At 34.4% G+C, this 60,948-nt stretch overlaps 3 protein-coding genes across 6 annotated transcripts; 2 read left to right on the forward strand and 1 right to left on the reverse strand.

The window, feature by feature from the left end:
* Positions 1-17,151: 17,151 nt before the first annotated feature.
* LOC142613786 (putative transmembrane GTPase FZO-like, chloroplastic) lies at positions 17,152-24,825 on the forward strand. 2 transcript variants are annotated; one of them, XM_075786285.1, is made up of 11 exons: positions 17,152-17,701; positions 18,592-19,145; positions 19,262-19,330; positions 20,183-20,380; positions 21,386-21,520; positions 21,896-21,982; positions 22,129-22,569; positions 22,668-22,835; positions 23,141-23,371; positions 23,875-23,990; positions 24,455-24,825. In XM_075786285.1, the coding sequence occupies exons 1-11, from the start codon at positions 17,233-17,235 to the stop codon at positions 24,735-24,737; spliced, it is 2,751 nt and encodes a 916-aa protein (XP_075642400.1). In that variant the 5' UTR covers positions 17,152-17,232; the 3' UTR covers positions 24,738-24,825. The 2 variants fall into 2 exon arrangements, with proteins under 2 accessions (XP_075642400.1, XP_075642401.1); XM_075786286.1 differs by having other exon boundaries at positions 21,389-21,520.
* A 6,399-nt stretch (positions 24,826-31,224) lies between these two features.
* On the forward strand, positions 31,225-32,403 carry LOC142612954 (protein FANTASTIC FOUR 2). The gene has a single exon (XM_075785131.1). It carries the CDS (start codon positions 31,466-31,468, stop codon positions 32,252-32,254), a length of 789 nt encoding a protein of 262 aa, XP_075641246.1. The 5' UTR covers positions 31,225-31,465; the 3' UTR covers positions 32,255-32,403.
* Positions 32,404-46,165: 13,762 nt separating this feature from the next.
* On the reverse strand, positions 46,166-57,290 carry LOC142613970 (mitochondrial Rho GTPase 2). 3 transcript variants are annotated; one of them, XR_012840336.1, is made up of 15 exons: positions 56,995-57,289; positions 56,506-56,638; positions 55,577-55,726; positions 54,915-55,091; positions 54,554-54,805; positions 52,569-52,637; positions 52,420-52,475; positions 51,143-51,224; positions 48,833-49,044; positions 48,619-48,685; positions 48,243-48,355; positions 47,463-47,613; positions 47,135-47,303; positions 46,883-47,019; positions 46,166-46,612 (listed from the first exon to the last, which is right to left on the reverse strand). XR_012840336.1 is itself a non-coding variant. In XM_075786496.1 (15 exons), exons 1-14 carry the CDS (start codon positions 57,213-57,215, stop codon positions 46,946-46,948), a joined length of 1,926 nt encoding a protein of 641 aa, XP_075642611.1. In that variant the 5' UTR covers positions 57,216-57,290; the 3' UTR covers positions 46,166-46,612. The 3 variants fall into 3 exon arrangements, 2 of the variants coding, with proteins under 2 accessions (XP_075642611.1, XP_075642610.1); XM_075786496.1 differs by having other exon boundaries at positions 46,946-47,019; positions 56,995-57,290; XM_075786495.1 differs by lacking the exon at positions 46,166-46,612 and having other exon boundaries at positions 46,725-47,019.
* Between the last annotated feature and the right edge of the window lie 3,658 nt (positions 57,291-60,948).

The raw sequence follows: 60,948 nt of genomic DNA on the forward strand, positions 1-60,948 counted from the left end.
TGCATCCATGAATGTTAGTAATTTATGTCCGGCCATAGAGTCTACCACTTAGGCGATCTATCCTCGGCAGATGGAAACTATCTTTCGGGCGAGGCTTTGTTTAGGTCCGTGAAGTCTACACACATTCTCCATTTTCCATTCGCTTTCTTCACTAACACGACGTTGGCCAGCCATTCGGGATAATAAACTTCTCGGATGAAGTCTGCTTGCAATAATCTGTTAACTTCTTCCATGATTGCTTGGTTTCGTTCGGGGGGCAAAGACCGTCGTTTATTTGCCGGACGGGTTTCTTCTCGGGATGCATCTTCAACTCGTCTTTGGATTACACGGCATGGTATGCCGGCATATCTTCGTGACTCCATGCAAATACGTCCAAATTTCCTTTAAGGAAACGGACGAGTTCATTCCTCATCTCGGGGTTTATAGTTGTACCTATCCTTGTCACCTTCGAGCTTTCCCCCTCAACGAGTTCCACCGTTTCTAGGGCTTCCATGTTGTCTTCTTTTTCTCTTTCAATCGTCCACGTGTGGTTTTCTCCTGCAGCCAACACGGCTTGGTAGCATTCTCTAGCTAAGACTTGGTCTCCTTTTACCTCACCGAGCTCGAGTCCTCGATTGGGAATTTTATCTTTAGGCGGTAGGTGGACGTTGCCCTCCATTGGTTGAGCGTGGGCCTCCCAATGATCACATTGTACGAAGAGGGGCGAGTCTACAACCGGGAAGTCCGGATGACGGGTCTGCTGCTTCGGGTAGGCGCCTATCGTGACTTTTAGTGTCACAATGCCCTTGGGGTATACCCGGTCACCGCTAAAGCTGACGAGGGGGGACTCAAACGGACGCAATCTACCAGGACCTAGTTTCAATTGTTGGAAGGCCGATAGGTACATAATGTACGAGCTACCGTTGTCGACGAGGATCCTTTTAGTATTGAACCCTTCAATTGTGAGTGCTATCACCAAAGGGTCGTTAAATTTTGCCCCGACTCCCCTCGCGTCCTCTTCGAAGAATATATCTTGGTTCGTCCGTCCGTGTTTCAACGGGGGTTCCATATGGACACTTTGTTTACTTGTCTCTGGTATGCTTTCTTGAGGGACCTGTACGATCCCCCCATGAAAGGTCCTCCTGCTATCGTGCTTATCTCCCCGATCACTTCTTGTGGTTGAGATCGGCGGCTCTCGTTTTTGGACGAGGGCTCTTGTTGGCTCGTGTCGCCCTCTCTGAACCTGCTGGAGTCCCCCTTCTTGACAAACTTCTGAAGTTTTCCTTTCTGTATCAGTTCTTCTATAAATCCGTCCCTTCGGATCTCGACAATCTTCTGTGTAATGGCCGTGGTCCTTGTGGAATCGGCAGTATTTGCTCTTGTCCCGTACACTTGGTGACGAGTGCAAGGGTCTTGGCCACCTTAGGTGGTGTTGATCCTGGATCTGTGTCAAAATTTTGTCAACAGGCATAATTAGGGGTGTGAATTTTACCGGTCGTGGAGCTTTCTCGTCTTTTCGTCTGTCGGTGTCACCTCCCCGACGGCTCGGACGCTCCTCTTTTGTCCCCTGCGTTCGTCTTCCTTCCTTCCTTCCGTCTTTAGCTTCCCCTCGTCTACGATGGCCGCCGCGGTGCATCCTCGGCCGTTCATGTACTTTTGAGCTTTCAACAACATCTACGCCATCGTCGGGCGGATTTTTTGCTAACGAGACGACGAATTCCGGACTTAAGCCTACTTTAAATGTCGTCACTGGACCTTATCGTACCGCATCGTCCACCTCTAGAGTCTCCCGAGTTGAAGCCTTTTACATACGATCGCAAGGTCTCCTCTCTCCTTGCTTAATAGTGAGTAGGTGATCCGTCGGGTCTTTTGGGACGTTGCCCACGACGAAATGGCGCGAAAGCACTACTTAGCGCTCGAAGTTGTCGATGGACGAGGTGGGCAATCTCGTGAACCATTCTCGTCCGGCTCCCTTCAGCGTGGTGGGGAATGAACGACACATGATCTCGTCGTGGGGTACATTGAAGGCCTAAGGTCGTCTTAAAGGTGTTAAGGTGATCTTAGGGGGTCCTTGAGCCCGTCAAAAGGCTGAGGCGAGTAGGCCGAAATTTCGCCGGTCCGGTCGTTCCAGGATCGCTATGGTAAAAGGGGAGTCCGTCGCTCGACCATTTTATCCGGGCTTCGATCGATCTTCTCTTTGATGGCGTTTCGTAATTCATCCATCTCCTTCCTCATCTCTTGGAGGATGTCGAATGCGCTCTTCTTCTGGGGTTACCGTTCTCCGTCGGTCACTCCTTCCATGGCTATCCCCTTCGTCTTCTTGAACAGCTCTTGACCGGTTCTCTTCTTGCTGTAACCTCTGTCTCATCTCTTGATTCTGTCTTGTGAGCTCTTCAACGGTGGCTGCGAGATTTCGGACTTGCTGTGCCAAGGCCGCTGAGTCCTGGTTGGATTCCATCTGGAGCTGGTAGGAACTGCGTTCTCGTTGTATAAGAAAGTCGTTCCCACAGACGGCGCCAAACTGATGAAGCAGTATCTCGTTGATTTGCTTGGATTCGTCCAGATGGCTCCTGGAAGTACTCTGACGAGCCTGCGGGAGCAGGAATTTACTCAAGTGGTCATAGGTGTGGTGCCTGCCACAACACCTCCGATGATAAAGTCAGTATCGAAGAAGATAATAATTGAAATACCAAAAAAATGATTCAGGTGGTGATGTTGTTTCTATGTACCCTGTATTGGTGTTGTGAGGGTTTTATATACCCTTGGGGATTGTAGCCGTTGGAGTGTTAATGACTCCCTGATAACGTCTCTGGTGGAGTTATGGACTTTAATGCGTTCCCATCGGTTCGTCCGGCTGGTCTTGTAACGTTTGGAGCTTTATTGGCAGCATTGAATGGCATTAATTCTTTTTGATGACGCGGCTACTAGTCATGTTCGTCCGTGAAGGCAGCTTCGTCTATACTTATCCTCGTCAGTTACGTATTCGTCAGTACCATCAGGGATAAGCCTATTAGATAAGCTTGAACAGATTTGATGTTGATCCCCATTTGAAATGCTGAATTTGTATTATCTTATGCACTTGTTTTGTATTTTGGCTATAACTTTTTGTTCGAAATTCCAATTAATTAGGGATTGGTATTTCCTGAAAGAAAATTCAATTCTCTACAACTTTTCCAGAAATAGAGAAAATCAAATTTCAACGTTTTCCTAGCCAAAAATGCGATTCAAGTTGCTGCTGAAGATAAGAAAGTTTTTTTTATAGCATTTTTCTGTTCTTTTGAATTTTTTCATGGATCATATCTTTTTCTCTCTCCAAATTGTTTTTCAAAAGAGCAGATAAGATGCCATAAAGGAAAAAAAATTTTATTATTTCTTAAAAAAAATAATGAAATAAAATGAACTCCAATCAAAATTCACACTTAATTAATTTTAAATTAATTCTTATTGGAACCAATCAAAATTATTTGTTTAAAATAGGATGTGATCGGACCCATCATGTAGGTGAGCCATGATCATTGAAAATTGTTTGTATGATAAATTTTGATCAGGTGATCCGATCAAAGCCCATAACATACCATTATGATCATTAGAGCATCAAGATTTGTTTTGTATCACAATGAAGATTTACTTGTTGGTTAAATGCAAGTTGTAAAATGGGGTGTCTACACCTCGGCAAAAATCTTTTTGGCTAATCGAAAATAAATAGCTTTTACAGCATAATAAGTGTGAGAGCCAAAGATGAACTTACAGAGCCAGAATGCAACAAAGGCCGCACAGCGACCTATGTTGGAAGCCTTCAAGAATGCCCCAACCCAATGCGACAACTTTGCATTGCCACTCATCCCTTTCTTCAACTCAGACTCCACGACCTCCTCCTTAAGCGAAAGCTCAATATCACTCGGGTCTATGTCACCAAGAATGGGCAACAATAGTTGATTTGTCACATCCTCCAAGGTCACGGTGATCTTGCCGCAAGAAAGGAAGAAGGTATGGGTGGCGCTACACCATCGGTAGACTAAATGATGGAGGTTGAACAAGTCCCTATAGTTGGACAGGCAACACGACAAAACAATGGCCATTAACACTAGCCTACTGCAACACCGCCGTGAAACTCGTATCGAACAACTCTTCATCTATCCACTCCTTCCAACCCAAAGAGGTACCCGACCCAAATTCGAAAAGGATGGGCATGGGGAGCGAAGTATCTTGGCGTATATTTAGATCGGGGATTGAGGAAGCCAAAAGGGCCCAAGACACATCTGTGTCACGGTGGTAAATGGAAAGCCACACACGACTTGGCAACGGAGGCAAGTAATCATCGAGCACAGACAGGAAATGAATGTGAGTGTTGTACAACGGGTTGATGAGGGGAGCGCATTTGGGTCGTGACTCCCTTCCTCCTCCTTGGAGCGATTCAATTCGGAGAGGGGAGCATTTTCGCCCACGGTTTTGGTGGCAGGATCATCAATGACAATCTCTTTTCCCTTACAGTTGGAAGAACCCTAGCCTTTCACCAGTGTCATGATGGGTTATTTGATCAAAATAGATTGGTGAGGATGTTTTGAGGAAGAAGACACAGTGAAGAAAAAGGAAATGAAAAGACGTTCTAAGCAAATGATGGGAACGGAATAAGTTTAAGTACTAATGATAATAAAGATGACGTGAAAGGATGCAATGGGTCAACCGTCAAAAGAAGCATCGTATTAATGAAGCAGAAGCTGTGTTTAATAATAACTACTAAACTAGGAAATTCGAATAGACAACACTGTTCACATCGAGAAAGAAAATAAAGTGGGGCCCACAATTCAAAAAACCGCAAAAAAAAGGGAGAAAAGGAAGAGAGTTGTTATTCACATATGAACCGCATGAGTAATTCATATGCTCAAGGGGCTGAATGTTGATGCCTATTTTGGCAAAAGGGCCCAATAACTGAAGAAGTCTAACAATATAAAAAGGGGCGAAAAAAGAAGAATTAGCAAAGTGAGAGAAAACCATTAAGCCCGAATGGCAGGAAAATTGTCCACAAGCCTCCAAAATAGTAAAAGGGCCCCAAGGAAAGCAAATGGGCACAAGGAGCCCAAAAGAATGAAGTATTAAGCCCATGAAAATCATAAATAAAAAAAAATAAAAAATAAAAAGACGAGCCCGGAGGAGCCCAAAGAAAGGGATTAGTAAATGGGATTGGTTCAAAAGCCAATAAACCTAAAAGTAAAGGATATGATAATTGGGCTGAGGAAGCTCAAAAGATTTAGTAAAAACCCATGGAAATATAAGAAGTAGGAAAGAATAAGATGGGCCAAGGATGCCCCAAGGAATGAAATAGGCCGAGGATGCCCAAAGGAATAAAATGGGTCGAGGAAACCCAAGATGATATGAGAATTGACCTAGTAGGAATACTGGACAATGTAAACTAAGGGAAGGAATAATATATGAAACTAGAATAGCAAGCCCAGAGGGAGCCCAGCAAACACAAGTTAAACGATATCATGGTAGAAACAATGCAGTGGCATGGCAAGAGTACTAGTTAGCCCACAAACCAAAAGTAAAAGGAGACAGGGGCTGAATTAAAAGAAGCAAAAGCCCACATCCGAGTAATACCCAGCCCAAAGAAGAAACGAGATGCAAAGAATGAAGACCCAATGACTCATCCACACCACAAAGAGTTATTACAAGCAGCATAGGAGTTAGTAAGAGAAAAACCCAGCCCTTATCTGGATGGGAGTGCCACAGGAAGTAAGAAAACAAAACAAAACAACTTTTGTCTAGGAATGAAGTGTGATGCAGCAAGCATAGAGTAGTGGTGGTGGCTGGGTAGCCAACAGACCAATGGGCAGTCTAGGAAGGACACCCATAACAAACCAAAAGTAGTTAAGGGGTAAAATGATAAATCTTGTCATGGCAGGTAGTATAAAGAAACCTTGACTGTACACAGTAAACAACAACCAAGAGGAATAGGAAACAACATAGAAAAATGGAGAAGTAGAAAACGAAGAAAAACAGAGAAGAGAGACAAAAAGAAAATAAGATAACCGAGAGGAAGCAAATAGGAGTGGGAGCAATAGAAAGCATGCACCAATAGGCTACTCACTTCTCTCCCTCTCAATAGCCTCTCTAGCAAGTTAAGGATCTAAGATTAAGCCACTTAGGTCCATTTTCCAAAGTAGGTAATTTCTATGGCAGGATCTCCCTGTGAGATTACCTACATTGGAGTTTGGTTCCCTTTTTGGACTTAAATCTACCAAGGAGCCATGTTTAGCAAGCTAACCCCCCCCCCTCCTTCTTTTATTATGATTGTTAAAGTGCTAACGTTACTTTCCTTATGACAGTATATCTTGCCGTGGGCACGTGACTCCATCAATTTTTCTACCAGGGGTTCCAACTTGCACACAAGTTGGTCTAAGGTGAGTTTCAATTAAGCCAGTCCTGACTCTCCTACCCCAGAATCATTGGATCATAATGCGGCAGGAGCAGCCCAGCCAAGTACATAAAAAAGGCCCACCACAGTGGGCATCAACACTCTTCAAATACATTATTTTTCTCACTTCAACATTGAGGGTTGTCTTGGTCTCTACCTACACTTTTTTTGTTTTTTTTTTTTAATTTTTTTATTTGGCTGTAGAAAGGGTGTCTTGCTCTTGTAATTTAGATAGAAACCATGCTTGTAACATATTGTGATTAATTTAATATTACTTTTACATGAGACTACTAGTACTATCACTCTATATTAGAAAACAAGTTATAATTTACCATCTTAATTGTTGTGAACAAAAAAAAAAATGTTATGTATTTAGACTTGCATTTGATTTGGTTGGGATGAAAAGTGAGGAATAAAAAACACATGAGAGAAAAAGTGGTGAAAATTGGAAGTTCTCTTATGTTTGGTTCACATATGATAATAAGAAGGAAGATAGATGTCGAGGTTTTCCTTATTTTCTAATTCCTTGCAAATTAGCCAATCTTTCTCACTCTCTTTTTTTCATCCTAACGGATAAGAAGTTTGAAGCTAAAATAGTAACCCACACACGATATATATATATAATCTCACACAAACTCAAAAGATATAGATAAGCCTGTTTCTCTAACGCACATTCTCTCTCTCAAACACATTCATGGGGCCACCCTTGCTTTCCTTCTACACCCCCAAACCCCTTCTCTTCCCTCTCCCACCAAAATTCCCACTTCATTTCGTGAGAAAATTTTAACTCTTCATCAAGATTCATTCTTAGACATGTTATTATGAATTTTTAAGCGTCTTGAGCAAGACGTGAATTTAAAACCCCATGCAACATTCATTATAAATTTAAGAACTCCTTGTAAGTGTATCAAAAAAGAATTCCATATAAGAGGTACTGTGTATATATATATATATATATATATATGGTTGTCGTTGTGTGGCCGGGAATGTGTCATGTATGACATGGAATTGAAATATTGTGTTTATTTCTAGTGAAAAAAATTGGTGTTAGCATTTAATAATTTTGAAATCTTCTTTTGAAAATTACAGGTGCTTGTTTTTGGAGGTAGATTAATGAAGTGAAAACTTGGTGTTTGGAATGAGATTTTGGTAGTAGAAGTTTTGCTTTTCAAGCATTTCCTTCCTGCTTGTACTTAGATTTTTTTTTTTTTTTTTTTTTTTTTTTTTTTTTTTTTTTTGTGCATTTGCTTTCAAGAAACTACTTTTTCAGTGCAGCCAAAACAATATGTGCTTTCCGAAAAACAGAGGCGCGGAGCAAGGGAACTCTAAGTCTTGATAGGAGAGTGAGGTTGAGGATAAGGATAGACATCAACGCAGCATCAATGTTATTGACTTGAAGCAACTTAAAAAATGCTAATTTGAATGAGTTGAAGGGACCGTTAGTGATAGAGCAGTTTTTTTTTTTAAGGGGAAATATTCATTCATTCATTCAAATTGATAAGTCATGATACAAGGCCTCTAAAGCTGGTGGGGGAGAATTCTCCATCCAATACAGATCCTCATCTAATGTATTCCTAGCATATTGAGCTAATACATGTGCCACCTTGTTTGCTCCTCTCCTAACACAACAAACTCTAGACCACTGTAACCCCCAAACCAAATGCCTAATATCATTAACAACATTCCCAAACAGCAAAGAATTTTCCAAAGGAGAAGAAATGGCTTGGATTACATCACTATTGTCTCCCTCAATTATCAACCTTGAGAACCCAGCATCCACAGAAAATTCCATAGCTCTTCGGCATGCCAGCAATTCAGCCTCATCACTCGTATTCACCTTCGGTCCACTAGCAGTCATAGCAGCCATGATTTCACCCTTATCATTTCGAATTATAGCACCATAACCAGATTCGTCCAAGCTCGAAAAAATTGCTGCATCAAAATTAAATTTGTACTCCGCTGGTGATGGAGGTTGCCAAGCATCCCCACTGAGTTGCTGCCTAGTCTGAACAGCTAAATGATCTTGGGCCTGTTTAAATTCATCAACAAACTCCTCTGCTCTCTTATTTAGGCTGCTTGGATCCTTCAACTTGCCACCATGCATCACACAGTTTCTCTGATTCCATATGAGCCATGCTTGAGCCCAAAACAGATCCATTTCATCTGTGGTTAATCGTTCCAACAACTCTGCCATCAGCTGCTTCATATCAGTTTGCCCGTGTGCACTCCATTTCTGCAAGTTTCTGATGCTGCCAGCCCATATATCCTGAACTGCGGCACAATCCCACAAGGCAGGGACCGTTGTTTCCACCTCTCTCATACATAAAGGACAATTGCCTTCTGAAATAACCTTCCTCCTGGTCAGATTCTCTGCAGTAGGTAATATAGCATGACAGGCCCGCCATCCAAATATTTTTATTTTGTTTGGAAGTTTAAGCTTCCATATTGCAGTCCACGGCTTCCTTTGCGCACATCCCCCTGAAGTTACTACCCGATTGCCATCAGTTAGAAGCTTCCTAGGCACATGATAAGCCGACTTAACTGTGAACAGCCCCTTTGACTTCTGTAGCCATATTATAACATCATTCACATCCCTTCGGCTCAATGGAATTTGACAAACAGCTTCTGCCTCCTCCCTGTGAAAAGTAGCCATAATTTCCTCAGTCCTCCAAATATATAAATCCGGGTTGATCAGATCAGCAACCATCATTCCCTCCACACCTTCATGAAGGGACCGTTAGTGATAGAGCAGTATTGGAGTTTAGATTCCCACTTTTTCTAGGGACAGTTATCAAGTTATTTAGATTGCTTAGGTTATCTATTTATTTGCTAAAGTTATACATAAGATTTTATTGTACTCGGTTGTATGAACTTGTAAACTGCACTGTATTTAAGCAGTGAGACTTGAATAACAAAAGCAAGCAGATAAAATCCCAAATTCTCTTTTCATTCTCTTGTTCTTGGAGGCTAGCCACTTCGAATCCCATTAACTTAATTCAATACACACCCGGTTCATATCATACATAAAAATACTTCTTTTGAGTTTTGAGTACTAATTGATAGAACAATTTTTTTTTTTTTTTTTTTGGGGTCACAAAGTTGACAATAAATTAGAAAGCTTGCTTGGTAATACATGAAAATCACTATCAGTTACACATAAATTGCAAAATATTCCCAACATGAGACCATTCAAGATTCAATTTTACATTTACTTAGTTATTTTCAAATGTCACGTATATAGTACAAGCACATTCATAACATTTTTTTTTAAATAAAGAAAGCAATTTTCTGATGATAAAAGGCAAGTTAAAAAAGAAAAAGATAGATAGTACAATGGAAAAAGACAAAAATCAAAGGAGAAAAAAAAAAAAAAAAAAAACCAAAGTGGCAAAAGAAACTACAAACCCATGTGCAATTGCTCATGGGTATTGTCGTCTGCTTTTCCTTTCAATTTTCTCCATATTTTGAGAAGAAAACTGTTGACAAAAATTTTTAACACATGTTTAACAAACATTGTCAAATTATGTTTAACAAACGTTGTTAATTTATATTTAACAAGAATTGTCAAATTAGTCAAATTCATCAAACATAATTTCACCCATAAGCCTTTTGGCATATGAGTTTTCTTGATGTGAGTAGTACCATTCAAGATATCTCTTAATTACAATCCCTTGTTTCAAGGGAAGACCCTTTGATTCCAACTACTTTGTCTTTGTACATAAGTTTATTTATTTTCATGTTTAAGGGGATATGTGTTTTTATTTATTTGTGGCTGCACCTAACAATTTATTTAGGTTGCCTACGTACCCTTGACGGAGATCAAATCAATTCGTAGTTCTTAATTTGAAATTTTAGATTTAAAATCTTTAAATATGATTTTGCCCAATTTAAATGATGGACATTTAAGTCAAATAATTTTTATTTAAATAAGCATCGACTTAATTTTGCTTTTGGGTGAGATAATTGGTTTTAATCTCAAGGATAAATCAAGGACCATGTTTTTATTGAATCAAGGATTCTCTCTTTGAGAAGTTGAATGTTAGAAATTTTGCCTTTTCTTTCATTTGCTTCCTTGTAGGAATTTTAATGATATTTAGATTGAGGTTCTCAAATTTAATTAAGAGAAAGAAAACTCCTTTGAAGCAATTTTATTTTTTATGAACATGTTTTTGGAATTGGGAATTGGAAATTGGAAATTTTCCTCAAATCAATTTTTATGGTCATTTTATTTTGTGAATTATTAACTCCAATCTTGATTAAGAAATTATGAATCCCCAAAAAAAAATTAGTCAAATTGGAATTTAAAATAATTTTGAGAATCAAGGACTCCATTAAAATGTGGTGGAGTCGAGGACTCCATTAGTTTGGTAGAGCCAAGGACTTCATTAAAATATGGTAGAGTCAATGACTCCATTAAAATGTGGTGGAGTCGAGGACTCCATTAGTTTGGTAGAGCCAAGGACTCCATTAGTTTGGTGAAGTCAAGGACTCCATTAAAATATAGTAGAGTCAATGACTCCATTAAAATTTGGTAGAGTCAAAAGCTCTATTAATTTGGTAGAGTCAAAGGCTCCAATAAAATGGTAGAGTCAAGGACTCTAATGGAGAAAACGTTGAACCAAAACTTGTTTTCAAATAGGATTTATGAGTCAGGGATTCGTATCTAAAGTTTCATGTATGGAGTTAGGAACTCCTTATGAAACCCAACCCTATTTGTTTTACCAAACAAAAATCCAGATTTGCAGAAGAGGGAGAGGTAGAGATTTAGAGAAGAAAGGGACTAATAAAATCTCCACCTAATGCTATGTGTTCCTCCTTTGCTTGTTACTCTCTATTTGCTGTCTGTGTCTCTCTTCTTTCTTTCTTTTTTCTTTTTTTTGTGTTTTGTTGTATGTGTTCTTCTCTCCTTTATTTTATTTTTCTACGTGTTCCTCTTTAATTTATAGAGGAATTAAGAAGCAGTTTTCCCCTATTTTTTCTCTTAATTAATCAATTCATGGACCAAAATTGCAAAGAAAGTGTAGTACTGCACTAGCATCTTTCACGGAAGTTTGCATAAATTGTAGCTGATTATCAACTACTTTTTGCTTTTGAAAGCATTTGAGTGGTGCATGTGGTTGGAAGTTACCTAGCCACACATCCCACTTTCATCTTATCTTCTTCTTCTTTTTAAACAAAAATGTGACATTGTGGCAGTAAGTTTATTGCCACTCCACCTCCTCTCTCACGTGATGTGAGTGTGGGGTTTTGTTTAATATTATTTTTTTCCTTTTTTTTTTTTAAGGATAATGACATTAAGCCATCAATTTGACAAAACTCAACCTCACTTCTTTTGTACATGAGTGTGAGGTTCTTATGTATCATCCTCTCTTTTTTTCCAACAATTGACTTTGGTAATTTTGGAGAGGGCATTCATTTTTGGTCCCACAAACTTGTCCAAAATTTATATTCTTTCATAAATCTTGCTTGAACATTTTTTATGTAAATACATTATGCTTTTAAATTTCATATTTCAAAAAAAATATTTTGGCGGGCCGGATATCCGGGCCCCACCAACTTTCTCCCATCTTCTCACTTCAACCAAATACTTACCAAAAGTATTTTTTCCCAATTTTTCTCTCCTACATTTTTCATGCTCCCTAAAATCTTTGCAACTAAACAAACCCTTAATGTCAAGATTTCTTTTTTTTTTTCTTAAACAAATGTTAACCTATAATGTTATTTTGATGAGTTGAGTTAATAGATTTTAATTAAGGTGGCACATTTTACAACTTAGATCTATTTTAAATAGATCTTGCCAAAGAAATGAATACTCTCAATTTCCCTTTGAAATGGAAAGGATCCAAATCCCTATAAAAAATGAAAAATCAATAATTCTATACAAAATGAAAGAGACTAAAGAGAGGACTTTTATTGAGTCTAGACTCTGAAGTAGGAGCCCAATAAATAATTTCTCTTGCCAAAGGCCCAATTGCTCTCACATATCAAAATCTCAACTGCCCATTATCAGGGATGGAGGTACATTGTGGGTACTTTTTATAAATAAATAAAAAACCTTCTATAGGTATTAACAAACTATCAACCAAAAAAAAAAAAAAAAAAACGCAAAATTATTGTTTCTTAATAAATTAAGATGTATTTGATCTACCAACAAAGACAAAAGATGCAAAACACTGGTTTTTGTTTTTTAATAAAATTTGTTATGTTTTGGGTTGAAAATTTACATGGATTTGAGTTGGATTAGGCTGGAATGGGCTAATAATTTTGGAGAAGATAAGGTCAAGCTACTTGAAAGAGGGGCCTAAATATAAATTTTGGCCTCGCCCCTTTGGGCCCTCTCCTGTATCCATCTTTGTGAAGGCACACTCGTGATATATGCATGATGCATCTTTCCAGTTTATCTCTTTCCCAATACAAAAATAAATCTTGTGCAATGTGTTACACCCACTTAGTTTTTACTTTTTATAACTGAAAACGTGATTTAAAATAATGTTTTCAGATTTATAAAAATACGGTGTATTGTATTGTGTGTAACACACCGTGTGAAATAGACACCCCCATTATGCTAAGTAAGCCACCTACATTGCCATAGAAAACTAGCACTTATAGTACATACACATTCAGGGCCTGTTTGGATCACCAAGATTTTGAGTGATATCACTTAGTTTTCATCATTGAGTTTCCAAAACGTGTGGGTCCCACAAAAAATTTTGTGTTTGGCTTGGTTTTTAACACTTGTTTCCACTGATGGAAACCGGAAACAAGATTTGGGTGTTTTCAAAAACTAAGAACTAATTCTTAGTGGCAATACTAGTAAATATAAAGAGTTTGTGGGGCCCATTACTAGTGCATTGTCAAATCAGTTCAGAACTCAGTGATATTACCGTTGCAAATGGGTTTGAACATTTCTCACTTCTTCCCTCAAAATTTTTCAGAAAATTTTTTCCCTCTTTCTCACTTCCCTCTCTTCGTCTTCTCTCACATTTCATCTACTCCACCAAATCTCGGCCTCCAGCGAGGTGTAAAATGACCTCTCTAGAAAGAGATGTGTTAAATGGGTATTGAGGGTACAAAACTGAAATTGAAAAAAGAAAGAAGATCAAAAAGAAGAAGAGAACTTGTTCTGTTGTGCGCATGCGTTGATGTGGGAGGCAAGGGAAGAATGGCGTGGTTTTCACTGATTTGTTCTCACTGGCCCCTAGCCACGAACTCAGTCTAGCGAAGGGCAAGGCGTACAATTTGAGTTCTAGAAAGAGATGTGTTAAATGGGTATTGTGGGTAGGAAACTGAAATTAAAAAATGAAAAAAGATCAAAAAGAAGAAGAGGACCTGTTATGTTGTGCTTATGCGTTTGATGTGGGAGGCGAGGGAAGAACAGCGTGGTTTTCTGATGGGATAAAATGAAGTAAAGGAAAAAAGCAAAAAAGAAAAGTATAGAAGAACCTGGATGCGAGTAGGAAATGGTGAACCACTGTGTAGTGTCAGTGGGTGGGGTCCATAGCTTTGGCAAAAAGTTGAGTTAAAAAAGATGATATATGTGATTAGGTTTTTATACCAAAAGATGTTTTGGAGTTTTTTAGTGAAAGTGGGATTTGAGTTATGAGTGATGAGTTTTGAGTTTTGAAAACTGAGTGATGGGGAAACCAAACGAGCCCTCACTCACACAAAACCAATCTCTCTCTCTCTCTCTCCCAAAGCTTGCTGCACGTTATAGGTTACATGGTTTTGAATCTTGAAATTGTGTTAGCCCAAAATTTGAAGAATGTAAACCATACAACATTGTGGCTGTCATTTGCAACAACAACAATAAGCCCATTTTTCCTAAGAAAAATCACCTCACTTACGTGGTTCAAACCCAACATGGAACTACCATGTTGATTTCTACATCGATGTTGCCATGGCCTAGGAGAAACACCTTAATCTGGTTGTTAAGCTTAAGTCATATCGCAACTCTCACTATGATCCGAACATTAAAAATCAGTGTAGTTCGTGTGCCCATTGCAAAAATGTTGACAAATTTTGGTGAGCTGATCTAGAAGACAAAAAAATTTAAGTGAGTGAAAATGTTGTGATCTCTGATGGGACGAGCCAAGGAAAACTATCTTTTTCTTATGGGTTCGGGGTAACTGTGGAAGAACCACCTGCTGATCATCCTTCTAGGGCTACAAATAAAAAGCTAGCTCCCCTTCTCAAGAGGTTTGTGCCCCCTAATAGAGTAGATAATTCTGGGGGAAGCAGTGACTCGAGGTTTGGATGCTGATGAAAGTGGTGAGGCGTGAAATCAATAGGTTGCACGCTCTAAACTTGATGGGTATCCAATAAAATGAAAATAAGTGATTTATTTTTTGGTTCCCCATCATAAAGTGTTATATCTAGTTAGCTAGTAAATCCATGTAACTATATATGTAAGCCCACCTCTATAATATTGGTGGTTTATGCTTTTTTTGAGTTGCAAGCTATTATTACAGTGTTTGGTGGTGTAATATGTTGACATCTTTTGAACCTCTAGTGTGTGATAAACTATCAATCAATGTTTGTACTCCGATTTATCAGTTTCTTTCTTTCTATAATTTGCTTTCTTGTTGGGGGATGATCTTAATTAGTTGTTGTTTTGTAGACTATTCATTCATTCAATTAAACTACCATTTTTAGTTTCATTCAGTTCAATTGCACTAACACTCTCCAAACTAATATTCAAACTTGTTTAGTTTCATTTTTGATAGTGTTTAGTTTATTTTTGAGTTTGACTTAATCGGATCTTTGGAATATTTATATAACATAGTTTTTTTGTGTTACATGTAAAATTGTGTAAATCATTGTGTTTCTGTTTACTTTAAGAGCATTCACAACAGTGTTTCTAAAATAGAAAAAGTTGTGAAATTTACACAATTTGGTCCCAAAACTAACCACATCAATGGATGTATAAATGTGTAAATATACACATTTGCTACAGTAACCGTGTTTATTTACACTTACTATAGATGCATATGTGAGTTCCTGTTTTGGACAGTACCCAGGCCCAAACAATAATAAGGATCCTGGGCCTCCCAATAAGTAATGTTTGTTGGTTAGTGGACTGGACTTGGTTCATCGCAGCTATATTGGGCTAATTACGAACCAATTTGTGCACAAAATATGGACCTTACAACACATATACATTCATACATACAAACATATATATATATATATATAATGTAAAATAAGTGGCTAAAGAGCAGTGAATGAATTATCAATAGAAAATGCAAGAACGTCGAGGATCCTCAGAAAATAGAGCAATAAGTTATTATATTAAGTTTTCAAGTACATTGGACTCTATTTCTCACCAGGATATGCCACAAGGTTCAAATAAGTTCAAAAGTCACAGACTTAGATAGCTCTTTCTAGGCTTCCAATATTTGAATCTCCTTGAATCCAAGTGTATCCTCAAGCACTTATTATAGGATCCTTCACAATGCCTTTCTTTTCTCTCAATTTTTCTAAAGCCTAATGAGTCTCTCTAATGTTCTTTATGCTCTAATTAATAACTGTTGAATGCCCTTTGTTGATGCTTTGATCCTCCTTTTATAGTATCATTCTAGAGTTTTTTGGCATGCCATTGATTCCCTCATTTTGCTGCCCTAGGTACCAGAATTAATATTGTGTCAGTAACATTGGTCGCTGGTCCCTTTCTTATTTCTTCATTGTATTCTTCTTTTGAGATTTGTCTCCCAAAAATTCCCAGCTGACTTTCCTCTTTTGGGAAATCATGATGTGGCAAATTCAAATGTCTTCCCTAAGTTAAGGCTTCCAATCCTTCTCCCTAGAGCTTCTAAAAGGACTTTTCTAAGTCTTTTTTACTGTATCACCCTTTGTCTCTTTCCTTCAAATAGGTAGATTCTTTTTTTTTTTATCTCTTCTTACACCCTTTTTGGGGGTGGGGGAGCGGGTCTAGAAAGAGTGTTCTGTTCTTGTAGTTTAGCTAGCAACTTCCCATAATGAATTTCACAATTTTTTTTGTTTTGTTTTTCCTCAAAATTTGAAGTGATAAATTGTGATTAGTTCAATATCATTTTTAATGGAAACTATTAATGACATCACTTTTACTAGAAACAAATTATAATCTACCATCTCATTTGTGGTGAACAAGTTCATGAATTTGTTAGGTATTTAGACTTACATTTGGTTTGGTTGGACTGAAAAGTGATGGATGGAAAATACATAAGTGAAAAGGTAAGTAAAAATTGAGAGTTTTCATCTATTTTGTTCACCGATGACAATAAAAAGGAAAATGGTCGTCAAGTGATTTCCACCCACCCCACCAAAAATTATAATCTTCCCAAATTAGGGATAAAATAGAGAGGAAAATAATTAAATAAAACTTAAACCAAATGGTTGATTTTGCCCTTCCATTGTTACATTCAATTTTGTGTTGGTTAATCATCTAGTAGGAGTAATGTTATGTATATAACAAATTTGACAATATTTTTCATAAGAATTGACAAATTTTTACTAATTTTCATTTAAAATTATTATTAATATTTCTTTTTTACCTATTAATGGATCATTGGTTGTTAAATTTGTTGCGTAGACTTTCTCCACCAGTCCTAGGCCTCCAACCACTTCCTTGTCATCTAAGTCCTTGCAGCTCAGCCAATCTTTCTCACTCTTTTATTCATTCCAACGGATAAGAAGTTTGAAGCTAAAAAACAGTCTGAAGTCTTAACACCACCCACCATATATATACACAGTTACACACAGTCTCACACAAACTCAAAAGATAGATAAGCCTCTTTCTCTAACACACACACACACACACACACACAGTCTCTCTCTCTCTCTCTCAATTCTCAAACACATTCATGGTGCCACCCTTGCTTTCCCTCCAAACCCCCAAACCCCTTCTCTTCCCTCTCCTACCAAAATTCCCACTTCGCTTCAAAATCCCACCACAACCACGCTTCACTACCCACTTTCCCACATTCTCCTCACTCTCCCAAACTCCTCCTCCGAACCCATCACTACCAAAAACGAAAACCCTTTTCCCAGGTGGGACCAAGCGACCAGAGCTCAATGTCCCAACTCTCATCCTCCACTTGCACCCAAACGACATTCTTAACTCCCCAAAAGCCTTGGACTTGGTTGACAAGGCCGTTGCCAAGTGGGTTCGCGTTGTGGTCCTCACTGGTGATGAAAACAGTGGTGGCAAGCTCTACGAGGCCGCGCGTTTGTTGAAATCCGTGGTTGGTGACCGCGCGTATATGCTAATTGCCGAGCGCGTCGATGTCGCCGCGGCTGTCGGTGCTAGTGGGGTTCTGCTCTCTGATCAAGGTTCGCTTTTTTCTTTTTCTTTTTAAATTTTTCCTTTCAATTACGTCAGATTGGTTTTACTTTTTAATCATTAATGAATTGAATGGGAAAGCAATTGTTTTGTTTATCATATGTGTGTTTTGATTAGCTTATTTAGTTTATTGTGCAATTAAGCTGAGGCAAGTGGATTATGATGGTTGTGGTTTGATGCTTATAACGATTGAAAATTTTGAGTTTTGGTTAGTTAAAGTTAGTGTGTGGAGTTGCTTTGATATGCAGATGTATCTTGTAGTGGTATATTGGGATTGGTTGGAGTTTTGAGCAACGTATCTCATTTATGAAAACAAAAAAAAGTTAATTAAATAGATAATTCATTAAAGTTTTACCTGTGCTTCTGATTCGTTGAAGGCTGCCTGTCATGTTAATTCCGAGTATTAAAGAGCTTAGAAGCTGACAATGTAAATGGGTGCTGAAGTTGGCCAATGTGAATGGCAGAATGCTATCAATAATGTAGGCTAAGATGGTGTTTGTGAATGATCTCAATTAGTCTGTTGAGGATCCATAGCTAACGCCATAGTTTTGGGACTAAAGCTTTTCTGTTGTTGTAACATGCTGTTTGTCACTTGTTTTCGTTCTCTATCTCTTGAAATACATTGTTAATCACTTATGAGGGTAGCCAAAAGGGGTCCATCTCTTATTTGGATCATCTATTGTTATGAGTTTGTACCTTGGTCCTAGGCAAATCCCAAAATTTGGATTATATATTATGCAGTTTAGCCTTGACCACATTTTGATTAATTCTTAAGTTACATATGTCAGTTGTATTCAGTATTTCCATAAACTTTCATTTAAATTGTATGCTAGGAATAGTCTGATGTGGTAAATTATATATTTCTTCTTTTCTGTTGTAGGGCTTCCTGCCATTGTGGCGAGAAACACACTAATTGATTCAAAGCCTGAATCAGTAGTCCTTCCTTTGGTAGCTAGGAATGTACAAACTGCAAATGCTGCTTTAAGTGCTTCTAATTCTGAAGGTGCTGACTTTCTTATATATGATATTGGTGGAGAGAAACATTTTGATGGGGCAGTGAAGTCTGTATTTGAGACTGTGAAGATACCATTTTTTGTCGTATTAGCTTCATGTGGAGAGGACACATTATTTACTGAGGCATCAAATTTACTCAAATCGGGTGCTAGTGGCTTGGTGATTTCTTTAGAAGTTTTGGAGTTGTTTGGTGATGATATAGTGAGGAGATTGTTTAACACTGTACACATGAACAAAAGAACACAGGACAAAGTTGAAAGCTCTATTAAGCAAAAATTATTGAATGTGGATAATGGCGTTTATGGGAAAAAAGGGGTTGCTGGCTTTATTAAAGTGGAAGATAAAGAAAAACAATTTATAGAAACAGAGAGAACAGTATTGCTTGAGGCAATAAATGTTATCCGGAAAGCTGCTCCACTGGTGATCATTTAATTAAAACATTTGGTAGTTGAGTTATCCTTCAGATTATTCAACATTGCATCATTTTTTTATGGTTTACTCTATTTTGAGTCTGGGAGTATTGGTTTAAATTACAGATGGAGGAGGTTTCGCTTCTCATTGACGCAGTCTCACAAATTGATGAGCCATTTTTACTGGTTATAGCGGTAATTGTGTGCTGAACTTCAACAAATTCTGGTTCCAGGGATATACATTGGTATTAGCTCTAAATTTCATATAAATCTTTTCTCTTTCCTTGAAAGAATTTTATAGGCAGACTTTGTTATTACCTACACATGTCTATATAAGAAATAGAAATGCTGTAGTCTGTCAGTCTAGAATTACTATATGTTATTGGCTTATTTTCTTTGTATAGAAGCCATAGATTATCCTTAGGTTCATATTTCATTAATTTCATTTTGTATAGAAACTGTAGAAGCAAACTCAGTGCAATGCAGCCTCAGCCTTACTAGAAGGGGTCATCTGAAGTTTTTCATAGCATATGACCTTATATAGGATAATTTTATTGGTCAAATCACAGGTCATCATGTCTTTCTTGCTATTTGCTACATCAATATTCTTTGTTGTATCAGTAGTTGTTTTATTTTAGCATATCTGCTATCCTTGTTGAGCCTAGTGTTTGACCTGGTGCATGCAACATGTGTATCTCTTTTTCTGTTTGAGTGGGTGAAATAATTGTACTTCTATCTTGTTCTTCTAATTATGAGTCTAATCATCTCCTCATAGTCAACTATTCATAACGTCTCATCAGGAAGGCATTGACATTGAAATGATTTCTTAAATTAAGCTTGGTTTTTGCTGCTCTTTCTTCCTCTTTCAAGTTTTTTAATAAACTTAAATCATTTAAAAGAAAGTTGCTTTTATGATGAGAGCAAGGTCTGACTAAAGGGCTGTTATATAAAGATCAGTACTCTACTTAGAAACATTCAAGCCATAGAGTTAATTAGAATATTACTTAAGTTTTCTCTTGACAACTTCATATCTCTTGATATCACTAGGGTGAATTTAACTCTGGTAAGTCAACCTTTATTAATGCGCTTCTTGGAAGAAGGTATCTCAAAGAGGGGGTTGTCCCTACGACTAACGAGATCACTTTCCTACGCTATTCTGAGTTGGACTCTAGTGGGGAACAACGTTGTGAAAGGCATCCAGATGGTCAATATATATGCTACCTCCCTGCTCCAATTCTTAAAGAAGTGAGTGAGTTGATTTTTCCTTGTTCATACTTCAGGAATTTCTTTGAAATTTTTGGATAGCTTATGTTTTGTTATGATTGATTACTCTGTACCATATTGCAATGATGCTCTCAAGTATACATGTATGTGGACAAGTCAACACATGCTTGGACATGTTGGTTGGTGTACAACCATAAATTTTATGCTAATGGATGACAACATAGATACTTTTGTGAATAAAGTATCATTTTTTGCTGTCATTCTTCGTTATTGGAAAGAAGCTACTCGTTACTAGTCCTTTATACTTATCTCACAAACTGGTTGTGCATGGACCTTCGATATATGTTGAAGTTGAACAATGAAATTACTTGCTTTATATTAATTCCTACTATTATAGAAATCTTGTTAATTTAATTTGATATATCATGTCATTCTTTCTATATATTGAATAAAAGATGAGATGCAAGTTGCTAGTAAACTAACTTGATTATTTATTTATTAGACCTCTGGGATTCAGTGAGTGCATGTAAAACCAGTTATAGATTTCATTACAAATCTTCACTTTCCTGCAGATTATGTTGTGTGATCTACTTTGGATGCATTTACACCAGAAAGAAAATAAGTTAAACAATATTTCAGTTAAAATATGAGTAGTGTTTTGGTACGTGATTTTATACTTCAACCAAAAGCAAGACCTGCATGGGCCACAACATTTCAATATTTATTCTGTTTTAAAAGTTGTGTTATTTTCTTATAAAAAATACTTACCTGCTTGTTTTCCTATCAAAAAAGTACTTACCAAAAAAAAGGAAAGAAATAAAGAAGTAACATAAAGAGGAGAGGGAGAGATATGAGTAAAGTATTGCACAATGTACTAAAACAAAGGATTCACAACATATGCTTCTTCAACAATTCACCCTGGATGTCTAAATTACTCCAATTACTTCCTCAAAATAGATCTGAATATTAGTTGATTGTAATAATTGTATTATATAAAGGAACTAATTTATTTATCCCTTTCTAAAGCAGATGATCATTGTTGACACACCTGGAACTAATGTAATCCTTCAAAGGCAACAACGCCTAACTGAGGAATTTGTGCCCCGTGCAGATTTGCTTATTTTTGTCATATCTGCCGATCGTCCGTTAACTCAAAGTGAGGTATGTATTTTGACTAGCTGCACTAGTCAATGTGGCATGGCTTGCTACTTAAATGTTGTTCTCATCATGGAAATCAATGAATTCAAAATAGCACAGCTGTGGCTTATGCTCTCTTTGAATGCAAGCATGATTAATTTTTGCTGGTCTTGCTATGGAGCATCCGTATCACTTGGAGAAGCCTCCAATTTTCTATTAAATATGTCATTTCCTTGTTTTTACTGTTATCTTATGTATAATATCTTTTATCTAAAAAAAGAAAACAGGGACAGGTGCTCTACATGAATTTGTTTTATTAATAACTTCAAGCAAATCTATTATCTGGGTTTGCACTATCGCCAAAGCTGAATTCAGTTTCACTACTGGTATTATTTTCAGGTTGCTTTTCTTCGTTATACTCAGCAGTGGAAGAAGAAAGTTGTGTTTGTCTTGAATAAATCTGACATATTTCAGAATTCCAAAGAGGTTTGATTTTGCAACTTGTTTGTATTGATTCTTGATTTGACCTTAGATGACCTTTTAATAAAATGATTAAAAAGGTCACTTTCATCTACTTGAGCTCCTCAATCACCTTTCTGCTCATCTGGAACTATTTGTGTGATCTGATTCAGCTTGAGGAAGCTATATCATTCATCAAGGAAAATACTCGGAAGTTGCTAAATACTGAGCAGGTGATATTATACCCTGTTTCTGCGCGATCTGCTCTTGAAGCAAAACTTTCAGCTTCCTTTGACACTGAAAGTGACCATGGAGAATTATCAGTGCTTGATTCCCGATGGAGAACCAGGAGCTTCTATGAGCTTGAAAAGTTCTTGTATAGTTTTTTAGATGGGTCAACAAGTACTGGAATGGAGAGAATGAAGCTTAAACTTGGAACACCCATTGGAATTGCAGAACAACTCCTTGCTGCTTGTGAGGCTCTTGTGCAAGAGGAATGCCGATGTGCCAAGCGGGATTTGGCCTCAGCAAATGATGTAGTTGCTAGTGTAAAGAACTATGCTGCCAAGATGGAAATGGAGAGCATCTCTTGGAGAAGGAAGACTTTATCTCTGGTACACTTTTCAGAAATTTAAATTCTCTCATGAGTTAGAAGTGATTTGGTTGTACTCTGTTCAGATTGTGTTTATGTACTGTACTATGTAAATTGCAGATTGATACTACAAAATCACGTGTTCTGGAGCTTATAGAATCTACCCTTCAACTATCCAATCTTGACCTTGCTGCTTCATATGTCTTCAAAGGGGAAAAATCTGGCACAATGCCTGCCACCTCAAGGATTCAAAATGACATAATTGGTCCAGCACTCTCAGACGCACAAGTAAGTTAATGGTTTAAACCTGTTAAGGTTTGTTATTTTGTCCAAAAATTTAATTTGTCTTTTTGTATTCGGTACTCTCCCATGAACTGGGTTTTACAGTTCTTAAATTATAGTGTTATCATCATGCAAGGATTATTCCCTTGGTACACCATCTTTTTGGTATTTGCAGATTTTAAGATTTACTAAAGCTTATATTTCTCTGCCAATGATTTTCCTCAGTTCTTTTGGTACTACGTTTTTCCATGGAACTATTCGGCATTGAGTCATGAGTTGATGTTTACTTTTAATATTTTCTTGGCACGTAGAAACTACTTGGAGAATATGTCATGTGGCTACAATCCAGCAATGCTCAAGAAGGGAGTCTGTACAAGGATTCTTTTGAAAAACGCTGGCCTTCATATGTCTACCCAAACACTCATGTGCATTTGGAGACCTATGAGTTGCTGAAAAGGTTGGATAGAATCAGCTTGAGAGTGGTAGAGAACTTAAGTGCCAGCGCTGCTTCCAAAATCTTTGAGAAAGAAATCCGTGAAGTGGTGAGTTCAAAAGTCTTTAGGATTATGATTAGCACTAATTGTTCCTTGAGCAAGAAGATGGAATTACGAACAATTAAGTTGTGTGGTAACCATCTCTTTGATGTATGTATGTAAGTAAGTGCAACTTGTAGTAGAATGCTTATTGGGATGTGTAGAGCATGTTGGTTAATGTACTTGCTGAATTTGTAGTCTTCAAGGAAACTTTGTGAAAGCAAATATTGTCCATGCATTTAAGTCTAAAATTTACAAAGGTCATGCCTTTTAAGTTAATAATGGCTTGTGACATGATGTTCTGTTAAGATCTGGAATTCTATTTAGTGTGAGTGGGGGTGATGTGGTGCTGTTGGTGCATGTTACTCCATTATTCTTTTTAAACTCCAGAATGAACGATTTACTTCTTCCTTAGCAGTGGTTAGCATCTGCTTCGTACTTGGAGTTTTATCCCAACAATGTTTTCAATGTTATCCAATAATTGCTCATTATGATTTTCTTGTTTATTTTAGTTCTTGGGGACTTTTGGAGGACTAGGAGCAGCTGGTTTGTCTGCATCCCTTCTGACATCTGTATTGCCAACAACTTTGGAAGATCTTCTTGCTCTTGGCCTTTGTTCCGTGGGCGGGTGATATTTCTTTTTCAATCTGACTCTTTCTGCATCTCTGTTTTATTCTTTCTTATTCCTGAAGCCTTTATATGCCCAAATTTCTCGATTTATTGGTAGTCCATGAGACTGAGGTCCTTCAACTTTATAACGTCATTCTGGACCAAAGAAAAAAAAAAAAGAAATCTAATGCCATTGGTAACATATATATCAAAATCGGCCTGTTACTGCAATCACTAATTGAAACCCGAGGTATTAGATATGGTATTCACCAAAAAACAAAAAGGTAAAGGTAGTTGATATAGTTTCTAAGCTAAGCATTCCATTGGCTGAGTTCTAATATGTGTGTTTGCATAAGGGAAAGGAGAAAAAATGGCATCTCTGATTCTTTCTCCCTTTCTCTCCTTTACTTTCACCTTTTAAAAATGAAGTTTGCATTCTTAGATTGTTTATTACTTCTGATTGAACCTTTGTTTCTGTGGTAGGTTCTTAGCCATTTCAAATTTCCCAGCTCGTAGGCAAGTTATGATAGATAAGGTGAGAAAGAGTGCAGATGCCTTGGCCACTGAACTTGAAGAGGCCATGCAGAAGGATCTCTTGGAAACTATCGATAATATTGAGAGCTTTGTAAAAATTGTTGCTCAGCCTTACCAAGATGCAGCACAGCAAAGAGTAGACAGACTCTTAGAGATTCAACATGAAATATCTGATGTTGAGGAAGAGATTCAGAAACTAAATGGTGAAATTCAAAATCTCCATGTATTATGAGTTATGACATTTGAATTTTTTGCTGTCATATTAAGTTTTCCTCATTGGTAATGAATGCAAGGAGGCATATATACCTTCTCTTTTTTCACTTCATGAATTGTTTTGTGTGATTGAGTGTTAATGTATCCAATGAGGACCAATTTCTCATTTAATTTTGAACTGATCCTTTTAGAATTGTATGAATTATCTGCATTTACATCAAGGTGAAATCTTTGTGACAAGATGATGCCTGCTCATAGATGTTTTTCTTTTATCATTCATGTCATAAGTCATAACATGATTATTTTGCAAACTTTGATGTAATTAAGGTAGTGATTACAACTTTTCATGATTGAGGTGTAAGCTGTAAAGTACAATATCTTCGTTCCATTAAACCAAAAATATATATATATCTTCGTTCCATAGTTTAGGATGGATTTGTGCAATGAACCTTAATTTTTTAGTTGCTAGTCTAAATGCCATATTCTAATCGATTTACTATGTTGTCCACAAGCTAGGAATGATATATATATATTGATAAAAAGCTAGAAATAATATTACAGTTTATTCTCATTGTCTCGTTTATTTAGATTAGTGGTAGTGGACCATAAATAACACCTTTCTTCTTACTTGGTGCTTTGTATTAAATTCCCCAATTCTTTATTATTATTTTATCTGAGTTATTAACTTCCAACATCTGTCAAAGAATCAATATTATTTATTTCATGCCATAATTAGGAAACCTAACCATATATTTACGTCATTGCAAACTAGATAAGGATATGTAAGTTCAATAATAATTTTGATATTAACAATTGTATTAATAAGAATAATAAAAAGTGAGTGCGGGGTTGAGATTCGAAGGAAATGTCAAAATTTGTACCATTTAAGCTTCCACAACAATGTCTAATATAGTACCGTCCATAAAGTTTGTTGAGTAATCAATATTTAATTTGTCTTTTGTCTTTGTAATAAACAATTTAGCAGATTCCTCAAAAAATAAAAAACCAATTTAGCAAACATTAATGGCCCCCCTATACTTTGTTATTCACCAACCAAAAAAAAAAAACAGAGAAGAAAAACACCAATGGGCTCTTGACAACGCATGGTTTTATTATTCTCATTTTATTTTATTTTATTTTTTAATTTGAATTGGGTAACAAATGTGATAGAAAAAGAAAGCACTAATAAGCTGGTCAAAAAGTATGAATTGATTCCATTACCTTTTTCTTCGTAAAAGTTTTAAAAGCAGACAATCAAACAAAGACAAACTATTTTTATTTTAATTTTTGTTGAAGGAAGATAATTAATAAGAGGTTTTGGGTTTTAGTTTAGGGCCAAGCGACAACATAATAAAAAGAGGCCCATTTTTTAAGTTTGTAAAGTTCTCACTTTTACGTGGTTGCCCAATCTAAAATAAAAACAAAGTGAAAAGTGAATTGCAAAAGCAAATTTGGTGGTTAGGGCTTGAGTGTGTACAATTGGAAAATATTCTTTTTAGCTCACTCACTACTCACTAGTCTCTACTACTTGACGTACGTCTATTTTCTTGAATTCAGTGCTCTAGAGAAAAAACTAGTAAGTTGGACTTTGAGAATATAGTTTCAAATGAAAAAAAAAATAATAATAATAAGAAAGTAATATAGTTTATCAAGGACCTCTTTCAAGCCTTACAAAAATGTAAAATATGTATATTGTATACTGAGTACAACCATTTTTAAAACACTTCAAAAATTCAACTTTAATATGAAGAAACATAACAATAGAATTTATAATTCACTATACGAAATAATAAGTTAATAACACTTTTGACAATTTTGGAGTATATGTATTGTGCGGTTATTAAGATTTCATTGTCAATATTTCAATTTAAAAATTTTAAAAAAAAAAAAAGAAGAAGAAGAAGAAGAAGAATTAATTGTAATTATTTTCAAGTTCTTATACTCACTTTTCTAATGTGATACCTTGATCATGCTTTTTATCATACTTTTCCTAAATATAACTAATGGTATCATTATATGGAGACTCTACGATCTAACAATTAAGCTGAATTTGGAGATGGATGTGGAGAAAAGAAATGGTTAGATAATATGCATTTCTTCTTTTCATGCAATATTAAGTCTTAAATTAATACCTGCATTAGCCTTTTGGAATAGGACGAATAAGATTGCATAATAGACGTAAAATGTACCTTTCTAAATTTAATAAGCTCAAGGTTTAATGCCTCAAAGGAATAATTTAAGAATGATTATACTTGAGTTAAAAAAAAGTATAATCACTTAATGGACCACCTCTTCTATTTCTCATTTTCTGCAAATTATTTAGCACAAAAGAAAATGTATAAATAAGAGATCTTATGATTGAATAAGAAATCTGAGATTCAATTTTCGCCTACATCAAAAATCAATTGATATCTACGTCTGATGATAATTAAAGGTGTATATATCATCAGGAGACGTCTTAGATTGAAACTCTTAAGAAAAATAAAAATATGTAAATATTGTTACATAAGAAATCATGAATAACACACATATTCAATTTTTCTATAAGAAAGTCCTTTAATTTTCTTGCTAGTTCTAGGGGAGGACGCCATGCACTGGGCCAGAAGTCCATAGACTTAATTTTTATTTGATAGCTTCTTAATTGTAGGCCTTAGCATTGGGTTCCATAGGTTGACAAATGTCTTTTTAACAAAGTAAACTGATATATATATATATATATATATATATTCTTATCCAATATCTTTCATTCTCTTTCTCTTTGGTGTCTCAGCATCTAATAGGGAATAAATAATCGATTGGCTGGCGTATGTTGCAGCTCAATTGCGTGAAGACTTTATTGCATAATGATAATATGCTAGTACATGCCTGGAGGGTTTGAATGAACAAAAATATATATATAGCAGACCAAACATGATAGATAATTAGATATCATAAGAGGGTTACGTTCCAATATTAGAAAAACGTGTTTTCACCAAAGTTACTTCTTGTGATCTTAGAGGGAAGGATGCAAGATAAGCCATTCATTTTCGATTAGCTTAGGGTCTTAGATATATATATATATGGGGAATTATACCCCCTCCACTAGTTCAAAATATGGCAGCATATGTCTTATATTGAATGACACTTGGTGCTATAAGATTAAGATTATGAGCCTTGGCTTCCTTATCTGCTAGCTAGAAGTTCATAATTGATGGTGCAAGAAAGGTCATGACTTTAAATAGTTCTATCATCTATTAAATCAAATACTTGAATCTTTAATTAGTTAACCCTGTTAACTTTCACCAATAATGGGTATTTTAGTAAAATCGTCTCAGTCTTCATAGGTCAATTATCAAATAAATAAAATTCAATTTGGCATATGGGTTTTTTTTTTTTTTTTTGAGGTTCTCTCATGTCCTATATTTCCTTGTTCATGGAATTGAATTTGGCATATGGGTATTATATTATATTTAATTTCCTCTAAATGTCCTATAGTTCCATGCTCATGGGGGTTAAAATTTTCTTGTGAGATTACAAAAAAGAAAAAGAAAAAGTAGTAGTGAGTAATTAACAAAACTATAAAAGTGCCAATTTTTAGAGTCATTTATTAAATCCCATAATGATTTACTTGTATATAGGGATATGATCCAAGAGGAGCATTAAATAATTTCTCAATTTTCAGACCTGAATTTTCAAATGCATCTTGGTTTCCACGTGATTGATGCCTCAATTGGCAACTATGCCACAAAAATCAGGAAATTTACAACAAATGAAACATTATTTGCGTTTTACTTTTACCTTCAGAAGATCACATTATACAATTTCTTTCGACCATAACTTCATGAATAGAAAGGTCCTACTCCTTGTAGAGTGAGAGTGCTAATGCCTATACAAACAAACAAACAAATGGATTTTTGAGTTAGTGGAAGATCATTGCTTTCAATTTATTGGCTCCAATTTAGTTTATAATAGAAAGACAAAACTTGACCATATTGTTTATGTAAACAAAGCTTTCCCTGTGTTCTTCTTGACCCATGACTAGAAAAGATTTGGCCAATAGACAGACATAACTGAGGTCAAAAGCAAGGAGACCTAGCCTTTTCTTTCTATCCTAGGTATCAACAGAAAAACCAATACAATTTTTTTGCAATTTTAACTTTTTAAGAGAGTACCTCTACCTTTATGATATTTGAATGAAAAGTTGTGAAACCACTTAGCTTAGAAGACATTAAAGGTGGCTTTGTTTTAATATTTAGTCTTAAACCAATGGTCTCTTCTCTTTTTTTTTTTTTTTTTTTGATGTAGTCTCTTCTCATTTGGAAGACTAACTTTTGTAGTTTATAAATGTCAGTTAATCGCAGTTAAGAAAATAATTGCTGCTCTCTGGTGTTTCCCTTTTCTTAAAAAAATTAAATTAAAATCTTGCAAACATCAAAGATTTGAAAAAAAAAAAAAAAATAGGAAGAAAGAAAGAAAGAAAGAAAAAAGAACCGGTTAGTGCAATATGTCTAATGAACTTTTTAATAGTCTTGACCCTATGAAAGCAATATTGCAAAATTATTAGTTTCTTTCAGAATATAACTTACGGGGTATTTCAAATCAATAAAAACAAATTACTTAATATGAAAATTGAGATCTTCATGTGACATTGTGACTTGTTGAGTTTATGCCATTTTATATTATTAGATGGCTTGCTTATGAATAATTATTAATTAATTTTTCAATTCTGCTATAACTACAGACTCCTAGAATTTTTCACAAAAATTCACACCCTACTCACATAACACTTTACTTGGCCCAGCACCCAAAAGGTGAAAGGTTGTTTGGTGTACAATTTTACAACTCAAGAATTATTGTAATTTTTATTCCCTAGGAAGTAAAAAGTGAAAAATGGTCATCTTAGGTTTTGACCCTAAATCTCAAGAAAAAATGTGAGAGAAATGGGAGGGACCAAACTACTCATAGGGGAAAAACATTATGTGTAATATAGGCGTGCAACATTTTTTAGTGTATAAACCTTATTAATTGATGTATAATCTTGTAAATACAAAATAAAAATATAATTAAGAAATTCATTTGTTATATTATTGATATGATATCAATTATATTTATTATCATGTCAGTTTATAAGTCTTTTGTTACAAAATTGATAGAAAATTAGATTATGAGATTTCAGAACATAATTTAATTTTGAATTAGATCAATACTTCCAATTGACTGAAAATGAGTGAATAATTCATAGATAATGAGAGAATGGAGTATTCCTAATTTTAATTAGAACTTCAATTTATGATTTGTATGAAAGAGAATGCAGCAAAATGACAATTAAACAATGACTTTGGTTAACTAGAGAATTGACATTTTGTTTTAGCTCAATGGAACATAGTGCTTTTCCTAAGGATTCTTTCAAATAAAAATAAAGAAAGAACAGAGTAAGTAGAAAGATTATTATAATCCCACTCTTTTATAGGAATTATCTATAAATCTGTTTGTTTTTTGATGCATTCAAACAAAAAGGCTAACATAGATAAATGTATCATTTTCCAAAAATAATGAGAGAATGTATAGCTCCACCACGATTGCTTTCAATAATGCCTAATACAGAGCTGGACAATAGCTTACCTGCAAAATAAAAGTGTCATGTATTCATTTTTATATATGTGATGCCTCCATCTCATAACTCTAGTGCGCAGATTTACTAGATGTAAGCCAAAGCCTAGACAAACATGGTAATCTCAACCAAAAAGAATGTGGAAGAGACAATGTTTCATTTTCCGAAAATAATGAGAGCAACCAGAATTGGCTTATGCCTAATACAGAGTTGGACTTGCTAGATAATTTGTTTGGTTTTCTTTTGGCTGAAATGAAATTGTTAAGGAAGCTTGGTTTTTCCTATCAAATTGAGTGAGAGTCCCATGCCTGGAAACCCCTTCAATATTTTCAGTTCAAACACAAAATTGCTCATAGAAATAACTCCTCTATATTAGTTCATTCCCCCAATTTTTTTAAAAAAATTAATAAAAAAGAATAATGTTAAGGATACAAAATATTTCATAACGCTTTCGCAACTATTTACAATGTAAATTATGATTAAAATAAGAAAAAAAAATGTTGATACTATTTATTTTTTAGTACTACTCTTAATATATCATCTCAACAATTATGAAAACAATTATAAAATTTTTTAATGTCCTTAAACTTGTTAAATAAAAGAAGAAGAAAAAAAGTATAACAAGAGAACTTTTAAGCAGGCTGTTCATCCAAAAGTTACACTCTCAATTTTTACCCCAATATATTGCAGATTAAAATTGAACTCTAGTCTAACAGTTATTGTTTACCACCGACCTTTAGTCTAACTTCATGTTCACCTTCCAATTCTATTTCTTTTCTTTTTTCGCTTTTTATAATACGTGTCAATGTGTGGCAGGATAAAATTTGCTCCACTGGTTCAAAAAGGTTGCTCTCTCCCTCTCACAGCCTCACTACTACAGTGACAAGAGTTCTATAAATTCATCTCCACACCTTTCACAAGTCTTGCATGTTCACCCCAATTCTTCTCCTTCTCACTCCTCTCTGTCTCTCTCAGCCCACCCCAATCTTCAAATTCAGACAAACCAAGAGGTGGGTTTCACTCAAAGACCTTCAAAATTCCTCACCTTTGCCCTCATAAAAACTCCAATTCTACCCCAATACTTAAAACTCCTCTGTTTTCATCCCCTGCTTTTCCTTTTCTTTCCCCACATTTTGTTGTGAAAATTTAAACAAAACATGTCCACAACTGTAGCTGACTTGGGTGGCTGGAGCTTCCTCCAAGCTCTAACCAACAATTCTCACTCTGCCAATTATGGCACAAAAATTGAGAAACTATATGTTGACCCTCTTGTTAAGCGGTGCTCTTTGAGGCTAAGTGAAAAAAGCCTTGAAATGTGCACTGAAAGCTTAGGTAGTGAGACAGGTAGTAGCGTTATCATCACTGAAACCAACAAAGATCATGAAATTTCTTTGATTTCACTCGTTACTACTGAAAATAATGGTCCCAAGAAGCAGAAAATTTCGAAATTTAGTGAGCCTAAGCAGCGGAATAACCATCATTGTAGGAGTTTCCCACCACCCTTGACATCTATTAGTGGTTCAAGTGGTGTTCATGTTAGGCCTCACAGAGAAGCTGGCCGCCTTGTTCTTGAAGCTGTGCCTGCCCCTTCTTGTAATAGCTTGTTCCACGCTGTGCGTGGTGATGGCAGGCTTAGGCTTCAGTTGGTCCATAATGATCAAGAAAGTACTGAGGAAGATGAGGAAGAGTCTGAGCAAGTTCTTGAAGAACAAGAAGTAGAAGTGGAGGTTCAAATTCAAGCTGCTGACAAAGAAGTAGTAGAAGAGGACGAAACTGAAGAAGCTGGAGAAGAAGAAGAAGAAGGTGAAGAGGGTGACCGTCATACTGAAATTTTGGATGATAAAGATTTTGGGAAGCTTCCACAGCCAAGAAGATGCAAGGAAAGTGGGCGCGGCGACAGATCGGAAACTTGGCGGCCATTATGGATTTCTACTTTCTCTGTTTAAGTAATTATTCAATATTTCGGAAGAAGTATTTGCTCATTGTGACTCTAGAGTATTGAATAATTTTGTCTAATTAACAAGGAAAAAATCAATATGATTATCATTGATTTTGTACTCATTTTTCCTTGCTATCTTATCTAATTTTTCTTGGGTACGTTTTCTTTCTTTTCCTTCTTTTTTTTTTTTAACATTTTAGTTGTTATGTATATAGTTATGATTTCTCGGCCCTTGGATTTTTTTAAATATGTTTATGGTAGTTATTATCGTTATTGGACATAGTCAATTGGTCCCCCATATACAACACTTTCTCTCCGCGTGATTCTTGTTTATGATATATGGTATCTCATTGGTTCATTTGGCTTTGGTTGAAACGTGTGGCATAATTCCCAAGTACCGCAATTTGTATTCATTTATGAGGAATCCTTTTTTTAGGTACCCTATTCCTAAAATCCTAAGAATACCAACTACCAGAATAATATATATATATATATATATATATAGCAGTGGAGTCAGGAAAAACATGTACAGCAACTATTCTAATTGATGAGCTTAACAGCTTTCTAATGCATAGTAATAAGAGACTAACATGAATTTGGAATTTATGGATCAACTTGTTGTTCTGAGAAGACATGAAAATAAACCATCCTTGGTAGAATGTTTGTTTGAACACTATTTTTAATTTGACTCTTGGAGATTGCAATTAGTGACCAAACTCATCAGTTTTAATTTGAAGCACACTCTTTCAGGTCAGTGTCATAGACTCATATGCATTGCTTTACTAAGCTTGAGTGGCATTTACATAAGAAGTATTTTTTGTAAGACAAGGGCAAACATTTTGCAAGTTGTGGTACTAATAAGGGTACGAATGTCTGGTAACTATCAAATGGGTAGGACCCAAAAGAGCACAACATGCAGTGACCTCATGAAAGAAGTTCATCTTCCATGTGCTCGCCTTTCCACTTCTCATATTCTAAGAAAAGTGACCCTTTTTTTTTTTTCTCTTTTATTACCAAAGCTCTGCATAAAAATTTGCCTAACAACCCTAAAGTGTAAGGAAAAATTATCTCGTATGTCCAATATTTAAGCCATAATATCTCACGATATATGGATTCCGCACGCATGTAGAGTTCACCGAATATAAAAAAAACATTGTATATATAATATGATCGTCTTACAAGATATTTACTTTAGTATGCATGTGGGATTAGGAATAACAAATTTTGGGGTCGATGCGAAAACTTGGGGAATGGATAGGGGTGGTTATTGAAATACCCACGAGAAGGAAAATGGTTGGTTACGTAGAGCAGGTAACAAAGCCATGAGGGTGGGTAATATTACTTGAAATAGGAGGGCGCACAGTGTCCAATCGTGGAGTTAGGGCAACCATACGTTAAGGAACTTTTGGGTGAGGTTAGATGAGAATTCAATCGTCAACAAAGGCACATGTATGATTGTGTTTGGAACATCATGTGCTCTGAGAACCTTGTGTTAGTCAAGGTCCTTTAAGCACATATTCTCTTTTACCATATCATGTGACAAGGAAGCAAAATCTTGAGGCCAATCAGCCTGTCTTCCTAATTTTATGGTCACATGGAATTACTATTTCTTTGTTGAAGTTATAAAACTACCTCCATGATTTTCGTTATTGTTGTGGTTGGCTCTATATATGATTGTAAGTGTGGCATAGCCGATCCCTTAGAGTTGTTACAGTAACTCCAACTTCACTCGTTTCAATGAATGAATAGTATTTTAGGAACTTTACTATAAATGATCATGATTCAATTCCTAATTTAAATACTAAAATGATATCAACAATGGTAATTTTCCCCGCCTCTCTTTTGTAAGATAAATAAGTGGAGAGGAGAGAAGTGGGGTTCAAATTCTAAATACTGGACACAATAATAGAGCATGCCAACATTTAAAAGTTGAAATTTTACATTAACAATGTTGTCATGTTACATAAGCAGTACAACTTTTTGTAAATGAGCAGTGACAATGTGACATTGACACCTACATTTTGTCCTCTCATCTTCTTTTACTTCTTTTTTTGTTTTAAAAATATTTCTAAGCTTCTCAACTTGCATTGCAATTTTCCATACAAAGACAGAATCCAGTTTGGTACCGGCAACTTTTGTCACCATGGTTTTTGGAGTGAGGAAAAGAACAAAGAAGTCCATGTGAAGGAAAAACCATATATAACCACCATATATCATTAAAAAAAAAATGAACCTTGCATTATTTACGAATTAATAGCTACCTTTCAAGATAGTTAAATTTCAGCATCACCTAATACGTAGAACCATTAATTATTATTTTTTCCCCTCTAGCAAGGCTTACGGAAGCATTTCCTTTATCTGGGTACACGGTCCAATTTTAGCCTGTGCCAACTTTTATACCATCAGTAGATCATTGTGCCATAAAATTAACAAAGAAGGATTGTTATGGTTTTTGAGTTAAGTATTGCAAAAATTAATAGCTAAGCATGAGGGGAATTATGGTTTTATCCTTTATTATATTTGAAATTGGGTTTCACTTTTATATAAATATTAAGGTTACATTAAAAAAAATTAAAATAAAATTAAACATTTCATTAGTGCCCTAGTTTAATAATAGTAAAAAACAATCATCAATTTCAAATCCTATCATGCGTAATTATCTTTAAAAAAATGGTAAAAATGTATTTAATACACTAATATAGCTCTTTCCACTCATATTTGTCTACATACTCTACACCCTTGAGCCATGTGACTCCTAAAGCAAGATACACCCTAGTGCATCCTCATGAATTATTAATATGTAGTTTGGTTTTAATTGGTCAGGCTAGCAATATTTAACAAATTACACCTTAATCAATCATCTCTTAGAAGTAGTTAAAACATGAAGAAAAATTAATTTTATTTTATGTATCCAAATTATCTACATGTATGTTAACATCAACCACTTTATCCGTAGTACAATATTTACCAAAACACAAAATTGAGAAACATACATGTACATCTAATGTTACAAATTTAGCTCTCGATCTGTGTAATCCATGGTTTCCTAGTTGTTCCCGTTGGCTATGCATGTACCGCAGCAAAAGCAGTCGAGTTATCGTGAACCGGATCTGACACACTTACTGCGCTGCATATATAATGGAGGAGTTCCTCTTCGTCCTATAGCCTCCAAAGTTCTGTATGGAAATAAGTGCATGCACGTCTTGTAAATTCATCAAAAGAGTGAAAAGAATGTAACTTCACAATCAATATTCAAGCATAGAGAGATTTTACTTCTTCTTTTTTTTTGGTCCAGTGCTTTGCTTTGATAAGCCTTTTGATGGAGATTAATACTGAATACATATATAAGAGTATTCAAAAGGTTATTTTATGGATTCTCATAATAATTTTTTTTTTTAAATCCTCCATCAATGGAACAATTAATATTAATTGTTCACTAAAATCTTAATAGGTTGGATAGTCGTTTTATTTATCACCTATAATAAAAGAATAAATACAAAATAGTTAATTATTAAAATAATACCCTATATATGTGACCTATAGGATAGTCTATGAGAGTTGAGGCTCAACTCGTCAAGCGCCTTCGCTGAATATAAAACCCCCTTTGATGTTTCTAGTAGACAAGTCATGTGTGTTGAATTTCCATGTGGAAAACCCGACACTGCTCATCTGGATGTATTTGATGTCAAAGAGCTCCACCCGCTGCCTACTACCACTGGCATCACAATTGTTGGAGGTTGGAAAAACATACAAATACATATAGAAATTTTAATTAGTAGTAGATCGAGTTAGAAATACAATAAAAATTCACAATATGAAATTAGTCTACTTACATGGGCTTATTATAATCTGTATATTCAATGGCTTATGTGCTAAGTGGTAGGCTAATTTAAAATTACTGTGAACGTTTTAGTGTCCCTAGAGTGACTCAAATTCTAGTATTCAAGACTTTCGTAAGTAATAAGAAAAATATTCCTGCATGTCATTTGAGTATTCATATAATGAAAGTTAGTTAATCCTGTTGAGGAAAACGTGAAGTTAGGTACGTACTGGTATTAATCAAAAGAACGAGAAAAATTGTTATGCAATCAAATAAATGAAATCATTGCTTTACTTTGACCGAAAACATAAATGAAGTCATCAGTGTGTTTCTTCTGCAAAATAATACGCACATGATATCAAAGGCCTACCTTTTTCTTTTTCTTTTTCTTTTTTTTTTTGATGAATTATCAAAGACCTACCTAACATATTATTAACTAGCGCTTTTTATTTCTTCCATTTGAGTTGTAAAATCTGCTTTACATGGCTTTTATTTTAAATTTTTTTAATAAATATAATAATATTTAAAATTTATCACTTTAACTATATAATAATTATTCCTTACCATTATGTTATAATTCTAATAACTTTCTTTTTTATATAAGCTGGATTCAAATCTAAATCTCTTATTCAATTATAAAAGCTTTTTAGCAAATGAACTTATTGTTGTAAAGGAAAATACATTGATCATTTCTTGTAAAATTCTAATAGTACTTTCAGTGGCATGCAAGCATACAGTGGAAATGTTTTGAAAAATGTGAACCATGTACAAGCTGTGAAAGGTTTTCAACTAGCATTCCATGGGGTCAAATCCATGATAATGAATGCCTGCAGGTAACAAAAGTTGAGGCTCATGCAATTTGGTACGTTGTTTGAAACAAATGGCCCCTTGATGTATTTAATCAACTTGCCATTATTCAACACGCAATTTATTATGGAACAGAACCCTATTCATCATTTGAGTTCACATTATCTGTACTTATTTAATTTTTTTTTAAATATTGATATAATTGTAACATGCATTGATGCCCTCAATTAAGACGTTTATCTCGTTTTTTTTTTTTTTTTTTTAAAAAGGATTTGGACTTGTTTTGTCTCAATGAAAAGGACTTTTACCTTATCAATCTCGATGGTAATTGAATAATTTGAATTTGAACTGCATTAAAATTCAAATATCGAAGGAATAATAAGTATCAACCAAATTTGACCGAAAAACTAGCAACTAAAGAAAATTAGACCTTACACTTGACAAGTGAAATATGTCTTGGTTGTTTATTTACATTGACAAACGCTTTTATTTATACTTAAGGCTTCAAAGGTTATTAGTTCTCCTTAACTTTCTAGCTCATTTGTCACCAACTTAATCATTAGGTGTTATTATGATTATGGTCCACCCTAAGAGTTTTGTAGACCAATAACATTATCCAATCTTCTTTTTTTGTAAAAGAGAATATATCTCTCTCTCCACCACTCTATTGTTAGGGGAGGAAAAAATAGTAATTTATCAAGGATTTTATTAATGTGTGCTTAAAGGGCACACAATAATTATTTATTTTTGGAAAAAATTTTCTCAAGAATTGAAAAAGTATAGACAGCTTTTTTAATTCCCGAGAAAATTTTATCATATATAGATGACTTACCAGACCCATTTATCAATACCTTCATGCAATGAAATGTTGATTAAATAACAAAGTAATGACCTCATAACAATTACGTGGAATAAACTGTTTAAGTCCTTGCATGAGTGTTACTGTACATTGTTAATTTGTCGACTAGAATGCATCAAAAATCTGAAGTGGACTCAACATACCACCCTATAGTCATGGTGGAAATGATGGCCTTTAGTTCTTTCTTCCCACTCCCTCTCATAAAATCGAAAATTTATTATTCCAAAAATGCAGGAAGAAGACACGTCTCCGATCTCCATTATATATATATAGTCAAAGAAGCTAGATATATAGGCGGCTAAATGCTCCTATAATAATGCAATGCACGAATGAAATGTGAAAAATAATTAATGTGAAATAAGTAAGATAATCCATATAATATAAACTAAAAATAAAAAAGAGCAAATATATATATATATATATATATATATATATATATATATATATAAAAGAGAAAAATGACGTGGAAAGCTAGTTTTTGTTGGCTCTACCGTCTAAACCTTCAAATATGTCATCACCATCAACAACAAAAAAAAAAAAAAAAAGTCCATTCTTTCTCCCACTCAAAGCAAACCCCACCAGCTAGCCACCATGGTTACCCCAACATTAGACAAAAAAAAAAAACACCACCCCCACAAACTAACAAATAGATATTGACTTATTCAATTCTTCTAATAAGCTATTTTGTTACACATACATACATATATATATATAGTGTCATTATTATTTTTATTATTATTATTATTATTATTATTATTATTATTATTATTATTATTATATATAGTGTCATTATTATTATTATTATTATTCCATCTCTCCCTTTCTCTTTCACTCATTCCAAAATGTTGGGTTGTCCTTGTCTATGTGTGGATGACATATACAATTACATAGATATATATAAAATGCACCACATAAGTGTAACACAAACACACACACACAGAAATGTTGTATTTTAAGGTGGCCTGAAAAAATTTTATCCCCAAGATGTCATAGAAATTTGAGAATTCGAATTTGTTTCAATTTGGGGAATGGAAACGCCGCACCTGTAAACTCCACAAAGCGAGACACACACACACATATATATCAGTGTGGCCGATACCGTACCGGTACCGGCCAGTGCACCGGTACCGGTACACTTCTATATTGTACCGGAAAAAATACCGGCCCTACCGGCCGCGTACCGGCCATACCGGCCAATTTCGGGCAATACCGGGCGTACCGGCCGGTACAGAAAAAAGCTTTTTTTTTTTTTTTTTTTTAGTTTTGTAATTTTTGAATTTTTGTAAAGGCATAATGATAACTTATTTACATTAACTTCTTAGTATTATTTGTTTTCTTAGTATGCAATGAACAACTAAGCTTTCTATTTTTTATATTGTGTTTTTTTTTTTCTTTTATTTGATACTAAAGTCTAAAACTATGAATAATTTGTTTTGAATTGAGGTAATGTTTTATAATAAACTTTTATATTTACTATAATATAAGTGAAATATTATATATTTATAAACATGGTTCTAGAGATTTTGGTATGTGTGTGTGTGTGTGTGTCTATATATATATATATATATATATATATATATATATATATAAAATAGCGGTAAACCCGAAACGGTACACCGGTATTGACCGGTATCCGAAATATATCGTACCGGTGGCCAAACCGGTACAACCTCCGGTACGGTATTGACTTCCTTGATATATATATGTGTGTGTGTGTGTGTGTGTGTGTGTGTGTGTGGCCTGTACTTGGCCTCATCGTCTCATACCGACGCAAAGATTGTATCCCCCACCAATTTATGTGGTCACACCTGTCATGCCAGCTTCTCCTACGTGTTAAAGTTCATTTCTCTCCACATGTATCAAATCAAATTACACTGTCATTATCTCTTCTAACTTTTACTTTTCTTTTTTCTTTTTTTTTTTAAGATGTTGGATATCCATGTCATTGACATAATCCATATTCTCTTTCCTCGATCCATTCCATAGTTTCTAAGTCACTAAATATAGCAAGAATACTAGGTTATTAATAAATTTGTCCAATTTTTCTTTCCTTAATCGTTATAGTGCGTTAATATTATGTGATAGTCACTTCATGATTATAAATTCTTAAGAGAAGTGGAGGGTCTAAAGGCCGTAATTCAAGTATCTTGAAAACTTCATACACATATATACTTAGATTAAGTTAGAGTGAAATATTATATAAGATAAAAAAAAAAATTTTAAAAAACTTGTAATTACCATAATAAACTTTGTAAATTACAACCCATAACTTGATTTATGGTTAAAATTAAAGATTATTTGCAAATACACGACCATAAAATGGATATGGTTAATAAATAAATAAAAAGAATTGGTGCTAGCGTTTTGTAAAATTTTGTAGAATGATACGTACAGATCCAAGGATTTAGAATGTTCAGTGTGAGTGCTCTTATATTTGGATTCACGAAAATCAAGAAAGTTTTATAACATTTGAAATTAATTAAAAGTGCAGTTAAAATTAATATTCAAATGGATATGCTAATGTCATATATGTTCTGGATAATGTTAGCTAGCACATGTTTAAATAATTACTAACCTCGTCACACGCGTATGATGAGGATTTCTTTTTTAATCAAGAAAAAATTGTGTTTTTATTTTATATTTATATATATAATTTTTATTTTGAGAATTTAATTTATAAGTGAATAAAGTTTTTTTTTCTTTCTTTTTGAGAATAAGTGAATAAAGTAATTTGAAAATTAAGAAAAGAATAGTCATATTTTTTAGGCAATGTTTTAGTGAGAGTTAGATTTACATTTTTACCAAATTGTCCTTTAGTTTTATCTCTACTTAAATATAAGGACGTAGGGGTATTTTTAAACTAAAAAATAAATAATTCAAACAAAAAAAGCCTTTAAATAATAGTATAGATAAAAAATAAAAAAAAAAAAAGTCATTTTTTTTTTTAAATAAGAGCTATAAATGTAATTAGAAATGGGTTAATCATAGGAAGGATATGCCGACCATTAATTAACCAGTCATAAAAAGGGCCCATGGAAATGCCGGCATTCAACCAAAGCCACCAGAGTCCTTGGAACTTATCTTTCTTTCTTTTTTATTTTTTTCAGTCTTAATAAATTTTTGGAAGTTTGGTCCCAAAGATTAAGACAGGAGAAAATTCAAACTAATAATTCAAATTTTCTATTGTGTTTTTACTTTGTCGGCGATGCTTATCTTTTCAATATAATTAATTTTGTTGGTTTTTGACGACAAAATTAAACATTTGTTTCAGCATGGAATTTCACCATTATCATTTATGATCAAGGACAAGTTAATTCTTTGTTCTATTCGTATTTTTAGATATTAGAAACAAGATGTGAAAGGAAAAGAACTATAAAAACCCTAGCAGTGTTTAAAAAAAAAAAAAAACGATAAACCTGAAATTTGCATGCCGGCATGCATTGAAGGTGTTATAGAACATCTAAAAGAGCTAGAACTTTTAATTGAATGGGGGTCCTTTTTTTCTTTTTTTTTTCTTCTGTATAGCTATATTGATGGATAATATATATATATATATATATATATATATAGAGAGAGAGAGAGAGAGAGAGAGAGAGAGAGAGAGCTGACAATAACCCATATATATAGCTAGGCTGACCAAGTGGGTTCCTTTTGTAATGGAATGATTATAGGGGATTTAGAGGATCTATAAGGGTATCGAAGATGGACCCACAGTCATATAACCATTAGGATTCTGGATATCTAAGTCTTGATGTAGGAAATCATGAGTACGTGTTTGTCTTCTTGCAATTATTTTCTTTTTTTAATTTTTGTCAAAAAAAAAAAAAAGATGAGAATATTCTTGAAAAGAACCTATAATAATATGTGTCTTAAATTTGATCATTTGGGAGGTTGATTACACTTTAGACCAGTGATCATTATAGTGGGAAACCCTAGCCGTCCATATGTTTCCTACCAGCTAAACAAATTACCTTAGATAGAGGTTATGCATGCCATTATGCGAATGATCTGATTTACCTCCTACCTAGTTAGGGCATATATATATATATGCCATTATGCGAATGATCTGATTTACCTCCTACCTAGTTAGGGCATATATATATATATATATATATATATATATATATATATATATATATATATATATATATATTAAGGTAATGAAAGGGCATAAGCTTTTAATAAACTTTTTCTCAACTTAATAAAATATATAGGAAGTTGTTGTATGAATAACAACATTTTTATATGAACTCATCAATAACAACATTTTTACGATGCCTCAATCAAAATTGATTGTATCAACAATTATGGAAATAAAAATGGTTACATGCATCTATCACATACTGATCTTGTGCGTCAACAAAATATGATCCTAATTATTCTATTCTAGTCACTTCATTAGAGAGAGCATGATGGTCTTGTTCTTTCCTGTATTTCATGTGTTAAAATTGGAATATGAAAATAAAATAATATAGAGAAAAAAGAAAACAGAAGTAAGGATTAATGTAAGTTAAGGTTATATTTTTATTGTGTTGAATTGTGCTACAAAAACCCTAATGGTATAAATAGGATTGCATTAAATTAGATTTGCTATGATAACTCTAAAATCATCATCAAAAATTATGATATTACAAAAAGAAAATTTATGAAAAGAACTTTTGTGCCACAGCTCTAATATGGTAAATTGTGAATGATGAAGAAAAAATAGTAAAATCATGTGAATATTATAAACAATCACTTATAGGTTATTAAATTATAGTTTTCACATGAAAGTTGTCATGCATGCAATCTATTACAAAATAACACAACCCCATTTTAAATTGATTTTATACATACTTTTATATATATAATAGTCTCATTACATGTGTTTTGCCCTTGCAGTGATGCTTTTTTTTTTTATCTAGTGTCATAATTTTCCTTTTATTTTATTTTTTTTTTTGATAAGTTTGTTTTAAAGACACGGATTAGTAGTCGAGTGTCTTATTTTGTAGCATTTTAAATAGAGTTATAAATATATTTTTACCGAGTTGTCCTCAAGTTTTTTTCTCTATTAAACATAAGGTTTAGAGATATTTATAAACTACATAAAAGTCCAGTCCAAACAAATAGTGTATATATATATATATATATATATATATATATATATATATATAAATAACAATTCTTGGAAATAGATTGACACGTGCTGCTAATAATTAACGGGAGATCCTCTCTCTCTCTCACTCATGCATGGAGGAAACAAACCACAAGAATGATATTGAAAGTGACTGATATTTGTGCAAGGACAAGAAATATCTGCGGGAGCACGAGCGTGGGAGAGAGAGAGAGACTTATACCATATGCAGGGGATGAGGAGGGCAATTCTTGGGAATACTCTTATTAGTAATGAGATCTTGTTTAACTCTTTCTCCACCCTAGCCTGTTAGGATCTCTCGGCATCCTTACCTTTCACATCAACCAGTTCTCTTTTTCAGGGCAACTTGGAAATTCCGAGCTGCCATTTGACATATAGATCTTCCTTTTTTCCTCTTATTATCTTTCTTTCATGATTGATCATACATGTATGATTGATCATACATGTATGATTGATTATATAATAATATAATACTAGGCTAGCTTATTAATGCATTTACATATGTCTGTGTCTCCAAAGAGATTGGGTTTAAGTAATGGTTATAATGTAAGTTTTAATGTGTCGTTTAAAACAAACCAATCGATGTATATATGATTTATATACCTTATTTTTAGCTATCCTTGTGGCAAAAGTTTTGAGCAAAAAAAACAAAAACAAAAAAAGAAAAGAAAAACTGTGATGGTTGATTTTAGTATTATGGCAAATTAACTCGTCCATATTGAACTTATTGGATCAAAACCTAGTGGAATATTATATGAAATACTACCCAAATATTGACCTTAAGTCTTTGATTATTACATTTAAGAAGTTCACAATGGAAACGATTTTAATTGGTCCGCTCCCTTAACCTTCCTCTCAAATTTCTATTGTAAATGCGATTTGATTTTAGACACTACTTTACCACTTTAAAATGGTCTTTATATTAAAATTCAAGAGTTAAAGATCCCTTGGAGTCTTTCGGTATTTGAGGAATGCATCAGCTAGGTTTACTTGGGTTTGGTTGGTCCAAAACCAATAATTAGAGACAAAGATAGGACAAAACGGAAGTTAGTCCATATATGGACACATAAACACTGATGCACACACAATATAGTATGACATTTTCGTAGAAATTGATTAGGTTTTTGATGATGATAAGTTGGAACATTTTGGTAGACAAGTTCAATCAGGTAAACGAAAATGGGGAACAAGAGGAGGGCTTCAAGGTAGGTCTCTTAACTCATCCGGGTGACCTCACAAGTTTATGCTCCCTTGCTCACTCCTCTAATCATCCTATTACTTATAGTAATCAAAACATATATGCTTATCCATGACATATTACAACAAACATGTAGGTGCTATTCTTACTTTCCCAAATTGTTGTTTCAACACTGCTCTCTTTCTTCTTCTTTTTTCCTGCTTTATATTTGCTCCAAAATTGTTTTCTCATCATCAGGTGAGTTGAGCAGGATGATACTTTCTCATACCCTAAATGTAAGGGAGAACGTCTAGGGGGGTGTGTGGAGGCTCGGTTTGAACTTTGGGAGAGATGCGGGGCATTAATGTAATATTTCTAACCAAAGAAGAAAAGGAGAAAAAAAAAATTGCTCTTACACATGAATAGGTCATCTTGTGATTGGTGTACTTCAAAATTTCATTTATGATTTACTTAAAAATATTTTTTTAAACCAAACAAACTTCCAGTACAACTTATATAAATTCTGAAATTTTAGTTAATAGAAGTTCATAATATGATCGAATTATAATATTTTTTAAAAATCATGTAAACTTAAAATTTTGTTATTTTAGTATTTTTAAAACTATATTGAAACATATATGAACTTCAAATTTCAAAGTTTATTTTGAGAACAATATTAAACTTGGGGATTTAAAATGCAATTTTATTACTTATACACAAAATTTCATGGAGAGGAGTAAATAATTCCATTAAAATTCTTGCTTATTTATTTATTTTCATTCTTAGTTTTCCTTTTGTAGGTTTTGAACCAAGACATTGATAAAATATGAAAAATTTTCCTTTTCTTTTATACATAAGGTTTGTATATAAAAGAAATAGTAGTTCATTAGTTATTATATAAATGAAAAAAAAAAAAAAAGAACAAATAAAGCAAATAAGGGTAAAAAAAAGAGAGGAAAATAATAGGGAAAGGGTGGGAGAGGTGGATTAACTTTGATTATGTACCCTGTCCCCTGGCATCAATCAATTAGATGTCACAGAAAGTATTAACAAAACAATTTTGATTAACATGGTATATGACCTGTCGACCATTATTCACATATTTTACCCACATCAACCTTCTTCTTCTTCTTTTCAAAATTTTAATAAATACAACAAAATATTTGTTGACACGACACGTTCTCACTTCTCTTATGTCAGGTATGAGGGCATATATTTAAGTTGATTCCTGTTAACCACATCAATCATTGTATGAGAAATTAACATGAGAAACCGTCAAGTACCGTTATTTAGACTCATAAGATTTTATTGTGATATTTGAATATTTTAAGAGTTGATTGTAACTTCTTGAACTTTAGGAACCCATTTCAATTTTCGTCTTACATTTAAGGACTAAAGTTATTCCAAAAAACACAAAAATCCCTTCAATATTTCAAGCATGGCACAGACTCATACTAGCATATTGTAAACACTATATTTGGAAGTTTGGAGGAGATAATTGAGAGGATGCGAGAGACTGGAGGAGGAGAGGAAAGAAGTAGAAAAGTAGATACTCTCCTCGGAATGTTTTAAAAGTTAAAAAGGAAGGAGAGAGTAAATGTTCCATGCATTATTTGGTCGTAAAGTTAGGAGAGGAAATGATAATGTATAAAGAAATTAGTAATTATATCCTTCATTTATTAAACTCTATACTTAAGTTTTTTTTTGTTTTTTTTTTTATAAATAATTTAATCGTTACTACGGGGAATAAGAGATTTTAATCCTGGTTGTCTCTGTTAGAAATGCCACAAGATACCCACTAGTTGAGTTACAAAGTTCTTGGCTATACTTGACAAATATTAAGTACAAAAAATTTCTTATACTTGAACCCCTCTCTGAGTTAAAAAAAAATGTCCAATTCCCTTCAAACACTCTACTCTGATCCCATCTCTCAATCCAAACATAATGTTAATGTGTATAGTTGTGAAGAAAGCTACTACTGACAATAGAAGTGAAATTTTGTTCTTGTCAAGCATATCTGTGTATCTGTGTGCTTTCTCATAATCCCCTGTATTTTGGGTAGAATCGTTTATTTCCAGGCTTTCAATTCAAGCAATCCAGACCTAATATTTGCAACTATTCTAATCAAAATTAATCAGACTCATTAGTTAAATTGATTTAAAGAACCTAATACTGGTAAGGGTACACGCTGCCATTACAGTTACAGCAAGAACTACAAACAACTCATACGAAGCATACATTCAATCAAAAATTCAAAAACAGAATCATCATATAATTGGATAACTACCTCATCTATTCATCTGATCTCCACGGCATATATGAATCCAACCTATTACCCCCTTAAATAGTACTAGGTAAATTTTCTGAACTCACAATCCTTACACCGCATAAATTACTTGAGGACCATCACTACTATGGACTGTCGTGATGCATAAACAAGTTCAAAAAATTGCACAAATGTGGAAGGGTGAAAATATCGAGTATTTTCTCATTGTGCATTCAACCCCACCAACTGAGCACGGTAAATTGTAGCTAGGGCAGAGATTTTGAAAGCTGATCATAAAAGCCCTGCATAGTTAATTGAGAGTTTTGAATACAAAAAATAAAAATAATAATAATAACAAAAATAAATAATACTAACAATCATAATAATAATAATAATAATAGCAACAACAACAATAACAATAACTATAAAATGAACTTGAACTAAATGGGAAAAGATGTTACAATATATAGGAAACCTCGAGAAGAAATTGCTATTATTCTATATAAATCTTATTTAGAGAATGCCCAACCACGTTAGCGTTAGAAAACTGGACAAAGCTAGAAAAAACCAACCATTATTAAAGTTGGAATTGGCAGCAAGACCGCATAAGTTTATTGATGGACAACTCCTCCTACCTAACTTGAACTGCTTCTTCTAGCAGCATAGGCACGGTAAGCTGCCAGTCCAACAACAGCAACAGCAGCCCCAACTGTAGTTTGAGACAAAAATCCAGCGAAAAAATGCATAAGAATAATATAAAACTCATAATTGGAAATTTACATGCACATAAGTGGGTGTCAATGGTGAGAGCTAGAGAAACATACTAGTGACGAAGATGAGAGATTGATTAACAAGATGTCGGTACTGCTTGCGGTTTCTTCCAGTCTCCGTTTCAGGGATACTCAAATGCGGGTGTTCAGCTGCACTTATAATTCTACTGAATATATTTTTGCTCAAAGGAATAGGATCCTCTATTCCTAATTTCTGACAAACCTAAAACAATGAAAATTAAAAATTGGAATTATTAGTACATCTTCTGTCAAAAACTAAATAAGAACAATTGGAGTTACAGATATGAGGAAACAGTTCACAAACTATGTAGAGACACCATTGAGTATGTGAGAATAAGGTAGCATATGATAAAAGAAATACCTTTACTGAATCATTTACTGCAACTGGATGTGGATCCAGATCATCTTTAGCAGCAATTAAGAGGCAAGGCACTCCATAACTGCTTTCTTCTCCATGCCTAGCAACCTCCAACAGAAGGTCTTTTGATTTTTTCCATGATTTTTCATCTGAACTGGAAAAAGAAGAACAATGTCAAATTATGACAGTGATGCAAAATCTTAATTATCTTTATTTTATTCTGGCCAAATTTTTTTTTTAATTCAATGATGTGATTTTTATTCTCAAGATTATATTTTATGGTGATTCTTTCCCTGAATATATACTATTAGTATTTTCACTTTTGTGTTCAGGCGGGTCTTACTCTTAAGGTTTGGTAAATAGGACCTGCCCAACTATTCGTCAATCCATTATATTGACAGCCTTTCATTGAGGATAAAGAAAATTACAAAAAATTCTTTAGGAAACCTTAGTTATGTACTTCCTGTGTACATTAGGTCCCTCCTTTTTTTTCAATAACATTTATTGCTAACAAAAAAACAAAGTAAAAATCTGCATAAAACAAATCAACAATCATACTTAAACCAAACCACAACGAATTTGATTCATGTAGTTAATTGTCTACAGGTCGATATTTTGTGTTGAGGGCCTAAGAACCAGAGCTCCCTATCGGATTAGTTCACCGTGTAAGGGAACCCAAAATCAACACTGAAATAAGTTACAACCAAGGATTTCTCATATTATGTCATATTGAATGCAAATGATAGTACTTAATTCTAATAAATACAATAGCATCATACGTACCTGTCATAGACAAAGATAGCCACATCACAAGCAGCCAAAAATTCCTTATTATTCAAGAATTTTTTAACTCCATCTTCAGGGATCTCTCGCAATATGACAATCTTCTTGCTCCCCTGCAAGGGAAGCAATGACAAAAATGACTATATGGTTCACTTCAACTTGTAAAGATGAATGGGCTTATTTATCTATTTGGTTAGCATGCAGATAAACTAACATCAAAATTCTGCAATTTATTATTCAACTGGACATCATTTGACACATTGTTACTGATGTCAATGATGGTTTAGAATGTCCACACGAGTGGTAGAGGAGTGGGGAGGGGAGAGGTGGGGAATATTCAAGTACCAAGCCCAGCATTTCTACTGATTATACTAACCCCAAGCTGGTCAACAACATTCACTGCATAACGATCACCAGTTGTTGAATTATTTTTGAAGAAAGGCCTGTGGTTGGAATAGAAAAAAAAAATTGCTTAGAAGAAAACACAAAGAAAAATGAAAAGTCATAAGTAGTAGAAACTAAAAACCAAAGACAAAAGACAGTAAACAGGTGAAGGACATTGACTCAAGTAATTGGTTCAGATGAAGCACCTTCCCAATAAATTATTCAACAGAGAAGATTTTTCAGCACTTTTAGGACCAAAAACAAAGCATTGAAAAACATTTCTCTCAGTTCTTTGCTTCTTACGATCTATTGATCTTTTCCTCGTGACACGAAGTGCTGAATTAGGATCACCACCATATCCAATGTAAACCAAATTAGCCAAACTAAGCTGCGGATCCAATGATGTCATAAGAGCCCACTGCAATCACATTTTTTAAAGTGATATAATTAACATTATAGCTTTTTTATAATTATAATTGAGAAAATAACTTAAGAAAATCAAATAAAAAATATTTTCCAAGGAATTATAATTACAAAATGGATGGAATCCAAAAAATGATAAAGAAACTAAATCATGTATAAAACAATACACTCAAATGCTGCCTTTTTGATAATTTGATAGTTACAACAATAGGGGAGGGAAGATTCAAACCCTGGTTCTCCTCATAATAGAGAGGAGGCTATGCCACTGAGCTCAAGGCTCTTGGCAACACACTCAAATTCTGCCTGAAAGAAACTTTGCAATATTATAAGGGTGGTGTATTTCCTAGAGTGAAGGAGGACTAGGGAGGTAATCTTGTTTTCAGGTATATCACTTCAACTGGAAAGTAGTTAATGAGTTTATTTGTTCAGCAATGTTCACAATTGTAAATGGTGATTGTGGCAATTCATATTTTAAAAAGATGGTACTGAAGCGATTGATTATACCATGTGATGTAGGATGGCAAGCTAAGAATTAAAATTATTATTATTATTATAATTATTTTTAAAGTTCTTGATTACTGTTCACGTTAACGTGTTGGGTTACTGTTCAACCCTTAATTCATTGATGAGTTCAACCCTTAAATTCATTGAATGAGACAATATACATAGGATTTTACCTAAGTTTATTTCTTTGATATGAAAGGGTAGTTGAGTCTCTGTAAATTTATCTTGATCCTGCATGGCTAGGATTTAGTCTAATCAAGGGTCATGATTAATTATTTCTAAGATTTTAGGGTTTTATCTTCTCATAAAAGGTTTGGGATCTAACCCCAAGAGGTAGCAAAATTGGCTGGAACCATGACTCATCAAGTGGAGGTCAGATAAGCTGCATGCTCCAATGGGAAACAGCCAAGGAACTTTAGGATATGATCTTATATTTGTTTAAAGTGCAGAGGTCATGCCTAGATGGGTGGTAAATTTATTCACTTGTTGGAAAAGGAAGGTTTTGAAGACACCAAAATGCAAGAATATGGAATGCCATTCCTTTATGCATCATGCAGAGTATTTGGAGAGAGCACAAGGTGCATAGTTTCGAAGAATGTGAGGATACAACTTTGGAGTTGAACATACATTGCTAGGGCTATTGAAGATTCTTTATGATAGGACATTTTTCTTTTTCAAAGTTGTTAGTATTTCTTTAACTTTTTTAGTTTCTTTATGCCAATTTCACTCTTATGAATCTGTTTATTTATCCAAAAATAATAATAATAAATTTTAACTAAAACTGGTTTTGCCCAATTTTTAGACACACTAGAAATATAATAAAATCAATTCAATTTAGAGCTAGTTTTATAATTTTTTTTATAAGTAATTTAGAACTAGTTTTATTATTGTTTAATCTTGGATCATAACTGAACCAGTTCTGTGATTTGCCAAGGGATTATATCTCGAAATGATCTCATCCATCACTAGTGCAAGTGATATGGACTTGATGTTGAACCTTGATGCAAACCCAGTAGTAACAGTAAACTCGCTTGATTTTCCATTAATTACAGCTCCGTCATTAATATCCTTAGTCAACTTAATTTACTTTAGAGGAACTCAATTCTTTTCTCAAACTCACCACATAACCTCTCTAGGTACCTCATCATACACTTTCTACAGCTACCCACCACGTGGCATTGACATCAAATAAGATTTCCAACTTTTTGAAATTGAATTTGCTGAATAATTCTCTATTCCATGTTTGACTAATGAGAAAAGGATATAAAAGGAGAAAATGGGACAATCGTATTTTCCCATTCTGTTGGGCCAGGTACCACCCTGCATCTATTACATAACTCCACCCACTTCTTCCCCAAGCACTCCTAATTAATACAGCGAAGTCACTCCCACCTCTTTACACTATTCATATTTCATCCATACAGATCTACATGAACCTAGCATACTTATCTCTATGTAGGCCTATATGTTAACCATATACCACACACATCATCAACCATAGTCAGTCACTTTAGGAGTATAATATGTGTGGGGAATTGATAAAAGTACTCACGAACATTGCAAGAATCAAAAACAGTGGGTGCACACACCTGAGATAGAAACCCATTAAGAGATATTTCACCACGGTCTGTTCTCTCTGCAGCATCCTTATAAGGACCCTCATCCCAAGGACTGAAATCAAAACATGAACAGCACATATAAGAAGCATATTCTGGAATTATAATGTCATTTCATGATTCAATGACAATTTTAAGAAAGAAGAAGAAGAATATTATGTAATTAGTGGCTGAGTCTAATGTGTAGGCAGCAACAAAAGACAACCATCAAAATAATTCATGATAGAAATTACAGCAACACAGAGTACTTATACTCAGTGAGACATGCTGGCTGTGTAGGATAGGAATTACAGATCATGTTCCAAATCCCATTTATCAAATTATATCTTTAATCAAGTAGTGAAATTTGATTTAAACACACATCTCTCTTTTTTCTCCCACAGGTGTAACCCATGGCCTGGCTCAGGCAAGGCTTGCTTTTAATGGTGAAAATAGTATATAATTATTACCAAAGAACAATCAGGGGAAAAAAAGGTTAATTAAGGATTCCCTCACAATTAGAGGTACGGCCACAGGAGGTCGGTTGGTAAGAACTGGGGACAAACAAATGAAAGAAAGAAGCAAACAACTAGCTCAAGGCCAAAGTAGAAATACAACATTATATGCTGGTAAGCTTCTATTTTAATAGTAAACATAAATAATTAAACCGCATAGTTTCTTGTTGACATCCTAATATCAGTTATTTTTATATGTGAATTATCTGTAAAGTTAAAATTATAATTGCATACATTACTATCCCTGATAGACACTGTATAGCAAGGACACATCTGAGTTCAGGGTTAACAAATTACAATGTCAAAATTCTTCATAGTAACATAAATGATTACTTCATGATGTGCAAACTTATAGAACTGTACTTGTAATAATGCTGCCAGGAGCCTTGTAGCTCAAGGGTTCAAATCCCCTCTCTCCCAACTATTGAATTATCATAAAAATTAATAATGTTAATATGCTGCTCCAACACTAAACTATAACAGTGATGTCCTAAGTAACAACATAACAGGCAACCCATACAACAGCATAATGATCTGATATAAATGGAAGCAAACTGTTCGCAAATGAAGTTTACATTTGGATCCAACAGAGACTGATAAATATTTCAGCAAGCAAGAGTAGCATTACTTGCAGGCAGCGAACTGAAGTTCCTACCAAAAGTAGCATTTAGATGCTGCCTTCATTGAATAACTGAAGGTAACAAAACCACGCTTTTGGTAAAAAGTAAATTAAACCAAATCTAACACCAAATTTACCTTTCTGGAGCAGTGCAAAATAGTTCATCGAGCTCAGAAGGTTGTAGCACTTCATCCTAATAAAATGTCAAAATTAATACATTCAGAGATTCAATTACAGGATATATTTTCACAAGGTAGAAGACTGCCAGCATATTGTAATGGCATACATTGTCAGTGTCAAACAATCGGAAGACTCCAGTCAGAAACTCCACAGCTTCACTTGTCAGTTCCACACTCTACAAAATGACACCTAAGAGTAAGTATTTCATAGCAGAGCATAAGTATAGAAACGAAGTAATATAGTTGTAACATGAGTATAGAAATGAAATATTCTTATGAAAGGCAAGAGAAGAACATAAAATCCTCCATGGCTATATGTTAGAAGTAGGATAGGAACTACAGATGGGATTGTCATAATATCATCAGTATACGATGTTAAAAACCAGGTCAACAGTAGCCCTCTTGCATATGTAGTGCAAAAATCCAGGTTATATGCTTCCTTGAAATAGAACACATGTTACAGCACACATTGCTAACTCACAAATTTATATACGCATTTGCAGCCATTAAGTAGATGAGACTCACTATTATAAAAAGCACTATGACCAATCACAAGTAGTAATTAATTTTTCAACCATGAAGGATCTTAACCCCTTTAATTACTTAGGATATAAACGTGCGAAAACCATGAAATAAGATTTGCCCTTAGAAGTGACAGCTCAAGAGAATAAAGCACAAGAAATGCTGAATAAGGACCAACACTAAAGAATTCATTTATTAATAGGCCACATCTAGGTTTTTAAGTTTGCTATCATAAGCATACTTCAATAAAGCTTAACCAGTGATAAAGTTCCTGTAGCCAGACACTTGTGTAAGTTATCCAACCTCTTCCCTATACAGCCATAGAATAAGAGTCTAACTTGCTATGTTTAGAGTGACTTTCAGTTTTGACAACTTAGAACTTTTCATGTGTAGTGCCAAAATGCAAGGTCCAAATGAAGCAAAAGTTGAATGGTTTAAAAGGTGTAGTCTCATAAGAAATTATAGGTTTTTGTTTGTAGGGACTTTATTTGATTGGTCTCGTGCTTGGGGATTCACTTCTAGTGATTCCATTTTGTTGTTTATAGATTCTCTTTCTTTTTGTACATAATTTTTTTCTTTGTTGTTTGTACATATGTTTTTTGGCAGCTTCATTCTTCTTGCATGAAGTAGTCTTTTTTGTTAATATTTTTTTTTTTTTACTTAATACACACACACACACACATAGAGGTCTGAGTTTATTTTTTAAAAGGGTTTACAATTTCAAGTAACGCTTAATTTTGTTTTAGATAGGATTTTTTTTTTTTTTTTTTTTTTTGATAGGCTATATTGATTCATTGAAAGAACCAAAAGAAGGGCAGATCAATAATCTATTACAAATTATGTGAATTAAGGGTATTTATTTCTATAATTGAGTTAAGACTATAATATTCTAGCCTTTCTAGGAAATCCTAAATTAAATATCTTGGACTGATATTTTTTTTTAAATTCAAATTAGTTTTATTTGGATCTCTTAGGTCTTTAGTTACTAGTCAAATCAAATGTCCTAATACTATCGGTTAATAATAACTATAAATAAATAAATAAATAAAAACAGTCCTTACATATTTGTGCTCAATGTACTCAAAGTGACTAGAGTGTTTTGTTCTTTCTCCCTCTTCACTATCACTGTTCACATCACTTTCAATTGCCCTTAAACAGCAACAAAGTTCTCTCTTTTCTACCTCTTTTACAACTCCAGATTTAAAATTTTTCCTTACCTATCAAAACCCTGAAACACCATTTTTTTTCTGTCTCTTAGCCACCAAAATAACCCATCAAATAAACCATAAAGGGCCTAATTTTGCTGCTGCCCAAAATTTCTATAACTTATCATCCTCTGTTTCATCTGCCAAAATTCAAACTTTTCAAACCTAATTCAATCTACAAACCATAAATCCCTTCCCTCAATTTAACAAACCCCAGGATCATAGATTTTCTTATTCTGAAGCCCAGCACAAGCGTATATAGACACATTTTCCTAATCTGTCATATGTCACTACCAAAGAACCAAAGTAGAGCAGACCACAATGTAATTTTATAAGAACAAAAGCAAGGTGAGAGTGGGATAAACCTGATCAGAAGCACGCTTAGATGGAACTGGAAGAAAATCGCCTCTGAGTTTTAGATCATCATCATATCCAAATTTCCTCAAGACAGCCCAGGTCGTCTCAATACGGCCTTTTTCAATGAAAAGAGCATGGAGATAGAGGAACCCTGTAAGGGTAAGACCAAGCTGGTTGACTCCAGCCGGTACCTTCTCATGAACAACCCTTTTAACACCCACTATTTCAGCAGGTTGCAGTGGAGCATTAAAACATTTAACCTGTTTAACATAGTAATAAAATGTAACGACTCAAATATAAAGAACAAAAGGCTCCCAAAAAACTAGGGGGGAAAAGGATATAAAAAAGGAAATGACAAAGAAGAGGAACCTGAAATTCATTCAGCTCAGCATCATTCAGGGCACCATCCAAGTCATGATCACATAGAATAAATATCCTTCTTAATGCCCTCCTACACCTGTCCCTCAAACATTGGTTTTCTTGATCGAACAATGGGCCTGTTGGATGAAGTACTGCTTTTTGAGCATAATAGAAAACTTCAGGGACCTACAACAGCAGCAGCAACCTTAAACATCTAAACCAGATCATGATGTTTAAAATATTCACAAGCACATGATATTGGTATAAAAATATACTACATTTACTAGAAGATAGAAACTATAGCTGAACAGCACCATCAGACTGCCTTTGCTTTCACAAAAGGGATTTTATCCTCCCTTGCTTCTCTTAAGGTTTGTGTCCTTCTAGCCTCTTTAGGTAATGTCTGTATATCAGTATTGAAATAATGGGTAGACATGTAATAGACTATTAATTTATTATGAATTAATGGTGAGTTTTGGCGTCCCCTAAAGCCTGTACTAGTAGATGACTAGATAATGTTGAAGCTTATGAACACCAGCAAACAAATAAGAAACACAATTATCAGATTTCTTGGGTTTTGGCTGGGGCAAGACTATCTAATCAGATTTCAATTCCAGTGACGTTAAAACAAAATAATCCAAGCAACAAGAAGTGAAGGTGTCTCAATATACCTGAATCAAGTTAGCCGCAGAACATTCTATACAGGTCTCAATCTCCCTGAACTTTTGCATTATTGGTGACATGACTTGCTCCAGATTCATTGTATCACGCTCCTCTCGCAAATCTAGTTTGCAACCAACCACAACAACGGGTACCTTTACCTAACCATTTGTTAAATGAGAAAGAGCAGCATTAGTTTACCAGCTAACATGGTAAAAACACATAATAAGGATTAATTGTAGATATATTCACCCTAAACCATGGAGTCAATTACAATGTCCATCCCAGACAATGATCTTTTTCAATTAACACCCTAGTTTGACATTAACTTGCAAGGGCCACCCCACCATCCAAAATCAACATTAAAATTAACAAATTAGCATGCTCCTTGCGGTTGACATCACAAATTACTTATAATATTTACTTATTTTTACACACGAATGCATGCTACCACCCAACCAAGCCTCTAATTTTGTATAATGGGATGGAATATTTCAAATTAATCTTGACCTACAGTTTTAGTAGCAAAAAATTGTAGTTCCGGGTGAAAATCTGCAAATAACCTTGTGGATAGTTGCAAAGTAACCAAAATAATAATAAGGTTAAATTGCTTTTTTGGTCCCTCAACTAAGGGGTATGTTCAATTGTGGTCCCTTTAACTTTTTTAAAGGTAACAATTTAATCTCTCCGCCTATTTTCCATTTACATATGCTAACAGAATTCTAAGGCACCCCCATATTTAAATTTGAATCCAAATAAAAAACTGAGCTCATATTTGAGGGAGCAAAATCGAAGTGACCCCATATCGTTTCCTTTGTGAAATTTAAAGGGACCTAAACCACAGTCCCCATATTTGAGGGAACAAAAATGCAATTCACCATGAATATAACATGATGATGATGATGATGATTGTTATCAGTAAACTATGTAATCTGCAAACCTCTAAACGACGAAGTTCATGGAGCCAGTGAGAGTTCAGGCGACTAAGCGTGAGTGGTTGATCACAGGCATATGTCAACACAACGGCATCGGCTCTCTTCAATTCTTCATTAAGCTTAGCTCTATTCTCCAAGCTAAAATAAAAATTAACACACACAATCAAATATCAAATTCAAATTCAAATTCAAACTCAAACTCAAGCTGAATTTTATAACACTATAGATTGTAAATTTTCATAATCAATTCCAATCTTCAACCAGCTCGGCTAACAAAAACCTCTAGATACGTAAACTCAGATACACGAAATTCTTCAATATCATTCAATCTAATGCCAAACTCAAAATCTAACACCGAATTTTCAATATCAGAAACCGAAAACCAATTCACTAACAACAAAACACGTACACTACGTTCAATCTTATGTGAAACTCCAAATCTAACACGAAATTTTCACAATCAAACTCAAAAATCTATATATAGATGCATGTACCTGGAGGAGGTGTCGATGAGAGTGACGGGAATGCGATCGGGGAAGAAATCGGCGGGCAGGCGAGTGGGAGGGAGGACCGGAGGGACGTTTTCCGGGAAGGATTCGGAGGCGGCGGAGGCGATGAGGCTTGATTTACCGGTTCCTCGGTCGCCGGCGACCACGACTCGGACGACGGAACGGCTGCCGGAGCTGCTTGCGTTTCCGACTGAGCCACCCGCCATTTTTTATTGAAAAGAAAAGAGAGCGTTTGTGTGTAAGAGAGAGAGAGAGGGGTTTTTCAAAAGTTTTTACTTTATAATAAATATAACAATTTTGTAGTGGTATAATTTAGAATTTTTGAAATCAAATGCACGTATGTATTGTATTTTTATGTGTACTGTGCAAGTATATTTGCGTGGAGAGGAAGCTGGGGATGGGTTTTTGACCTGCGCGTGGGGGAAAAGCAAGCTAAACTTGTGGGTTTATTGGTGTGATAAGGAATATGATTGGTGCAGTTTCAACAAAATAATAGTAAATAAATATTTTAATTATTTTTTGGTAAATTGTGAGTTGTGATATATTATCAATTTGTAGAGTTTTTGTATAAAATTTATAATACCTTTTTTTTTTTTTTTGTGATCGATGAAACATAAATTTATAAGATATATGTGCAAAACATAAGTATAGTTACTTAGGTGATATTCTTCTACAAAATTTTTTTACTAATTCTTCAATTAAATTCAATCAAACATATGGCATATTGGTGAATGGACTTGTGCATAAATATAAGTTGTAAAGGTAGATTATTGAATTTAATTGGAGAACTTAAAAGTACAAAATTTAAGAAATTGTATATAAATTTTACCCATTTTTAGAGTTTGTTTAGTTGGAAAAATGAAAAAGTAAAAGGATATAAAATAAGGAGGGGATATAAAAGTAGAAGGCTAAAAAATATCTCAGTTTTCCTCATTTGCTTTTGGTTGAGAGTGGAAAAGTAAAGAAATAAAAAGAATTTGTTTGTATAAATTTACTCATGTGACTGCAACTATTCCTCCCTCTATTATTTCCCCGGTTTGAAGAGATTGAGTTTTAGCGGGCTCGATGAGAAAAATCCAAGCCCCAATAGTTTTCTCTCCCCACTCCCCTTCCAACCACTTTCTCTCATATTTTCCCTTCTTTATTTCGATATTAACATTTATTTCGGCATGTTATATTTGTTTATTAAGTTTGAGGTGAAGAGAAAACTATATATTTGTTTGGCATAACCTTTGGCATCCCACTAGGTTTTTTTGGTCAAAGATATGGTTTATGTGTCATATATGATATTGCAAGTAATTATGAAGCAAAAGTGGATTATGTGTTGAAAGATAGCACAAGAAATTGGAGGTCTGCTAGATTTGATGCCCTTGTAACTCTAAAGACTTTAGAGTCAACTATTCCTTATTGAGCTTCAAGATGAGGAAAAGACTTTTTGGAAATTTACTAAATCTGGGAAGTAATGTGGTGGAAATTGCTTAGGTTGGATTTAACTATTCCAAAGCATTCATTTATTGGTTGGTTAACTATAAATAACAAGTTGTTCGCAGGAGATAGAATGGGTCAAGTGGGGGTACTTGGGTAATAGCTTATGCATTTTTTGTATAAATTATCTTGAAACTAGAGATATCTTTTTTTTGAATGTTCTTTCACTAAAAGAGCTTAGGATGATATGACGAAGTTGTATTTAGTTTCAAATGTTTAGTTTGCGCCGGGGGGGGGGGGGTGGGGTAGGGGAGGGGTGGACCTAATTGCTTGGGGGCTTAGCAAGTTAAAAGGGAAGGGTTGAGAGAGATGGTATGAAAAAGGGGTATGTAGTGTAAAATGTTTAGTTTTTTTTTGGGGGGGGGGGGGGGGGACCTGATTGCTTAGGGGCTTAGCAAGTTAAAAGGGAAGGGTTGAGAGTGATGGTATGACAAAGTTGTATTTAGTTTCAAATGTTTAGTTTAGGGAGGGAACCTGATTGCTTGGGGGCTTAGCAAGTTAAAAGGGAAGGGTTGGGAGCAATGATATGACGAAGTTGTATTTAGTTTCAAATGCTTAGTTTGGGGGGGGGGGGGGGGGGTTGATTCCTTAGGGGCTTAGCAAGTTAAAAGGGAAGGGTTGAGAGCAATAACCTGCAAACTTACTTGGTGGTCGATGGTCCACCACATTTGGCTGTAAAGGAATGGCATAGTTCATGAAGAAAGAATTTGGATCGTAAAGTAGCAAAAGAGAAGCATCATTAAGGATGTTAAAGTTAGGTTGGGGTTTCAAACCAAGTTTAAGAAGTCAATTTTGAATGTTACCATATATTGAAATTGGGAGATTGATCAAAATAGTATTTTAATTTGATTTTGGAACTCCTACTAAAGTGTTATTATGTTGTGCGTCAGTGCTTATGCTATTGCACTAACGGGCCAAAATTGGGAATTAACCATGGTTGCCAAACTATATAGTTAGTAGGCAACGTTTCAGAAGTTTATAGCAAACTAACATCTTGAGTTTCAAACACTTGATTTAGGCCTTAAAACTCGAGTCTTATAAGCTCGATTTGTATGTTCTGATCTGGCCTCATTCCACGTGGAGTACACTTGGAACTCGAGTCTTAAAGACTCGAGTTTCATACCGACCCTTAGAAACTTGAGTTTCATGCTTTGGGATTCCACGTGGATGCCACCTGGAAATCAAGCCTTAGAAACTCGATTTTGAAATTGTGGTGAATATAGTTTGCAAGTGGTTTTTTTGGATCCCTCTCTCACTCTCGCTCCACGTGGTTTTCAACTGTGAATATTACTCCACAGATCAGGAAAATTCAACCTCTCTCACTCCCTCTCTTACTCTCATACAATCCCATTGTACTCTCCCTATATCAAGCACTCCCTCTCTCACTCTCATACAATCCGTTGACTCACATTTGCACATCCTCATGTCAGGTAAGGTCTCACTCTCTCTAGTTAGTTGGTTGTTTAGTGCATATAGTTGTTAGTGAATTTTGCTAGGTTCATGTATCTAGTTGTTAGTGGATTTGTATCATGGGTATGTATGTATCATGACATGAGGATGTAAGGTTTGATATTTGTCTTTAGTTTTTTTTTTTTTTTTTTTAGTATGAAATGATAATCATTGATATATTTAAGATGTATTGTTGATATATTTGTACTGTTAGGTTTTTAGCATGGGTATGTATCATGACTATTTATTTTGTTGTTTGGTTTGATAATGTCTTTAAGTTTTTTTGCTTGAGTATGAAATGATAATGATTGGTATATTAAGATGTATTGTTGGTATATTTGTATTGGTAGGTTTTTAATGATTGTATTGTTGTTTGGTTTGATATTTTTCTTTATATTTTTGTTAGAATGATTTGAAATTTTGTAATGGGGGTGAGTTTTGTCTTTTGATTTTTTTTGTTTGAGTATGAAATGATAATGATTAAGTGTGTTTGTATGTGATGTGGGGTGAGTATATGCAAATGTGGGTTGTGTTTGTATATGCATATGATGTAACAAGTTGTAATTTTTGTACTTTAAGTATATAGAAAAGGTTTTGTAATTGATGTTAAATGAAAGAGATAAAATATGTCACTAACATATTACACTTGACTCTAATAGGTTCACAATTCTAAAGAATATTGATATAAATGTATACTACAGTAGACCCCTTGTCAATCCTAAAGAAATTGACGAATTCCCATTTGAAGGGCCGGGTATCGAATGCTATCACATGATAATACGTCGTAAGTTGAAGACGTTGAATGATTTGAAGATGACAATAATGGAATAATTGAATTTGAACCCTGCTTATTATGACATGAAGATTATTTACCGTTATCCACAAGAAGTCCTTCATAAACAGATAAATTACGAGTATATGGCGATCAAAGAAAACAAACATGTAAAGTTCATGTTTAATAGGAACCATAAAATGCCTCAAGTAAATGTTGTTGAGTTGTACGTA

Source organism: Castanea sativa, chromosome 10 (assembly GCF_040712315.1).
Source record: "Castanea sativa cultivar Marrone di Chiusa Pesio chromosome 10, ASM4071231v1".
NCBI lineage: Eukaryota > Viridiplantae > Streptophyta > Magnoliopsida > Fagales > Fagaceae > Castanea > Castanea sativa.

What these genes read in the sequence shown, in the direction of transcription:
- LOC142613786 (XM_075786285.1), top strand. Translation starts at nt 17,233, where the DNA reads ATGGTGCCACCCTTGCTTTCCCTCCAAACCCCCAAACCCCTTCTCTTC. An exon ending in CAGCACTCTCAGACGCACAA is followed by an intron (nt 22,836 to 23,140) that starts GTAAGTTAATGG and finishes CTTGGCACGTAG; the next exon opens with AAACTACTTGGAGAATATGT. An exon ending in AGAAAGAAATCCGTGAAGTG is followed by an intron (nt 23,372 to 23,874) that starts GTGAGTTCAAAA and finishes TGTTTATTTTAG; the next exon opens with TTCTTGGGGACTTTTGGAGG.
- LOC142612954 (XM_075785131.1), top strand. Translation starts at nt 31,466, where the DNA reads ATGTCCACAACTGTAGCTGACTTGGGTGGCTGGAGCTTCCTCCAAGCT.
- LOC142613970 (XM_075786496.1), bottom strand. Translation starts at nt 57,215, where the DNA reads ATGGCGGGTGGCTCAGTCGGAAACGCAAGCAGCTCCGGCAGCCGTTCC. An exon ending in CTCATCGACACCTCCTCCAG is followed by an intron (nt 56,639 to 56,994) that starts GTACATGCATCT and finishes TTTTTATTTTAG; the next exon opens with CTTGGAGAATAGAGCTAAGC. An exon ending in GCTATCTTTGTCTATGACAG is followed by an intron (nt 47,614 to 48,242) that starts GTACGTATGATG and finishes TTCTTTTTCCAG; the next exon opens with TTCAGATGAAAAATCATGGA.